This window comes from Nicotiana tabacum, chromosome 8, assembly GCF_000715075.1.
Source record: "Nicotiana tabacum cultivar K326 chromosome 8, ASM71507v2, whole genome shotgun sequence".
In the NCBI taxonomy this organism is placed as follows: domain Eukaryota; kingdom Viridiplantae; phylum Streptophyta; class Magnoliopsida; order Solanales; family Solanaceae; genus Nicotiana; species Nicotiana tabacum.
In genome coordinates this window covers 198,462,109-198,533,688 of record NC_134087.1, presented here as the reverse complement: position 1 = coordinate 198,533,688, position 71,580 = coordinate 198,462,109, and the positions used below count along the sequence as shown (strand labels likewise).

General features: G+C 36.6%; 5 protein-coding genes across 6 annotated transcripts; 3 read left to right on the top strand and 2 right to left on the bottom strand.

The window, feature by feature from the left end:
* The first annotated feature begins 128 nt into the window (after window positions 1-128).
* On the top strand, window positions 129-3,431 carry LOC107759119 (20 kDa chaperonin, chloroplastic-like). Of its 2 annotated transcripts, none has more exons than XM_016576994.2 (6): window positions 129-268; window positions 468-649; window positions 1,657-1,836; window positions 1,909-2,064; window positions 2,330-2,407; window positions 3,086-3,431. In XM_016576994.2, exons 2-6 carry the CDS (start codon window positions 479-481, stop codon window positions 3,257-3,259), a joined length of 759 nt encoding a protein of 252 aa, XP_016432480.1. In that variant the 5' UTR covers window positions 129-268; window positions 468-478; the 3' UTR covers window positions 3,260-3,431. The 2 variants fall into 2 exon arrangements, with proteins under 2 accessions (XP_016432480.1, XP_016432481.1); XM_016576995.2 differs by having other exon boundaries at window positions 130-268; window positions 473-649.
* A 9,313-nt stretch (window positions 3,432-12,744) lies between these two features.
* On the top strand, window positions 12,745-14,056 carry LOC107785229 (17.6 kDa class I heat shock protein 3). Its single transcript, XM_016606479.2, has 2 exons — window positions 12,745-13,063; window positions 13,533-14,056. Exons 1-2 carry the CDS (start codon window positions 12,853-12,855, stop codon window positions 13,799-13,801), a joined length of 480 nt encoding a protein of 159 aa, XP_016461965.1. The 5' UTR covers window positions 12,745-12,852; the 3' UTR covers window positions 13,802-14,056.
* Window positions 14,057-19,635: 5,579 nt separating this feature from the next.
* Window positions 19,636-26,382, top strand: LOC107785228 (3-oxoacyl-[acyl-carrier-protein] synthase II, chloroplastic). Its single transcript, XM_016606478.2, has 14 exons — window positions 19,636-20,072; window positions 21,291-21,496; window positions 21,570-21,773; window positions 21,870-21,980; window positions 22,072-22,167; window positions 22,328-22,373; window positions 22,452-22,531; window positions 22,691-22,759; window positions 22,902-22,986; window positions 23,479-23,633; window positions 23,726-23,806; window positions 24,502-24,561; window positions 24,945-25,091; window positions 26,059-26,382. The coding sequence occupies exons 1-13, from the start codon at window positions 19,874-19,876 to the stop codon at window positions 25,059-25,061; spliced, it is 1,509 nt and encodes a 502-aa protein (XP_016461964.1). The 5' UTR covers window positions 19,636-19,873; the 3' UTR covers window positions 25,062-25,091; window positions 26,059-26,382.
* Window positions 26,383-27,794: 1,412 nt separating this feature from the next.
* LOC142162912 (pectinesterase inhibitor 3-like) lies at window positions 27,795-28,581 on the bottom strand. Its single transcript, XM_075220030.1, has one exon. The coding sequence runs from the start codon at window positions 28,516-28,518 to the stop codon at window positions 27,934-27,936; it is 585 nt and encodes a 194-aa protein (XP_075076131.1). The 5' UTR covers window positions 28,519-28,581; the 3' UTR covers window positions 27,795-27,933.
* Window positions 28,582-38,916: 10,335 nt separating this feature from the next.
* Window positions 38,917-51,195, bottom strand: LOC107785227 (respiratory burst oxidase homolog protein E-like). The gene is made up of 14 exons (XM_016606477.2): window positions 50,420-51,195; window positions 49,830-49,989; window positions 49,413-49,461; window positions 49,082-49,195; window positions 42,366-42,788; window positions 41,893-42,276; window positions 41,700-41,795; window positions 41,483-41,598; window positions 41,233-41,403; window positions 40,995-41,151; window positions 40,719-40,907; window positions 40,455-40,583; window positions 40,196-40,274; window positions 38,917-39,249 (listed from the first exon to the last, which is right to left on the bottom strand). Exons 1-14 carry the CDS (start codon window positions 51,075-51,077, stop codon window positions 39,140-39,142), a joined length of 2,835 nt encoding a protein of 944 aa, XP_016461963.1. The 5' UTR covers window positions 51,078-51,195; the 3' UTR covers window positions 38,917-39,139.
* Between the last annotated feature and the right edge of the window lie 20,385 nt (window positions 51,196-71,580).

Genomic DNA, 71,580 nt, shown 5'->3' with positions numbered 1-71,580 from the left:
TACATAGACAATATTAAGAATTTTTAAGCTATCAAATTACTAAAAAGATACTTAAATGTATAATCTTTATAAAAAGTGAAATCTGCAATTTAAAAAAAAAAAAGAAATCACCCCCACCCCCCAAAATATCTGGCAAAAAATCCCTCTTTTAGAACCTTCTAGGGTTTTGTTATCCTCAAAAGGCTCTACGAATTCTATCTTCAACAGTCTAAAAACACACACCTCAGTCACTCAGTCTGTAGTAGATAATACTTCTTTCCCAGTAAAGGTACTTCCTTTTTTACGATTAACTGAAATTCTTGAGCTTATTTTTTGATTTACTCTCTGTTTGCTTCTGGGATTTATTCTATTAAGGGGTTCTTGATTTAGTTATGAATTCTTGAGTTTTTATCTATACTTGTACTTTTTTTTTCTTCTGGGTGCTGAGGATATTGACTATTTTTTTATTGTGGGGTTTCTTGATTTAGCTCAGAAAGCAATGGCGACAACTCAGTTGACTGCATCATCCATTTCTGCTACAGGTTTTGCTTCCTTTGAAGGGCTTAGGTCAACTAGTAATGTAAAGGTTGCATCTTTTGCTCCTTTAAAGCAGAATATCAGGTTGTCTCGTGGTCTTGTTGTTAAGGCTGCAACTACTGTAGCCCCTAAGGTATATAATTTTGCTTTCTTTTCTCAGATGCTGTTGTTTTATTCCTTTATTTTTCGTTGCGTAACTGGTAAAGTTGCTGCCATGTGACCTCGTTCGAGCCGTGTAAACAACCTCTTGCAGAAATAGACCCTTGTGGTCAGTCCCTTCCTCGGATCCCACGCATAGCGGGAGCTTAGTGGACCGGGCTGCCCTTTATTTTTCGTCGAACTATGTTGCTATAATAGCTGAATAGTTAGGAAGAATTGCTTTGATGTGTTCTTTTTCCTGCTCCGAATTGGTTGACATGCTACATTGTCAAACAATGGAGGAGCCAAATTTTTTTCTAAGGGGTGTCAAAATATAAAGAAGCAAAGATATGGACAATCCAAGGGGATCCAATATGTAGTCTATATATACAATAAAATAAATTTTTGACACAGTAATTTTCCGGCGAAGGAGTGTTATTGACACTTCTTAGCCTTAGGTTGTTCTGGCACTGGTGTCAAACTTTAGTGAGTCGATGATGTTAATTCACGTTATTGCTCTCAACATGAATGTTTGGCTATCTTCTTCATTCTTTTAGTTGGCGCAACTTTAAAGTCAGTTAAAACTTATGGGGAGAGCTTGCTGACCTATTGATTTTCAGCCAAAATCGGATTGGGCAATGTAAACTACGAACTGATTTTAAGCTAGCTATTCCAATTTTGTGATTAAGTAGCTCTCTCTTGTGCTTGGTTAAACTGTGCAACGAGTTTGTAATTGGGCTTTGTTGCGTTGGGTGTTTTTGTTTTTGTCATCAAAGATATGTGATTATGATATTTCATTGCCCGAATAAAAAAGCTTGCGATTTATATCAAATAAGTATTTGAAACAAAAGATGAATTAATTAAGCATTAGGTTTCTGGTGTTTAGTGGATTTTTAAAGCCAAGCTTTGTCATTACAATGCATTTAAGGGTTGCCGTGCTGTTCTAGCAGGAAAATTTTCTTAGTTGTCTGCTTCTTTATTCTCTTGTTGTTGTTCGTGCAGTACACTTCAGTTAAACCTCTCGGTGATAGAGTTCTAGTGAAGATAAAGACTGCAGAGGAGAAGAGTGTAGGTGGTATCTTGCTTCCGACATCAGCACAATCAAAGCCACAAGGAGGTGAGATTGTCGCTGTTGGGGAGGGTCGTTCAATTGGGAAGACTAAAGTGGAAATTAGTGTGAAGGTAATTGATATACTCAACTTGGATTTTTAGCGTGGTTAATTATTTCTCTAAAAGGATCTTATATACGTGTAGAATGGTACCCAAGTGCTGTACTCAAAATATGCGGGAACTGAAGTTCTGTTTGATGGATCAACGCACCTGATCCTGAAAGAGGATGACATTGTTGGTATTCTTGAGACCGATGATATCAAGGATCTGCAGCCCTTGAATGACAGAATTTTAATCAAGGTTTGTCATTGTTGCCTTTATTTCCTTGTTTGTGTAGCATCTGGAATTTGATTAATATTTTGTAGATGATGACCTTTTTTCCTATTTCAAATTTTATAAATTTTTTTCGGAAGTAGTTTATGCTAAATGAGAGTTGCATTTTTGGAAGTTTGGCGTCGGTTCCCTGTCTCTTACTCTTCTTGATATTGCACTTGCTTCAAGATTTTCATATTCTGAAGTGTCTTTTGATGAGTAGTGCTAATGTGTTCATCACTTATTTTATCAGGTGGCTGAGGTTGAGGAAAAAACTGCCGGAGGATTGTTTTTGAGCGAGGCTGCAAAGGAGAAACCTTCAATTGGCTCGGTAAAAACATGCACCCTGCAGTTCAGCTAGTATTATTACTCATAATATTATTTCCACCGTTGATTTCTCTGGGTCTGATATTATATTTTCTTAAGGTCAATGCTCCAACATTTGTTGAAAGGATATTACTTTTATACACTGAGAAGTCGTTTGGTTGATGGATTGGAATAATTTATTCCAACACAAAGTCTTGCATAAGATAATATTGTATTTGGTTGGCTGCATAAGGAAAAATAGCCGCATAACTACTGCAGTATTTGGTTGGCGGTATCAAGTTTACTTATGCAGGGATCTATTAATTATTTTATGTGGGATAGAATGTGGAATAAGAAGACATATATAATCAATGCGGGATTAAACTGCTTAAAGACAAAAATGCCATTTTAAAGTTAGTAATACAAGTATAATTATCTACTCGCTATTTATCACTGCATAACAATCCCTTCATTATCAATTCCCGTATAAATAACCCCTGCATTATCTCCTCTGTATAACTATGACGTGAGTCCAACAAAACTCTTAACGTTGTAAAGAATTTACACTATTTTAACATGTTGTAGTTGTTTACTAATCTTACTTCTTGTTGAAGGTTACACATAGTTATTATTTTAGGTAAACGTCAGTGTAAAGAAGTTAAACTCTTGTTAAGATCTGTTACCTTTTCCGTGGTTGAAACAGGTAATCGCTGCTGGACCAGGTCTTCTCGACGAGGAAGGGAACAGGAAATCACTTTCAGTATCTCCGGGAAATACAGTTCTGTATTCCAAATATGCAGGCAATGACTTCAAAGGTGCAGATGGTGCCGACTACGTAACACTAAGGGCATCTGATGTAATTGCTGTGCTTTCATAGATGAATTATATCACAAGCCATTCATTCATACCTATTTTCGCGCGGTGTAGTCTAGAGAAGAGAATGATGCAACACTTTTGAATAAACCTTTTGCAAATTAATGATTAATATCAAAGTGTAGAATGCAATATTAGATACTGTTATTTTATTATATATCTTAAGTTTGCAGAAATCTCAGTTTTTGATGTTATGTTAAAAGTGAAGGAAAGATGAATATGTGAAAATATGTAAGACTTGAGAAGAATGTGGCTATAGTTTTAATAATGGGATAGTTATAGGCAGGAAAAGAGATGAAAATTGAAATAATATTAAAGAGTACTTATACAAAACAAATAGAAGTTCATGACCTGGTATTTTCCTTTTTGAATTAGCTTTTTTTCTTCATATTTTCTTAGTTGGCATGAGTGAGAATAATAATTTATCTTAGTTGGGTTAAGGACTATAATACAAATATAGAAAAATAAAACATTTTAAAAGAAAAAATTCACCCAAACAAAATGCCTCCCAGACTAATATCATGTCCTTCATTTTTCTTCTTCACTCATCAGGAGTATTCTGCAATTGATTTGCTCAGTCTTTTGGGTAAGATCTGCATATCTTTTCAATAAGAGATCACGTATGCGATCATAAATAATATAAGAGCAATTTGTAGATAACATATAGGTGATCTATGATTTCACGAGGAGTTCTCATTCTATAAAAATGATCTTCATAATAACTAATAAGCGATTAATGGGATATCAATTAGATGATCATAATTAAATACATGGGCGGTTTCTAGATAACACATAAGCGATCTATGATTTCATCAGGATCTTCCACTTTATAAAAAAATAATCTTGGTAATAATTAATAGTCGATTAACCTAAGATCACTTAGACGATCAAAAATAATACATAAGCGATTTTTAGATAACACATAGGCGATCTATAATTTTTATAAAAAACTATTCTGTTAATAACAAATAAGCGATCAACCGGAGATCACGTACGCAATCATAGATAATACATGGGTGATTTTTAGATAACACATAGGCGATATATGATTTCACCAGTATCTCCCATTTTATAGAAAAACAATCATGGTACTAACTAATAAGCGATTAATCGGAGATCACTTAGGCGATCAAAAATAATACATGGACAATTTTGAGATGAAACATAAGCGATCTATGATTTCACCAAGATACCCAACTTTATTAAAAATGATCCTAATTATAATTAATAAATAAGCAACTAGAGATAACTTAGGCGATCATTAATGATCCTAGTAATAATTATAAAGCCATCAACCAGAGATTACTTAGGTCTCATTTGTTTTTATTAAGATTAAGACGTCTGAATCTGAATACGCATATGAATATTAATATGTGTATTAAGATTAAAATGTTTGGATCTGAATTCACATCTGAATATTAAGATATTATATTAAGATCTGAATACTAAATAATTAAGACTGCTTGTTTTCTTTACATCTGAATGTATATATTTTTTCTTTATTTAAATATTAATAAATATAAATTCAATCAAATAAAAATAAGTAATCTAATAGTATATTAGTAAAATATTTTTAAAAATTATATTGTTGTTGTTGTTGGTGGTGGTGATGGCTAAAAGTGGTGATTGTGAGTGCTGACTAGGTAGTAGCTGGTGGCAGTGTTGGTTGATGGTAGTAATTATGGAGAGTAAATGTGTGACGACCCGGCCAGTCGTCTCATGAGTTACCGCTCTGTTTCCCTCATTTCTGCTTCTTATTGCTTTGTAGAATGGTTCTATATGTGATCGGGTTGATTGGTTAGGGTTCGGAAAGGAATTGGTAAGGTTTGAGACACTTCGTCTCTTTCGAGGAAGGTTAAGTTGGAAAAGTCAATCGGATGTTGACTTATGTGTTAGAGGCTCGGATGTGAGTTCCGATGGTTCGGTTAGCTTCGGGAGGTGATTTGGGACTTAGGAGCGTGATCGGAATGAGTTTTGGAGGTCCGGAGTAGATTTAGGTTTGAACTGACGGAAGTGGATTTTTGGGATTTTCGGTTGGTAGGTGAGATTTTGATATAGGAGTCGGAATGGAATTCTGAGAGTTGCAGTAGTTCCGTTGTGTCATTTGGGATGTGTGTGCAAAATTTCAGGTCAATCGAACGTGGTTTGGTTGTTGTTTTTATCAAAAGCGGAATTCGGAAGATTTTGGAAACTTAGGCTTGAATCTGATGTGTTTTGGTTGATTTGATGTTGTTTGAGGTGTTTTGAAGATTGATACAAGTTTGAATAAAGTTTTGGGATATGTTAGTGCCTTTGGTTGAGGTCCCGGGGGCCTCGGGTGAGTTTCGGGTGGTCAATCGGGCCATTCCATGAAGTTTGGACCTGCAGAAAATTGCAGATCAGTGTTGCAGAAAAATGACCTTCGCGTTCGAGAGAGGATCATAGCATTCGCGAAGGGTCAGTTGAGAAGCTAGAAATTTAGCCTTCGCGTTCGCGAGGAAGGCTCCACGTTCGCGAAGGGCTGGGCATCTGTGCATCGTGTTCACAGGGGTGTTGTCGCGTTCGCGTAGAAGGAATGTGCAGCTGAGCTTCAGGGGAATTTAATTCATCGCGTTCGCGATAGGGGGAACGCGATCGCGAAGGTCTGTCTGAGTAAAACATTGCGTTCGCGATGGGGAGGTCGCGATCGCGAAAGAGGAATTTTGGTCAAGGTATTTTTCTGGTTCGCGAATGCGACACTTTGACCGCGTTCGCGAAGAAGAATTTCAGGCCTGGGTAGAAGGTTTAAATAGTCGTCTTGTCCGCAAATTTGGGGTTTATTTCTTCCATTGTTGGTCGTTTTTGGAGGATTTTGAAGGGGATTGAAGAGGGATTCAAGGGGAATCACTTGGAGGTAAGAATTTTGGACTTAAAACTCAATTATATTGTGAAATCTACCTAATAAATTATGGAATCTAAGCCAAAAATTAGGGAATTAGGGTTTGAGATTAAGAGACTTTAAAATGAGAATTTAAGAGGTTATTTGGACTCTGATTTCAGTGTTCTTGGTATGTATGGACTCGTGGGGAGATAAGAAATCTATTGATATAAAAATTATCGAATTCCGAGACGTGGGACCGAGGGTCAGGTTTTGGTAATTTCGGAATTTATGTTGTAAATTGATTATTTTTGTTTGGGCTTCGTTCTTTTAACATATTTTGACATTCTCGTTCTGATTTTGGATAGATTCGACGCGAGTGGATGCCTATTCGAGGGACAAAGGCGTTGCGAGCTAGAGATTTGACCGAATTGAGGTGAGTAATGATTGTAAATGATGTTCTGAGGGTATGAAACCCCGGATTGCACATCGTTGTGCTATATTGAAGTGACGCACACGCTAGATGACGAGTGTGGGGTCGTGCACTGTTGGGGATTGTGATTTAGTCCGTCCCGAATGACTATTTTACCGCGTATTTGACTGAAATCTACTTGCTATCATCATTATTTGGGTTGAATGCCATATTTGGGCTTCATGCCAACTATTTGAACCCTTATGGGACTTTTATTGATATTTCCTCACTTTTTTGACTTTATACTTGAATTCAGTCATGTTATATTTCACTATTTTCGTACTCAGTCATGTTTACTCTGTTTTAACACTTAAATGATCTTTTAAATGATATTTTGGGCTTAGAATCATGTTTTACTATTGCCCGAGTGGCTTGTGAGGATTTTGACTGAGTAAGACCGAGGGTCTATGTTGTGAGGAAATATTTGACATTGATTATGAAGCCGAGGGCCTGAGGTATCTACGCCACGAGATGACTTGATTGATATGAGGCCGAGAGCCTAGTGATGATGCCACGAGATGGCTTGATATTATGCTTGGGCCGTAAGGGGCCCCTCCAGGAGTCTGCACACCCCCAATGAGTGAGGGTACCCATTGTGATGTGAGATATAGCCCGAGGAGCTGGTATTGTTTTAAGATATTGCCCGAGGGACGGATTTGTTGATACTGTGCCCGAGGGGCGAACCTTTGTGTTTATTTTCTTAATTGTTTGTCCTTTACCTATTTAAATGTTCAAAAAGGTTTTCATGAAGTTTAATTGCGCTAAATGACTTCCACATATCTTTTACTGTTTCATTATAGTCTGCAAATGTGTTTCACGTGATTTCCTGCTTCCAGTCTTTATTTATGGTTATTACTTACTGAGTTGGAGTACTCACTTTACTCCCTGCACCCCGTGTACAGATTCAGGCGCATCTAGTCCCACTCCCGAGTGCTGATCTTCCCAGCTCAGGCGGATCCGAGGAGTCTCTAGGTAGCTGTCGGCGTTTGCAGCCCGGAGCTTCTCACTATCTTATTTCTCCATATTTTTAGTTACTGTATTAAACTCTGTAGTTTTCTCTGAGTATCCCGGATTGTTTAGATGCTCATGACTAGTGACACTCCGGTATCGGGCTGTCTTGGGTTGTTCTTCCGCATATTTGTACTGTTGACTGCTTAAACCTTGGGTTATTTTATCATGCTTTAGACTTGAATCTTATTATTTAACTGCTTAAAATTGAAATGGGAAGTATCGACTGGCCTTGTCTTCACGAGAGGCTCCATTACGACCGGGTCCGGGTTTAGGGTCGTGACAAAATGGTGGATGATAATAGTAGTTAATGGTGATGATTGATGGTGGTAGTGATTGATAACTGCGATGGGTAACATATAGTGGTGGCTGATAGTGGTTATCAATGGTTGTTATGGTAATAGTGATTGGTGATGATGGTTGTAAATGACGGCTAATGGTGGTGACAACTGACATTCGTGCTTGACAGTAATAGTAGTTGTTGTTGAGGATTGGTAATAATGGGTGGTAGCTTGTGGTGGAGGAATCTATAATGGTGGAGAACTGCGATAACAATGGTGGTGGTTAGTGGTGAAAGTGTAAGAGTTATGGTGAAATGTCATTTTTTACATAAATTTTTCAATGTATAACATCTTAATAATACTATGTTATAGATCTTGATCATCAAGATCTATTCAGACTAGGGGTGTGCATTCGAATCAGTTTATCGACAAATCGAATCGATTATTTGTTATCGGTTTATCGATATCGGTTTATCGGTTTATCGATTTTGATTTCGAAAATTTTCTTATCGAGTTATCGATTTCGATTTTGATTTTGTCCACTTCGGTTATCGGTTTATCGATAAACTGATAAGATAAACTAAAAAGACAACTATACCCTTATTCTATATAAATAAGTAATAACCCTTCCTTTACCCTAACTTATGTTTCCATTTTCATGTGCCGCTTCTGCCTTCTTAATCTGAAGTTCCTCAAGATTTTCTCCTACCCTATTATTTCCTCTTCACGAGTCACGACTTCATCGGTTCATCCGTTTAGTTCAGGCGTCGGCGAGCCACTTCTGCTTCAGTTCAGAATATGAAGTTCCTCAAGAGTCAAGCTCTGCTCAAGAACTGTTCTGCTTATGCCCCTTTAGAGCCGAAGCCTCAAATTTTCTTCAATCAAAATTCCTCCTTTCTCGGTTTCTCCTACAGATCTGGTAATTCTCTATCTCCAAATGGGTTTCTCGCAGTAATATTTTTTCTGTTTTTACTAAATTACTAAATTTTATAGAAGCTATGAACGTGATGCTTGAACAAATGCTTAATTTTATATAAGTGTACGCACTAACAGTGATTCTCAACAGAATTGCTTTTAAGGATTTCCGAAAAGGATTTTCATTTTTAAACAGCAGGTAATTGGAAAAGAAAAAAAACATTTTACTTTTTTGAAACCAAGATGAAGTCACGAGAAGTTGAAATCTTGAAGCTGCTTTGATATAAAACAGGTTGATGATGGAAAAGTTCTTGATGATGGAAAATGGAAAAACATTTTCCATTGCTTTAAAATGGAAAAGTTCGTGATCCAATTAACACATAAAGCACTACATGAATCAAACTAAATAATTAACAAAGTGACAAAATAAATGGATATGAGTTTTAACACTTTCTGGACCTTACACTTTACGCCATATTTCTCTTTTGAGCAACTCTTTTTTATTGGTATCATTTTCCACCTTATTAGTGTGATGATGTACAGCTAAGTTTCAATTGCTTCTTGTATGCAAATGGTGAAAACCTACTTGTGGCAACCATGTAAAACAAGGTTTGTATTTTATTTTGATATGTAGATTCAAGAGCGAGGACTGCTGACTTCGTCTTGCTTTGGTTCATTCAACTCGTTTAAGACTGTAAGTTACATTCTTCATTCACTTCACATGGCTGAAAATGGTAATACTGATAAAGTGGGTGATGAAAGTAGAGGTTCCGAGTCTACGACTGCAACTACTCACTCGACAGTTACAAAACAAAGGAAAAAACGATCTCGGGCATGGGATGTTTTTGAAGAAAAGATTGATGCTACAGGAAATAATAAATATGCATGTAGATTTTGTGGACAAGAATATTTTGAGACAAAAGGTAAAAGTACGACACAAATGAATAATCATATCGATAAATGTCCAAAGAATCCTTATAAAGTTGAAAAAGGTCAAAAACTATTACAATTTCAAACATTATCGGGGGGTAATAAAGGTGGTCTTATTCCATAGAAATTTGATCAAGAAGAGTGTAGGATGGCTTTGTGTCGTATGGTGATTGTTGATGAACTTCCATTTAGTTTTGTTGAGAAGGAAGGCTTTAGAAACTTTATGAAAATGGCACAACCTTGTTTTCATATTCCTTCCCGTACTACTATTACACGGGATTGTTTTGCTCTTTTTAATGTGGAAAACAATAAATTACTGAAGTTTCTTAAAGGAACAAGTCAAAGAGTAAGTCTTACCACTGATACATGGGCTTCTATTCAAAAAATTAACAATATGTGCATCACAACCCATTGGATTGATAGTGAATGGATTATGCATAAAAGAATTATTAACTTTTCTCCAATTACTAGTCATAAAGGTGAAGATATGTCAAGGTGTATTATTGATTATTTGCGTGAATGGCGTTTGCAAAAGATTTTCACTGTCACAGTTGACAATGCTAGTTCAAATGATGTGACCGTGGAGAAGCTGTCTGACAAATTAGATGATTGGGGAACCAATTCCATGAATGGTCATCACCTTCACATGCGATGCATGACACATATTGTAAATCTTATTGTGAAAGATGGTTTAAAAGAGTCAAGTATTTCTATTGCTCGTGTTAGATGTGTAGTCAGATACATTAGACAGTCTCCTGCTAGGTTGAGGAAGTTTCAGGAATGTTGTGAAAGTGAAAATATTGTCAAGAAGTCTTTATGCTTAGATGTTCCTACAAGGTGGAATTCCACCTACTTGATGTTGAGCAGGGCTCTTGAATATGAGCGTGCAATTAAAGAATATTCTGATCGTGATACCAGCTTGTCATGTTATCTTATGTTTGATGCCATTTCAGATGGAAAGCCTGTAGGTATTCTTACAAGAACTGATTGGGATGAGGTAAAGAGAATTGCACAATTTCTTGAAATATTTTATAATCTCACTTTGAAGGTGTCCGGGTCACTTTATGTAACATCGAATGCCCATTTTATTGAAATTGGTCAAGTTGCTGTTTACTTAAATCGATTAATAACAACTGAAGATAAATTGTTGAGTGAGATGGCATTAAGTATGTGGAAAAAATTTGAGAAGTATTGGGGTGAACCAAAAAAAATGAACAAAATGATTTTCATTGCTTGTGTTTTGGATCCTCGCTACAAGTTTACTACTGTTAGTTTTGTACTTAAGAAGATGTTTGGAGATGATGAAGGAACAATTATTGAAAAAGAGGTTCATACTTATATGAGTTCATTGTTTAATGAGTATGTCTCTAAGTCGGTTTCAAAAGATATTGGTGGTAAAGTTTCTACCTCTTTGCCAAGCTCTTCATTCAGCACAATGGAAACTTCAACTGGTTTAGGTGCACTCTTAGATGAAATAAGGAAACATAAAGCTGCAAGTGGAGGTGTAGATTCTAAAACAGAATTGAAAAAGTATCTTGGAGAAGATCCTGAAAATGAAAGACCGGAGTTTGATATCTTGGCTTGGTGGAAGGTGAACTCACCTAGATTTCCTATTCTTGGTATGATGACTCGAGATGTGCTTGCTATTCCAATTTCAAGTGTGGCATCTGAAAGTGCATTTAGTACCGGAGGGCGTATTCTTGATCAATTTAGGAGTTCATTAACTCCTAAATTGGTTGAAACTCTAGTGTGCCTTCAAGATTGGCTTCGAAGTGAATCGCTTCCTGTAAATGTTGAGGAAGATTTAGATTTTCTCGAGACACTCGAGGAAGGCATGTATATTTTAATTAATTTTATTGTATTGCCTAAGATAGTTAAATAATATATTAATTGCTTGACTTGTTAATGTATATTCTTATTAGATTTTACTAATTTTGACAAAGAAGCTTCCACCGACGATGTTTGCTAAAGTTTGTTAGCTACTATGTAAGTTCTCCATTTTAAATAATATACTTGTAAAAGAATGTGATGTATTACAAAGTTATTAATATTTTTTTTAATTTCTTTCAGGTTTAAAGCTTGGTGTCTTAAAATTGCTCTGTGCAAGAAGAAGAGCTGCAGGTCCAATTGCACGCTCTAATCTCTATTGTGTTCAATGTTCATCCAACATAATTTCATAAGAACAGTTCCGCGCTTAACATTCTGATTTCAGGTGTATTAAAATTATTTGAGATTGTTTGATTCTGTGGCTTTAGCCTGTCCATAAAGGGTTTGACAGCATGCCCATTTTATTTGAGATTGTTTGTTATCAGTTGGTAGCATGTTGGTGACTTCTGATTGTTGTAAAAGCATTTGTAACTTGTTCAGTTTTTTTTAGTGTGCTGACACTTTTCTGGTCAAATGAACAGTCAAACAAAGGAAAAAAACGTAAAAGAGAGCAAAAAAGTCTATGTTACTGTATGTAGAACAGTAGAAGGAACAATTGTTATTACTTACTATGATTATCTTAAGTTATTCTATACTTAAAGGGACATCAAATTTTCTTATTGGTGTAATCGATAACCGAATCGATAAGCCCCAAATATCGATAAATCGAAATCGAAAAAATCGAAACCTTATTGAAACGATAACGATAAGCATATGTATAAATCGGTAATCGATAAGTAATTATCGATAAAGGTCAAAATCGAATGCACACCCCTAATTCAGACCCATTAAGTGGTTATAAAATTTAAAAAAACAAACATACTTAATGGTTAATTTATGGGGATTTCTGAATAACATATAGACTATCTATAATTTCACCCGGATCTCCACATTATAAAAAATTATAAATTATATTTTGGAAAATAAAAACATGCACTTTATATTACGTGGATATTTCTGCGTGTCCGAAATAAACCACGAGAAGCCTGTCGAATGTTGTAGAAACCTCAACCGTTCCTATCAAAAATTAACTGTATGAACATCCTAGATTACTCTCGAACTGGATTAGTTTCTTGATTCCACCTTTTTTTTCTCGGCCCCCTTACTATAAATAGCAGACCCCTTCTATCGTGCACTATCAGAAAATCATCTAAGCAAATCAAACACTATAATCAAAACTCACAATTTCAAGTTACGTAATTTTCCAAAATCCCATTTAGAGAAAAGAGATGGCTTTGATTCCAAGTTTATTTGGTGGTAGAAGGAGCAATATTTTCGACCCGTTTTCACTTGATATATTTGATCCATTTGAGGGCTTTCCATTTTCAGGCACTGTTGCTAATGTTCCATCCTCTGCTCGTGAAACCTCAGCTTTTGCAAATGCAAGAATTGATTGGAAAGAAACCCCAGATTCCCATATCTTCAAAATGGATGTTCCAGGTATGTAAATCGGGTTGTTTATATCGGGTCGGTTTTAACCTGTTTTGATGGTAGAAACGATACCAGGAGAGCTGTTATTTAGAAATTAGCCAATATATTCTATTTTTGGTTTTTCGGTATAATTTGAAGGTAAGAATTTTAGTTTAAATTTTCAAGACCGGCTAAATTCTAAATAGCATCCTAAAAATAGCTATTTACGACCAGGGGCAAATTCAATGTTCTAGCAATGTTTTAATCGAACGTATAACTTTCGATGCGAAGTAAAAATTATATTTAAAAATTTATTAAAATTATAAAATAGTAGATATGCATCTATAACTTAAAAAATATAATAAGTTTAATACTAAAAATTTTAAAAGTTAGAACCTATAAGTTTTAAATTTTGGATCCGCCTCCGCGACTACTTTCCCCGTTTTGATCAAATAGAACCGTTGGTCATTTCGAGTCTATAAATTTTGCAACGTTGCAGGGATTAAGAAAGAGGAAGTGAAAGTTGAAGTAGAAGAAGGAAGAGTGTTACAGATCAGTGGGGAGAGAAGCAGAGAGCAAGAGGAGAAGAATGACACGTGGCATCGTATGGAAAGGAGCAGTGGCAAGTTTATGAGAAGGTTTAGGCTGCCAGAAAATGCAAAAATGGAGGAAATTAAGGCTGCTATGGAAAATGGAGTGCTTACTGTAACTGTACCAAAAGAAGAAGAGAAGAAACCTGAAGTGAAAGCTATTGACATCTCTGGTTAAAAATAATTAGAGTTTAAGGTTGTTGTACTTGTGTGTAATTATGTGTGTTTAGTGAATAATCTTAAAATGTCTGTTGAAAGTTATTTTGGGTATTTTTAGTGTTAAGTTTGTAATGCGAATTAAGGTCTATATAATTTTATCTTCAAAAGGGTTGTGGATTTCTAATTTTGAGTTGTACTAGTACTAGTAATCAAGAGGATCATGTTAAGAGTGTTGATTTTGTATAAATAAATATTTGATAATCTTGTGTTTTTACTGTTTGTTTTCCCTCTATATTTATCCTGTACATCGTTACGGATTACATGTATTTTATGTTGGTGGGATGTAGAATTTTTTTTGGTTAGATGGAGTCTTACATTGCGCAAATTTAAATATAGTTGGATTCATATTGATTTTAATGTGAGTATCAGATATTGGGTGGAAATTAAAAAAATAATAATTTCAGAATTATAATTTCGGTGTTGTTGGGGTCTTTTTGCAACCAAACGACTCTTACGGGTCATAATTGGTGAAATGAATTTACAAATAATAATTAAGTTAGTGTTTGGATATAAATTTAATTGAAATTTAAATTTTTTGTTTTAAAAGTTATTAAAATATAATTTTTGGAAGTTTGAAGTAGTGTTTGAACGTGTTTTTTGTTTAAAAAAATTAAAATTTGTTGAGCGTTTGAAAAAATTTCTTAAAAGTCAATCTTTTGGAATTTGAATTTTTTTTTCCAAAAATGGATCAAATTTTATGAGAATGATTTTTTCCAATTTTTTTTTGAAGAGAAGTAGCTAAAATTTGTGTCCGAATGGGGTCTTATGAGTGTGGGTTGTAAATCGAGAAATTTTCCGAAATCACTATTCTCTCCGTCTCAATTTATGTGAACCTATTTGATTGGGCATAGAGTTAAAGAAAAAAATGAGATTTTTGGAATTTGTGGTTCTAAACTAGTCAAAAAGAGGCTCAGCGTATTTGTGTGGTTATAAAAACTTCTCATTAAGGGTAGAATTGTAAATTTAAGCTAAATTATTACCAAATTTAGAAAGGGGTCATTATTTTTGGAACGGACCAAAAAAGAAATAAGTTCACATAAACTAGAACAGAGGAAGTATTGTTTAGTGGCTAACATATACTTTCTATAGCTACTATTCAGTTGTTACTGTAGTGTATTCGCGCTATTGTATTCATGAATATAGTAACAAAAGTAGCCTAAAAACAGGGGTTACAATTGTACGCGACTGTATTCACATGTACTCATGTCATGTATTCATGAATACAGTAACGACAGTCACCTTAAAAATAGGTCTGTCCAGTTGTCTAATAACGAAAATATGATCAATTAGTATGATACACTCCTAATATAACTTAACAAAATCAATTCTAACACGCCTCATTATCAATCCAATTAATTAGAATAATTTTTTAGTTGTATATAATTGTTGTATTTAGTGTGTTTCAATATTTTTTTAACTGTTGCATTCATTAGATTCAATGTTTGTATTTACTGTTTTCACTATTTTATATTCAATATATTCAAATGTATTTGTATTAACAGTATTTTTGTTATTCCTAATACATGTTATTATTGCTTTATTCAGTATATTTCATTGGTTGTATTCATTGTATTTCTATTTTTATTAGTGTATTTTAAATTCATGTATTCACTGTTTATATTCTGTTTTATTTCAAGGTTTGTATTTTGTATATTTCAATGTTTATATCATGTATTCATGCATACTTTATGTACAATATGCATGAATACAGGTGTATTCATCTGTATTAAAAAAATACAGACCTTTGAAACACATAAATACATGCAAAAAAATATATTTATATAAAATACAATGTGATTGAGTGAATTTGTACAAAATATAATGTATTTGTATCATTGTATGTGACTAAATAGCAAAGAAGAGAAGAAAGTTCGTCGGAGATAGTGTTTTCCGATCAAGCAAAATACTGTATACATTATATTAAAACTAAAAATAGAGACGAACAAACCCCTCAAATATTCTTCAGAGTAGAAAATATTGCAATTATTTGTCGTTCATGTTACAGTACCCCACTCGGATTATTCCGACATCGCTTTTGCTCCTCGCGCAGTGGCCCTAGCCTCAGAGCGACGAGCCCCTCCTTCCTATGGAGGAATATGATTTTGAAGAAAAGGTCCGTCTCTCTCCTCTTTCTCCCAACAGTTTAGAAGTATTTTCAATTGCGGTAACCCTAGAGCCAAAAAATTCACTATTAGAAGCATGCATTTTGCTCGGAGAGAGAGAGAGAAAGAAATTTTTTTTGAGAAAGAATAGTGTGTTAATTGAAAGAAAGAGAGATGAAAAACATAAATAGCGTATTTCACGCCTCAATGGTAGTTTAAACCATAAATACCTATTTTGCTATAAAATATAAAAGGTAGCCATAGAAAAAAATATTTTAAAATAATTTTGGTTTATAATAAATAGGGTGTATACCTTTGTAATAGGAAGTAAAATTTCCTTGTAAATTTTGGTAACATCTAAAATATTTCAACTTGGGTCATGGTAGTAGCCCAAACCAGCCCACATAAGAATTTTGTTAAAAATAGAAAAGAAGAAAGTCATGTTACATATGATTTTGCTTTATTATGCAATAAATAATTTTTAGTGACTTAATCGTATACCTAGAATTTCATTATTAAAGTTCACTCCTCTCAATTCTTTGGTTATAACCCTCCTTTTTTAATAGCTAAATATATTGAATTTGTTCCTAGGAGGTTAGACAGTTGAGAAAATGTAAACAATGAGAGCAAGCTTGGGGGCTGATTTATTGGCAGGAATCAATAGTGTGATGAGGTTGAATATAATAGAGTTGGTCTTAGTCTTACCAACTTTAATTTGAATAATTTAGCAACTTGTTCATGTACTTGTAATTCACAAAGAAAGACTATGCAGATTTTATATATGGTTATGTCTTTAATTTCAAAAAATAAATAAATTGTCCTTTGTTGTTCTTTCAAAATGTGACGAATCTAAAATTTATTTATGGTTAATGATTCAGAATATGTGTAATTTTATTATAAACTATGTGGAACTCTAGACGATCAAAAGGGTTGAAATTGAACGTATGCGTATATATATGAAGTTCGAGCTAAGAGCAATGAGTCTGGTAGAATGAGATTTGAAAATTAAGAGACATTTGTATTACTCACAAAATGTCCAAAATCACTATGTTGGAAATCTTGGCTAACGTAGAAAGTAGAGGAAGGAATATAAATGCATATTCATATTGCATGTAAACAAACGAATAAGTGTATGTCTTTAACATAAGGTTTATAATTTTATTATGAGTTCTTAAGCTTTGTTCTTTGACGATAAATAAGTTTTTTGCACCATTAGGTTGCTATTGGCTTATAATTAGACCTATCAAATGGGTCGGGTCGACTCACAAATCGGTCCATAAAATCCATTAAAATTGACCCTTTAACCGGTCCATAACTCACGAAATCGTAAACGGACCAACCCATTAATTTAAAGAGCTTGGGCCGAGGTATAATATTTTGACCCGCTGAACCGGGCCGGACCGAACCTGGACCAGTAGCTGACTCACGGGTCAATCGGCCCGGGCCAACTCTCACACACATACATTAAACTTTTTTAATTGAATTGGATTCGGCCCATTATGGCCCAGGTTAAGGGGTTACGGGTTACGAGTCGGGTCAAACATATTTTGATTAATGGGTCAAATTCGGACCGGCGCTTATAAGAAAGTGAACTGGACCGGTCCATTTAGGACTCACGGGCCAAGAGCCAACAAGTTCGGGTCCGGATCGGGTCGACCCATTTAACAGGTCTACTTATAATAGCAAATACTAACTTTTCCTAGCAAGTTGATATAGTAACACGAAAATAGAGTATTAATCACCTACAATCGGTTAAGCAACACATGTATTGTATAAATTCTTTACACTATATATATATAAAAGTGAAATCCTTTAACTATTTTTTCCGGTCCACTTTAATTAATTTTTTGGTTGTTTTCACATATATTAAGAAATTCATCTTTTAACATTAATTAGCAATGAAATTGACCGTATTAAACTTAATTTGTTCATTGAAAATACAATAAATATTCCTAAGCACTTTACTCCAGGAGTAACTTTGGAAAAAGAAAGTTAATTCTTTCTTGATATCTGAAAAAATTAAATATTGTGGACCATAAACAAAGATAAAAAATCAATTAAAGTAGGCCAAAAGGAGTGTAGTTAATTTATGGAGTGTTGAATAATGTTTTTGCTAGTAAGGGATTATATTTTTTGACAAATAAATGGGCAAGTAACTTTTGAGTTTTTCCTTCTTCTTTTTTATTTTTCCAACTTGAAAACTGGTTAGTTGAAGGCTAAGCTTTTAAGAGGAATAGATAATAGGGTAGTTGCAGAAACAAGTCATGTTTCATTATATTGCGGCAATTGCAGGCAGCTTTCATTCAATGCACAAATTCATGCATTTCCCGGGGCCAAAGTAAAACTAGTGTTGCCCATATAGCTCTTTAGGGCTCGTTTGGTACGAGGGATAAAGAATAATTAATTTTGAAATTAAATTTAAGAAAAGTAAATCTCATGTTTGGTTAGTAAAAAAGTATGGTATAATTAATTCCGAGATTATTTATTCCGGGATTATACTGTTTTTTTTATCCCCATGGAAATGTGGGATAACTAATCTCGAAATAACTAATCCCGGGATAATTAATCCTATGATAACTTCTTTCCAACCAAACGAACCTTTAGAGTGTTAAAAAAAGCCAACATAATCTAGACAAGAATCTAATGTATTTATGGATTGTTTCGTAGGATGTATTAGAGAAAATAATTATATATTAATTTTAGTATTATTAATCGCTTAAATGTAAATACATGTATTAATTATACACCTTATTTAGTACTATTCTTATACATAACAAACTATGACATTAGCAATACCATAGTTTTTAATACATGAATAAGCATGTATAAAAGCAAAATTATCCTTTCAAAATCTTTAATACACCAAACCAAAATCCCAGCATAACTAATCTCAGCACTACTAATTCCAACATTACTAATATACCCTATTTAGGGGTGAAGTGCACCAATAGCCACTTTTAAGCTGCTATTTAAAATACGTCCAGAATTTACAAATATATTTAAAGATTAACCAATTTACCCAAACTTCAAGATTAAGTATCTTGAATTTTTGGGCCGCTAATTTGAAATTCAGGACTTGGTGTCCTAATTTTGAGCTGCTAATTTGAAATTCAGGATTAATTGTCTTGAATTTTTGAACTGGTCATCTAAATTTCAGGACATAAGATTCGAACTTTTGGACACAATTTTCGAACTTTAGGACACGATATCCTGAAGTTTGATCTTTGACTATTCTTTAAATACATTACAAACTGTGAATATATTTTAAACAATAGTGTCATTTTCACCCTATTCATTACTATTCTTATATATCCTACCAAACGACCCTTAATACCTCTATCAATAACTAGTGCTAGATTTTTAGCACCTGCCCAAATTACTAGGTTAGAGTAAATATTAGTTACTACTGACAATCCAAAAGTCAGTCAGCAATTTTTTTTTAAAGATTCTATATTTCACCTTTTTCACATTGTTCACCACCATCCTAAACTTTTTCTAGGCTAGTATACTTTTGCTATTAGTAAAAAATTCTTGTTTTACAATTTATGACAGGGCATTAGCCTAGTGTCCATTAATCAAACAATTTTTTATTTTTGTTAAATTATTTAGCTTTTATGAGTCTCCCTCTTTTGTCTTTTTATGTGGGAGAAAAAAATTAAAATAAAAAAACAATAAATAAAAATTGAAACTTGGCGTCTGTTGAGTTTTGATGTGGCACAGAGATCCAAGAAAACAACACACTTTGTTTTCTTTTAAAGTTTCTCTCAGATTTAAGCAAACCCCACAAATAAAATGCCACTTATTTCTTTAATCTCACTCTCTGCACCACTTTTTACTTCATTCTAGAGATACCCATTTGAAAAAGATTTGATTCTTTGATGGTATTATAAGAAAAAGATTTGATTTTTGATTGGAAATTGGACCCAAGAATGTCTGCATCGACTGTATCGTCATGGTCAATAGCTGCATGCATGTCAGCTGCTTGTGAAAATGAGCAAGAGAAGAATTTTTTTAATAGGAATAAGACTTGCAATGGCTTTTCATTTTCCAATTCTTGTTTAGTGAAAAATGAGTATTCTTCACTCTTTGGATGTTGGAGGAGTAAACACAGGCGCAATCCCACTTCAGGTAATCCTGGTTTGTAGTCTTTAATTTTTTTTGTTTAAGGTTCATGGATGTATATTTTGTCAGATTCCTGATTCATTTTTCATTCAGTTTGATTGAATTGGGTTTTAACAAAATTGGAGCTCATATACATGTTTGAGTATCTATTCTAGTGGTGCATGGCATATTCTTATACTGAAGATTCTGTGTAGAGTTAATGAATTCATAGGTTATACAGGTGCTACTGCTGTCTCTGTGTATTTTCTCTCTTTTTCTTTTTAAATGACGGTGGTGTCTGAGCCAGCTTGCCTGCACCTCCACTATTTCACCGGGAATTGCTATCTCCCCTAGCATACCTTCCAATCCCGTGAGCACAGTTATTGAGTACCTGCCACCAAAGCTTAGGCAGATGGGAAGAATTAACCTAAGTTTTTTTTTCCTCCGTGCGATTTGAAACTGAGACCTCATGATGTTTACTTGTTCCCCTTTTTGCAACTTGAAAAAGCAAATCTTATTTTCCTCTTTTGCCACTTGAAAAAGCAAATTTTTGCAGTGGCTTATGGCATTTAGTTCCAATTTGGTGAGGTTGGGTATGAGAAATTTTTACCTCGCCCTTGTCAGTTGTCATCTACTAATTTTGTCTCATTTGATATGGCGATATTTGATTGGATACGAAGTTTAGGAAGTTGATTTGATTTACATATTATATTACTGATATTAAAAGAAAAATGTTGATGTGTAATGGTTTGAAAGTTAGTTTGATAGAGAGAAAATCACATCAAAGTTCAAAATTTGAATAGTTTAATGAACTTGAATCTTGATATTGGCAATTTCTTTTTACAGAAATGAGATGTTGTTTAATATTTTGGAGTGTCCCGATATGGAGAGATTGGTATTTATAAATTGGAATGGAGGGAGTACTTTGTTATTTTGTGGACACAATTGCAAGTTATTGTGCAATTTGATTGTAGTTTAGTCTGTGCGAACTTCTCTTTTTTTCTCAGTAAGTGAACATCTCTCTGTTTTGTTGGCTGTTTCTTCAGCCTACTACTAGTGTGTATTCTCATACCTAAGAAGGAATCAACCTTTGCATGTTTGATTTTTTTTTTCTTTTGAAATACATAGCTGTTTATAATCTAGTCTCAAGATGTAATTTCAATGTCATATTTCTAATGAAAATTCCGTTAGATTTATCTACTACCCTACATAAATTTTGATGTTTTGTGCCCATTCTTGTACTAGGTGGCATAAGGGCTGTTGCTGTACAACCAGTTATGGAAGTCACATCAAAGAAGAAATCGCCAACCAAGGAAAGGCGAGTGGTTGTGACCGGGATGGGGGTGGTCACGCCGATTGGTCATGACCCCGATTTGTTCTATGAAAACCTGCTCCAAGGTGTCAGTGGCATAAGCGAGATAGAAGCTTTTGATTGTTCGCCTTTTCCAACAGTATGTCTTCTTCTTGGGTTGTTTTTTCTCTGACTCTAGTATTTTGGATGTTAATAAAAAGGTGCAATTGCAGAGAATTGCTGGAGAAATCAAGTCTTTCTCGACTGCTGGCTGGGTTGCGCCTAAACTTTCGAAAAGAATGGACAAGTTCATGCTTTACATGTTAACAGCTGGTAAGAAGGCGTTATCAGATGGCGGAATTACTGAAGACGTAATGGAAGAATTGGATAAAACAAAATGTGGAGTTTTGATTGGCTCTGCTATGGGTGGGATGAAGGTGATCCTCTTCATTTTCTTAAATAATAATGATTCTGATTGGTTGACTAAGTTAATTTTTTTAAGTCTATTTTCTTGACTGTTGCTTGAATTGCAGGTCTTCAATGATGCAATAGAATCCTTAAGGATTTCTTATAAGAAGATGAATCCTTTTTGTGTACCATTTGCCACTACAAACATGGGCTCTGCGATGCTTGCCATGGACTTGGTTAGCCAATATATTATAATTTTTCGCGCTACATATGTTTTATTGTCAAAAGAAGTCCTTATTATGTGTTTATTTGTAAATTAAACTGCAGGGATGGATGGGTCCAAATTATTCAATTTCAACAGCATGTGCGACGAGCAACTTCTGCATATTGAATGCTGCTAACCATATCATTAGAGGTGAAGCTGTAAGTTTCTTTCCTTAAGTCATCGAAGAGTTCTCAACAGCATAGCTGTCATTATCATCTTGTGTTGTTTAGAAAGCTTTCTTATGTATAAGGGAGGACCACCAACCAATAACATGCTGTAATAGCTTATGTTCAACTTTTGCGTACTGAAAACTTGCAGGATGTGATGCTCTGTGGTGGATCAGATGCAGTAATTATACCGATTGGTGTGTATCCTGTGTCTTTTCTGTATTAGTTTAGCAAGTTGAGTTATTAGTTTCCAAGTGATTTTAACTTTTTTGCAGGATTGGGAGGATTTGTTGCATGCAGAGCGCTTTCCCAGAGAAATAGTGACCCTACTCGAGCTTCTCGGCCTTGGGATAGTGTAATGTCCTGTAATTCTTTTCGTCTTGTTCTCGTGCTACTGTCTAGTTGGAAATGCGCAATTTTGTCTGGAATAGAAATGCTAATTCTGGAGTACTTGATTTAGTCCAATTGTGGGTTAAATAAAATGACTGCATATTTTCATTTTGATCTTGGGCAGAATCGTGATGGATTTGTCATGGGTGAAGGAGCTGGAGTCCTGCTTTTGGAAGAACTTGAGCATGCCAAGGTGATTAATTAAGTATATTAGATCACTTTTCTTCCTCACCCTCCTCACGATTCTTAAATAAAAGAGAAAAATAAGAAAGAAGATCCCTAGCCAGATAATTATGTAAGATATGCCCTTTTAATTTCATTGTCTGAATGAGCAGAGAAGAGGTGCAACTATCTATGCTGAATTTCTTGGTGGAAGCTTTACTTGTGATGCTTATCACATGACAGAGCCTCATCCTGAAGGTAATTTTCTCTCTTAAAATCTCAAATTCCCCTATCCAGATAATTATGTAAGCGTTACTTTCGCATTTATAAGATTTGCCTTTCAACATCACGGGGTGCATCAATGGCATAAAGTCCCGAAACCCTTCTCTGTTTAGCCATTCTTGTTTATCATGCTTGAATTGCTTTTCTCACAACTTATAATTAATAATGGATACGCTAGAACAGTAAATTGCTATCCCTGATTCTTCTTGAGCTTAATATCGTTTCCAAATTTCTGTTTCTCTTATCTCTTTTTGGTTCGAGTTGCACTAAAAGTAGTGCTATTCCCAGTCGTGTTTCTCCAAGGTCTAAGAGTTATGCCAATCTCAATTTCAAAAAATTGTTGCTCAGTTTGAAGCAAAGAGAGGTTAACTTGATAAGAAATGCATGCTCTCTTATGTTGTGTAATGTAGATTGAACTATAATAGGAAATAAATTAACTCAAACTCTTCATTTTCCACAAACAAGCAGGAACCGGCGTTATCTTATGCATAGAGAAGGCCTTAGCTCAGTCTGGTGTATCCAAGGAAGATGTGAACTATATTAATGCACATGCCACTTCTACACCGGCAGGGGATCTCAGAGAGTACCAAGCTCTTGTACATTGTTTTGGTCAGAACCCAGAGGTCAGATTTTTTCCTCAGCTACTGTCGTTTATGCCTGTTTCTTCAGTTTTTTCTTTCAGCTTTTTAATCAGTTGCTTTACTATGTTTTGCAGTTACGAGTGAACTCTACGAAGTCTATGATCGGTCACCTGCTAGGCGCTGCTGGTGCTGTCGAGGCAGTAGCAACTGTTCAGGTAATTTTATTTCACATTCCTTGAAGTAGCGCTGCTTCTTGATTGCAGTTGCTTCTAGTTTCTTGTTTAATACATCATCTAAATAACTTACATGTTGTCAAAAATATGGATTGAATAGCCATTTTTGAGATAACTCAACGATTATTTCTCTGCAACTTTCATAATTCTTTGCAGTTTACAGGTGCTGAGGAGTGTTATTGAATTAAAGAATTAACCTAAGTAGCCGTCCATTCAACTGTTTAAACTAAAAATAGACAGCGGATGAATAATATATGTATAATCCATGTATAATATGTGTATAAACATGTATAATCAGTGGATAATCTGTGTATACCAGCTAGAGAAGTTAAAACAGTGACCCGTTTTTTTGTGTAACGATCCCTATTGAAGTTGACACTCTTGATTGCTTGATCCAACTTTCGTGGTGGGATCTCATTAGTCTGTTCTGTGGAAATTTACTGCAACTATACGTGAATTTATGTTTTTATTAGCAGTTGCCTGTGATAAATGTTATCAGATTGACTTTTGAAGAAAACGATAATGTTGTCAGATTGAACCTAGATGTTGGACAGCTTATCCATATGATTGTTGGTCACTGTGTCTTTCTCAACACCTCTTTAAACATGTCTCTCCGGTGCTGACCTCTTTAAAATTTCATCGCTTGACTCTGACCGAGAGTTAAAATGATTTTGTAGGCAATACGAAGTGGATGGGTTCATCCAAATATAAATCTTGAAAACCCAGAAGAGGGTGTGGTATGGCTCTTTTTTCATTGCACTGTCAATTGTTTTTGTTCATTTGAGCTTGATTTATCATCTTAGTTCTATACTTTATCAGTTAGGTGGTTACCGTAATCTCAGTTGCTAGATTAAGGCAGATTTGGAGCTATCCTAATTCTATTTCTTGAAAACAAAATTTGGCTAAACATGGAGTCTTTTATGAAATATTCAATCAAACTACTAAGTTCACATCACTTGCATTAATCTTTTATCTCAAATTTTCTGTCATATTACAAAAACATTTTTTATTAAACATGAATGGAAGCATCTCATATGTCATCTCTCTTGGTTCAATTCTTTCAATAATTAGTTTTAGATCGACAATTTGGCCTTTAATGATATCTATATGCCTGAAACAGGATACAAATTTACTCGTGGGTGCCAAAAAAGAAAGATTGGATATTAAGGTGGCACTATCTAATTCATTTGGATTTGGCGGCCATAATTCGTCGATCTTATTTGCCCCTTACAAGTAGATATCAGTGACAACATTGGTACACCCAAAGGTATGCAGGCGTGTATGCTTGTTGATATTGACCTGATTTTATAAACAAGGACAGTTAGTAGTTCTTAGTGGAGCATAATTATAAGCTATGTTATTCGGACTCTCGGGAAATGTCGCCAGGTGCGTGTCGGATCCTCCAAATGTAGTGCATTTTTGGAGGATCCGACACGGGTGCGGCAATATTAGAGAGTCCGCGCAACATAGATTATAAGTGTTGTGTATTGAGGAAGATGGGAAAAATAAAGAAGAAAGAGGGCATTTGAAGGTTGAACTCACCCTAAAGATGTAGCTAAAGAATCAAAAAGAGACTAGTTTAATAAAAAAACAGCTCAGTTTTGTTTCCTCTGAAAACAAAAATGGAATTTTACTCCCTTCAGATTCAATTTTGTTGCTGAAGAAATTAAGAATCTACCGAGGGATTAAAAGAACTGTTGATTCCCTAGCAACGTAGCAAAGGCTCATGTTCAGTGAGAAACTAAGAACAGTATCTTCAGGAAGTATCTGATCCATAACTTCTTATTTGGCAAACAAGAATTAACCATTAAAAAGCAGGCCATTTCTTGTATTGTTTGATTACACGGTTTCCTTTTCTTGAAAGTGTAAGAATAAGGATTTAGTCTAGGAATAGTTGAGATGATTTTTATTTTGGTGAATCCTTAGATTTTAAAACCTACGGCAAGGAGATTGTTACTCTTAGAGAATGAACCATATCACAGATGATTTTGAAATCTGGTATAGGGTTATAGCAGCCAAGTTAAAAACTTGTTTCTTGCTTATGGAAAAAAGTTAAAAATTTACTTCTTCACGATTTTAACTTCCAAGGGAAAAATATCCCTCCAACACCCCCTTTTTTCTTTTCTTTTTCCTTCCAAATATCTTTCCTTTGTTTTCTTTCTTTTCTATGTGAAAACAGATATCTTGATGTCTATATTGTCAATAACGATATCCTTTTTTTTTTTTTTTGTCAGGAAAATCAATTAGTCCTTAATTCCCAGTGACAATGGTGCTGAAATTCCAAGAAGGCCTCATTTTACTGGAAATATTGTTTCTTGTAGATAAGCATTGGAGCAAGCACATGAAGGGGAAATCGCAAAGTATTTCCTTTTACTTTTACCATGGCTACTGTGACATTCTTGTTTTCGATCATTAAACTGATCTCATATTTTCTTAGATATCAGAAAATGGTTGTATGTAAAAGGCATTACAATAGGACCTTTGAATAATTGCATATTGGTTACTTGGTTATCTTGAAATTGTTGGGGGAATACAATATTATTCTCTTAAACTTTAAACTTTGGCTTGTTTAGTGTTTTCCTGCACTTCTTAGTCCTTTTCTCCATTTGTCAAGGGGTAAATGTAGAACCTTAAATTACACTAGTTGGTTTCACTAGGCTCTCTTACAACCAAAACTTTCTGTATCATCATATATGTGTAGCTCAATATGGATGCATAAACTAGCAGTAGAAAATTGAACTAATTGTTCTTGGAAAAGGGCATTCCGGTGCACAAAGCATCTCGCTTTCACGCATGGTCAGGGAAGGGCCGCACCTCAAGGGTTGTGATGTGGACACCTTATCCTAATGCACACTAATGACTGCTTTCACGGTTCGAACTTATGACCTATATGTCATGCGGAGACAACTTTTCCGTTGCTTCAAGGCTCAACTAATTGCTCCTGGATTATATTAAATACTCTTGTCTTAGACGTTCCACTCAAGAATGTGGGTGGGGTGAATGATATTTCTTCACATTTTGATCATAAGTTTCGGTTCAATTGAGAAACTCCTGGTGTGAAGTGCACTTCTATTTAATGGATCCTACATCGCGCAAATTTGTCACTGATTACTCTAGCTAAGAGATTTCAATACTGAATGCATTAAGGGAAAAAAAAACCAAAAAGGGTAATCTTAGTGTAAAAAGGCAGAGCCCTCAAGCTGCCTTGAGCCCTAGATTTTGACTGCGGACTTAAAAAGCCACCTACAGACGTACGCCCCGTAACTCCTCTGTTAGCATTACTTTGTGTTTGGTATGGCTACTGAGGATTTGGTTCAATACAACAAATGTGGCAAATCCAGAAAGAAAGTAGGGAAGACAGAAGGTGGGTAGCGAGGAAGAAATCCAATAGCCTGCTCACGATTCAACTTCCTATTCAAGTGAATCCGAATTCCAGAACCTAAACAACTCAGTCGAGAGTTCTGTTACTGAATGGGAAAGTCAACCAATGATTAATAGGCTATTCCCTCCCTATTCGTGACTACACCTAAAATTTCTCTACAAATTTTAACAAGCTCATACGTAGCCTTACACTTACAGTATGGACGTGAGAAATCACTAAAATTTTGAGAAAAAAATTAAAATTTAATAGTAACATAGCCTTACAGTATTATTACTTTTTCTTTAAAAAACAAAAAAAAACATATTTATTTACACCGACAAATGCAGTCTTTTCCTTTTTCTTTATCCCACGGGAAATTTAAGGACCAGTAATGACAATGGGTAAAACATAATTTTAGATCAAACATTAAGCTAGAAATTTGTCGAATAAAGCAACACAGTCAGAGTTAGAAACAACGTATGACGTAGCAGTAACAGAAATCTAGCAATCAACATGCAAAAATAGGGTATAATTTGCAGCAGCTTATAAATGTGTATCATAAGAATATAAAAATAATAATTAAGTAATACAAGCAAGATTCATTTGATGGATCAAAGATTCGGCAGGTCTAACCGAAACTAATATTTTCCACTCTATACATAAAAATATACATATGTGAAAATTATTAAAATTTTAACAAAATTAAAACAGATTCAACGCAAAAACCTTAAAATTGAGTCTCTCAATTTTAAATTTTAGATCCGCGTCCGCCATCAAGTTGATTGATGAGATAGAGAGCATTACTAGTAACCTTAGCAACATTAGTAATTTTTCTCTTCACATCATACCTAATTTTTCCATTAATTTCTTTGAAACCATCTAAACAAGTATGTTCATTTGTCAAAGCAGCACTAACCCAAGTCTCCAAATTACTCATTTGTAACTTAAAACCATTCCCTTTATGCAAATGTTTGAGCTCAGAAATAGCCTTTCTTAGCTCATACATTGAGTCACCTATTTGTTCTATACAATCAATAAGTGCCCCTTTTTCTCTCTTGCTTTGTACTTTCAATTTGATGAGGAAATTGGAAGCTTTTTTGGCTCTTGAAAGAGTGACATTAACAGCTGCTTTTGCTAAATCTTTGGGGGTGTTAATGATATAGTTATAAGATGAGAGGGTTCTAACGCAAATATTAGGGTAACTTGCATGGACACAAGATGTACTTACAAGATTTGTGGAGGATGAAGATGATGAAGTGAATGGTTGTCTCCCTTTGGTAAAGTGAGAGAAATGGAGAATGAAGAGAAGAATAAGGAGAAGAAAGCGAAGCATTTTCGTTTGTTAGTTTTGATCAGAGACAGAGACGAATCTAGAATTTATAATATGATGAGTTCAGAATGTATCTAATTTATATATGTATATAGAGTGAGACTAGCCAGTTAGGAGTTAGACTAAGAATGTCATTGCTCGTCTATTGATGCAGGGCTTTACCTGCTAGTTTTTACTATACCAGCCATCTATTTCGTATTTCGTATTCTGTATTTCATATCTCCTATATTGCTGTTATTTTATTATGCATTTTTATGGTACTAATATATCGTCTCCTGTTGCTTTTTTGAGCCGAGGGTCTCCTGGAAATAGCCTCTCTACCCTTCGGGGTAGGGGTAAGGTTTGCATACATATTACCCTCCCCAGACCCCACTTGTGGGATTATACTGGGTCGTTGTTGTTGTTGTTGTTGTTGTTGTTATAATATATGTATATATATATATATATATACAAACGAATCGTACCAAACTCAAGGATGGAGCTACTTTTAGTAAATGGGGTTCAATCGAATCTCCTATGTCTATATATTGTACTGTTCAAAATAATAAAAACAATTTTTTTTTTTACATATGTATACATTATTGAATCTTCTTGACATAAAAAAATAGCTAGTGTACGCGGTGGCGAAACCAAAAATTATCCCAAGGGTGTTTTGACTTGAAAGAAGTGAAAATAAAAGGTTACGATAAAGGGTGTTCAATACATGTTATATACATTTAAAATCGAATATTTTACTTATATACACAGTGTAATTTTTCGTAATATTTCGACGAAGGAACCACCCTTAGCAAAAGGTGGCTTCGCCCCTAAGTGTAGTAGCAAAGGTGAGCCAATATTATTTTGTTAATTCTTCTTTTTCTCTTTATATATACATAGATTATACACTGATTATATATTTATATACTATATATATTTGCTGACGATTTTTAATTTAAGCGATTGAATGTGTCGCTGTTTTGGTTAGTTCTTTTTCTTTTCTCTTCTTAAATGTGAAGTAACTGTGGACTATAAAGTGTACTGTAAGCTGGGGTTAGCTGCTGAATTCTTTAAGTGAGTTTGATAAGTAAGCATTAATTGAAAGCATTCATAAATTGTACAAAAATCTCACAAGTTTCATTTGGCAGTTTCAATGCTAAACTATAAGGGTAGTTTTCTTTAGAAGTTGGAAATAACTCACCTCTGGAAATAGGAATTGAATTTGAGGGGTGGGGTAAAAAATTTACCCGCACCGGGTATTTACACCAAACCAATAGATATATAACAAATATGTGTCTTGCATATGGATTTCAATCATTTAACCATGGTAAATTACATGCATTCTCATCTAATTAAATTAATTAACCATAGTAAATTAATATGGTTTGGTGTAAACACCCGATGTGAGTAAGTATTTACCGGGTGGAGGTGGGGACAGAAATTGGAAGATGGTAAATGTTAAAAGGAAATTAAATGAACCGTGAAGAGTAAGACTAAGAAACAGTACTCCTTACTCTGGCCTATAGCAGAGGCGAATTCAAGATTTAAACTTTATGAGTTCAATATTTAAGAATCTTACTATTGGGCTCATTATATCCTTAAAATTATGAGTTCATATCTATAATTTATTGATATTTTAGTGATTTTTTGCATATAAATTTATACTCCGTATCGAAAGTTCTTAGTCAATTGAATCTGCTGTTATAGGGCTACATACGCCCCTGACCTATATATAGGTCATAAATTCAACTCGTGAAATTAGTTACCGATGCTTGCGTCAGGATAAATTACTTACAATACATCCCTTATAGGATACGCTCCTTTCCTAAATCTTGAGATACTTTGTGCATTAGACTATTCTTTATTGTGGAGAACAATCACAATCTTACTCTTGAATTATTTGCAAAAATATCATCGTTCATGTCAATTCTTTCTACAATATTTATTCCAAAACTAACATGCACAAAATCGCTATAATAACCCCAAACAACGGATATTATGTCTTTTTGCAAATTCATGTGAAGAATTTCTAATTCTGCCCTGACTTTTGAGTCATGGATTCTATGAATGTCACCGACTAAAGTTGCGGTGAAGTGGTAAGTACTCCTTCATCCTTAGCTAGAAATCTTATGTTCGAGTTAGGAGAATAAAATTGCTTTTGTTAGGATACGCTTTACCCGTAATATGTAATTTTCCGACGCGAATCCAGATTTGGTCGGATGCAATGTCGGTACCGGACGAAAACCAAGAAAAGGAATTCTACATACGTCTCATTCAGAAAGTGAGAGAACTATAAGTCCTTATTGTTCAAAATATTTATTAATTTTTTAAAGGGGTCCATTTTGTGAATTATAAGTTCTTTTTATTGGAGAAAAACAAAAATTATTTCAGTGATGAAGGTCATTTCCCTGTAGTAGTTGAAAGTGCAATCGTGGTTAGAATGGTCCCTCTTTCTATAAATATTTTTTGTTTGCACATAACCTGTCACAAAGTTCATTTATATGGAAATTCTATTTTTCAGAAAACTCCGAAATGATGAATAAGGATCAAAGAGATTTTTCATAAATAGGAAATCGGAATATTGGGCTCGGTTATTGATAGAGTGAATCGATTTGTTATTTCTTAAAATTTCTCTTCTGATTTAGAATCGTAATGTGACGTGTATCTTTCTCTGTTTCGGTTATGGAATAGATGAAATGAATTAATTTTTTTTTATTCTTATTGGAAATCATTGTGCTGATCAATCACAATAATTGTGAAGTACTGTTCAGTATCTTATTTTTCTTTGTCTTCTTTGAAATTAAATTCAAATAAAAGTATGTCCTTTTCGATCACAACTAGACAAGACAAAAGGAATAAATGAGAATGACCTACCAAATGATATTTTTTTTTTGGTTCAGCCGATCAATAGGTTAAAGGGTCAAATGTAGCTGTCTATATTATCTATATTTAACCTCCATTATATTATTCAGTCTAATTTATCTGTACCGTTATACTATCCATTTAAATTTACCCTTATCATTAGCGAACTTTAAAAATTACCCCTTGATCTGTTAAGTAATCCAAAATCTCTCAATTTCTTTTATATAAATCACTTGTTGTCTTCTTGCTCCATTATTTTTACGAATTAGTATTGAATATGAATGCTAAAGTTATTAGGCTAAACAAATTATTCATGAATATTTTTAATTATCATTACACCCACTAATCTTCTTGTGAATTGTGATAATGAGTTTGGAATTGGTTTAAAATTTTATTTATTTCAACCATATACATACCATAAAATTTAATGGGTCTATATATTGTGTATAATATGTAGCTGCTCATCATGTATATTCAAATATATTTTATTATTGTCTGGTTAGTATAGAGTAAGATCAACTAACTTAAGAGTGCACAATGTGTAGGCATTTGATTAAAGCAAAGTTGAATTCAACAATATAAAGTCTCCAAGGGAACTTCAACTTCTATCACTAATACTTGTAAAGTCTTCATACCTTTGGTGCTGCGAATTCATTAAAGTTGAGGTGCTGTAAATACTTTTGAAATTTTTGTGGGGTCCATCCCATAAATCAAGGAAGATAATTTTCTTCCTTTGATGGACAACCACCATCTTTTCTTTTTCACTGTCAAATATGATAGGCTGCAGAAGAAAAAATATCAAGATTGGTAGGCATAACAAATCTGCATGAGAGAAAAATGTAAAATGTAGTAGGCGTGAGGGAGTGAGGTTCTGCCTATAAAAGAAGAGCTTCGGCTCTCATTTCTGACACACCAAAAATCTCAGACAACACATCTGAGTAAAAGATAGAGAGCAAGATATTTCATAGACTATAAGAAAATAGCATGTGAAGAAAAATAGAGTATGAGAGATATTGTAGTGAGGTGGAAAAAGCAAAAGAGTATTTTTTTTCTTGAGGGTGTAGTGGTCTTAGGAGTATTTGTACTCGTTACTATACAATGTAAAATTCTTCGCTATAGTGATATCAATTGTTCTTCTTGACCGTAGTTTTTTCCCTTATTCAGAAGGGTTTCCACGTAAAATCTTGGTGTCATTTTTGCTGCATTTTTATTCTTGCTGATTTAACCATAACTTAGTGGTCCGCATTTATCACTAATACCGTGAATATTATTTTTACGTGGTTTATTTCCAACAAGTGGTACCAGAGCCAAAGTTCTGTCTGAGTATGCTTTGTGGTTGCAACACAGTCTGAACTTCCACATCAGAAAAGAATTACTTTGGTCTCTTAATAAATAGTATTTGTATTTGTGATAAATGATGGAAGCCAACACTAGTAGAATGGTTACTTTGAGTTGCACAAATTATGCCATTTGGAAGGGCAAAATGGAAGATTTGCTCTATGTCAAGAATTTTCATCAACCTATCTTCGCTACTAGAAAGCCTGATAATAAATCAGATGAAAAGTGAAATTTGTTACACAGGCAGGTTTGCGGCTTTATTAGACAGTGGGTTGACGATAATGCTTTGAACCATATTTCTGGGGAGACACATGCCCAGACCCTATGGGAGCACCTTGAAAGTATGTATGCTCGGAAAACTGGAAACAACAAGATGTTTCTAATAAAGCAGATGTTGGATTTAAAATACCATAATGGTTCCGCAATGACAGATCATCTGAGTAATTTTCAGGAGATCATGAACCAGTTATCTGCTATGGGCATTAAATTTGATGAAGAAATTCAAGGACTGTTTCTACTTGGTTCCCTACCAGATTCTTGGAAAATTCTTAGAACTTCATTATTAAATTCTGCTACGGATGGTGTGATCTCTATGGATCTTGCCAAGAGCGGCCTTTTAAATTAAGTGATGAGAAGAAAATCTCAAAGTTCCTCCTCATCAGATGTCTTGGTGACTGACTCTAGCGGGAGAAGCAAGAATCAGGGTTCTCAAAATAGAGAACAAAATAGAAGCAAATCCAGAAGCAGACTTAAAGATATTGAGTGCTATCATTACGGGAAGAAAGGGCACACAAAGAATTTCTGCCAGATTTTGAAAAAGGAGAATAGAGATAAGGAAGAACAGAAAGAAGATGGCAATCGTGTGGCCACCGTCACTACAGAAGATCTTGTTATTGTCCTTGATGCGGATCTGATAAATATTGCTTGTGATGAGTCAAGTTGGGTTGTGGACAGTGGTGCCGCATCTCATGTGACATCAAGGAAGAAATTTTTCTCATCCTATACTAGGGTGACTTTGGAACTTTAAGTATGGGTAATGAGACTGTATCTAGGGTGACTGGTGTTGGAACGATTTGTTTGGAAACTAGTATTAGAACTAAACTAGTTTTAAACAATGTAAAGCACGCACCTGATGTTTGTTTGCACTTGATCTCTGTTGGTGTTTTGGATGATGAGGGATATGTCAGTACCAATGGCCATAATTGTGGCTCGTGGGGAAAAGTCGTGGTCTATACTGGACTACGACCTCCACCTGTGTTGATATGGTGAATGTCGTTGAGAGCAATAACTCTTCAACGTTATGGCATAAGAGATTTAACCAAATTAGCGAGAAATGACTAAATGTTCTGGCCAAGAAGAAATTGTTGTCAAATTTTGAAAGTGCAAAATTAGAAAAATGTGAGCACTACTTGGCTAGAAAACAAAAAAGAGTTTCTTTCCAGTCTCATCCTCCTTCAATAAAGACAGAGTTGCTTGAGTTGGTGCATTCAGATCTATGTGGTCTAATGAAGACAAGGACTTTGGGTGGTGCACTTTATTTTGCTACCTTTATTGATGATTGCTCAAGGAAACTTTGGGTCTCCATCTTGAAGACTAAAGACCAAGTGTTGAGTGTCTTTAAGAAGTTTCAGGCTTCAGTTGAAAGAGAAACTGGAAAGAAGCTGAAGTGTATTCGTACTGATAACGGTGGTGAATATTGTGGACTGTTTGACGAATACTGCAAGTAATAGGGTATCAGACACCAGAAGACTCCTCCTAAGACTCTTCAGCTGAATGGTTTAGCAGAAAGGATGAATAGGACCGTGATGGAAAGAGTCAGATGTTTGCTTTCTGAAGCAAAGTTGCCGAATTCCTTTTGGGGTGAGGCTTTGTTGACCGCCGCACATGTTATTAATCTATATCCTACGGTTGCTTTGCAAAGTGATGTTCCAAACAGAGCTTGGTATGGCAAGGATATTTCCTATGACCACTTGAAAGTATTTGGTTGCAAAGCTTTTGTACATGTACCTAAAGATGAGAGGTCAAAATTAACTGCCAAGACAAGGCAGTGCATCTTCATTGGTTATGGCCTTGATGAGTTTGGTTACAGGCAATATGATCCAATTGAGAAGAAGGCCGTGAGAAGCCGTGATGTTATCTTCGTGGAGGATCAAACCATTGAAGATATTAACAAAGCGGAGAAGCTAAAATCTCCAAGTTCTGAAGGTTTAGTTAATCTTGATCAAATTCCTCATACAAATACGGATAACATTGGTGAGCTCAATGATGATGGTGATGCCCAAAACCATATTCCATATCAGCATATTGATGGTGATGGTGATAACAATATTAATGCTGATGAGGTAAATGCTCCTACTCATGAAGCTGTGGACGAGTTAGATATTCCACTCGGGAGGTCCTCTAGAACTCGTACTCCTTCCTACCATTATTCGCCCAATGAGTATGTATTACTCACTGATGGGGGAGAACCTAAATGTTATGCAGAGTCCATAGAAGATGAGCACAAGGATCAATGGATTGAAGCCATGCAAGATAAGATGAGATCTCTGCTTGAGAACCATACATATGAGTTGGTGAAATTGCCCAAGGGCATGAGAGCTTTGAAGAATAAGTGGGTGTTCAAAGTTAAAGCTGAAGAACATAGTTTGAAGCACAGATACAAAGCTAGATTGGTTGTCAAGGGATTTGGTCAAAGGAAAAGTATTGACTTTGACGAAATATTTTCTCTTGTCGTAAAAATGTCCTCAATTCGGACAGTTCTTGGTTTGACCTCAGTCTTGATTTGGAGATTGAACAGATGGATGTGAAGACTGCTTTTCTTCACGATGACTTAAAAGACGAGATTTATATGGAACAACCTGAGTTCTTCAAGGCAAAAGGTAAAGAAAATCTTGTATGCAAACTTAAGAAGAGTCTATATGGATTGAAACAAGCTCCCAGACAGTAGTATAGGAAGTTTGAGTCTGTTATGGGGGAGCAAGGCTACAAGAAGACTTCTTCAGATCACTGTGTATTTGTACAAAGATTTTCTGATGATGACTTTATCATCCTCTTGCTATATGTGGATGATATGTTGATTGTGGGCAGGAATGCTTCCAAGATTGTCGAGTTGAAGAAATAGTTGAATAAGTCTTTTGCAATGAAAGACTTGGGTCATGCTAAGCAGATTTTGGGCATGAGAATTACTCGTTCGAGAAACGAAAGAAAGCTTTACTTGTCATATGAGAAGTACATAGAACGTGTACTGGAGCGCTTCAATATGAAAAGTGCTTAGTTGGTTCGCACACCCCTTCCTGGTCATCTGAAGTTGAGCAAAAAGATGTGTCCTACAACAACGGAGGAAAAAGAGAGAATGGCCAAGATTCCTTATTCCTCTACTATCGGAAGTTTGATGTATGCAATGGTATGTACTCGACCAGATATTGCTCATGCAGTCGGTGTTGTTAGCAGATTTCTCGAAAATCCAGGAAAAGAGCATTGGGAAGCTATAAAGTGGATATTCAGGTATCTAAGAGGAAGCTCACATGAATACTTATGTTTTGGAGGATCAAATCCAATTCTGAAGGGCTATACAGATTTTGATATGGCAAGTGACCTTGATAACAGAAAATCCACTACTGGATTTTTGTTTACTTTTTCAGGGGGAGCTATATCATGGTAGTCGAAGTTGCAGAAGTGTGTCGCACTATCTACAACTGAAGCGGAGTATATTGCGGCTAATGAAGCTGGTAAGGAGATGATATGGCTCAAGAGATTTCTTCAAGAACATGGATTGCGACAGATGGAGTATGTTGTATATTGCGACAATTAGAGTGCAATAGACCTGAACAAATACTCCATGTACCATGCGAGAACAAAACATATCGACGCCAGATATCATTGGATTCGTGAGCAAGTGGAAAACGAATCACTTCAAGTCAAAAAGATTCACACGACTGAAAATCCTGCAGATATGTTGACCAAGGTAGTACCAAGAGACAAGTTTGAGCTTTGCAAAGAACTTGTTGGCATGCGCTCAAACTAGAATCTCCGGTGTTACCTCCTTCAGGTGAATGTGACTGGAGAGGGAGATTTGTAGGGTCTATCCCATAAATCAAGAAAGATAATTTTCTTCCTTTGATTGGCAACCACCATCTTTTCTTTTGCACTGTCAAATATGGTAGGCTGCAGAAGAAAAAATGTCAAGATTGGTAGGCATAACAAATCTGCATGAGAGAAAAATGTAAAATGTAGTAGGCGTGAGAGAGTGAGGTTCTGCCTATAAAAGGAGAGCTTCGGCTCTCATTTCTGACGCACGAAAAATCTCAGACAACACATCTGAGTGAAAGATAGAGAGCAAGGTATTCCATAGATTTTAAGAAAATAGCCTGTGAAGAAAAATAGAGTGTGAGAGATATTGTAGTGAGGTGGAAAAAGCAAAGAGTATTTTTTCTTTTGAGGGTGTAGTGGTCTTAGGAGTATTTGTACTCGTTACTACACATTGTAAAATTCCTCGCTATAGTGATATCAGTTGCTCTTCTTGGCCGTGTTTTTTTCCCTTATTCAAAAGGGTTTCCACGTAAAATCTTGGTGTCATTTTTGCTGCATTTTTATTCTTGCTGATTTAACCATAATTTAATGGTCCGAATTTATCACTAATACCGTAAATATTATTTTTACGGGGTTTATTCCCAACAATTTTAACAAGCTACCTAATTTACTTTTGGAACCAAAATTATTAATTCTACCGAACCAGCAAGTAAAACTATAGCTCCGCCCGGACCGGTTTTATGAATGTACTAAGTAGTACCCTGTTCTAAAATAGTCATTACTGTGTGTGCTTTGAGTGTCAAATGAATTGATATTTTATTACTAGTTGGTAACAGGTACCTAACTAATTTTTTAAATTTAAATTTTAAGGTAACAGTCACAGGATTATCTATTTGATAAACGGGTAAGACATGAGAATAAATGATATACTGCTTTATGCACCATACAAACTCATTAGATTCTTTTAATGTGCAATGCTATTTGCAAGAGAGAAAATTTAGAACCGGAAGAAGTCGATTACTTAACTGTCTGAAATTATTTATTAAAATCATGTTTATTTTATCTGTAACATAAAAATCACTTAAGTATTTTTATATCACTCAAAAGGTTAGTCAACTGTATTTCTCAAATTTTCGATAACCAAATACCTATTTTATCCTCTATATTATCAACTTTTATCTTTTTCTAATACTTTTCAAATATTATTAATTTTTTATTCTATATTATGGACTTACCAATAAAATAAATAAGTAAATATTAATTATAAAGTAAAAATAATAATTTTCAGGCATGTATAATATTAGAACAAAATAATTGAACAAAATTTTCAGTCATATATAATGTATATTATAAATATACCTCTATTTTAATTAATTACTCTTTGTATCACATGCATGAAATATATCCTTTAAAAAAATTTATTCTCTTTCTTTCATTCGCAATTGTGAAAATAAAATTTTAAGCTTTTGTTGTTATTATTAAAATTATTCATACAAACAAATTATTCTAATTAAATTTTTTACTATTTTCAACTTTTTCTTCAATTTCAGATGCTCAAACTCTTATTCTATAACTCAAACACAAATTTTAATATAGTATTTATGTGATTAAAAGTATTACTTATCTAGATAAGGTACACGCGCAAAATACGTACGTTAAGATTAGTTAGAAGTATTAGTTTAAATAGAGGGATGGAGGGATTGAATTAGTAATACTAGCATCTGATAGATTAGGCCAAATTCGACATAAAATTAACGGTCGATGATAATTTACCCAGTCTAAAGTTCAAACGACATCGAATTAATCCCAAAAATATTTTCCTACAGTTTGCAATCCAAGACTGCAAGCTACATTTATGTTCTTTTTAAATTGTTGAGTAGTCGCAACTGAAAAATATTTTAAAAAAATATCAATATAGTTACAGTCTTAAACTACAAACTGTAGGAGAATATCTTTTGGGATTAATGCAGCGTCATTGTGAATGCTATATAATAATGTAAATAGTTAAGTGACTTTTCTATTACAAACAAAAGAAATGTGAATTTACTAAATAATTTTAAATAATTGAATGACCATTTAAATAATCGACTCGAACTAGAAATCACTAGGAACATATATTCTTCTCCTGTATGTTTTTCCTGAGCATACCTTATCATAACAATTTACATTCTTTTTAAAAAGTTATACACTATTAAATATAGATATCTTCCTCACTATAATCCTATATTGAAATTACTTTAATCACATATAGATATCTTTCTCACTATAATCATTTGTATGCTGTATGTATGCATTTACATTTTGCTAAATCAATATGTATACTCACATGTATTCCTTTTTTCTACAAATAACTACAGAAATGAAAACAAAGGAAAAAGAAAAGAGAAAATGTTTTGCTTGTTACCCAAATTATCTAGCTTCAAAAGTGCTCCTTGTGAAAAACAAATCTTGTGGATGTTTTATAAGTCAATACTTTTGATAGCTTCTTCAACTCCTTTGCTAAAACAGGCGTCCCACAGTAGAAGACTCCTGCATCATTTATCTTGTTAGGAAGATCTAACTTGATATCTTTTTAATATCTAATTTTCCCTTGTTTTTTTTTTCTTAAACTATGTTGTTTGGACTCTCCGAAAATGTCGCCGGATGCGTGTCGGATCATTCAAAAGTAGTGTATTTTTGGAGGAACCGACATGGGTGCAGCAATATTTTGGAGAGTCTGCACAACATAATTCTTTAAGTACTGCTTGTTCGTTTTCCTTTCCTTTTCCTTTTTGAGTTTAAGTTCTATGCAGTATGCATTCACGGTATAATAAAAATTTATACAGTCACTTCACTATAAAATAACTGAAGGTAAATTACTTTGATATGCATTAAGTGATAACTTGATAAAAATAGTAAATAACAGGCTATAATAAGTTAAAGAAAGCTAATATTATAGAACATCTTTAATAGTGTCAGTAGATATTGCTTACATCATAAGATTTTGCTACGTACGAGCTTGCGATGCCTTTGATTATTTATCTTCATAGTTTCTTTATTAGCCTCTATTTTTGGTCATATTTTGTCAGAAGTTTGGATTATATTGCTGAAATGTCGATCCAAAGCTCTAAAGCGACAAGCAGAATCAGATATGAAACATCACTTTGAAATAAAAAAACTTGAGGGGTCGTTCGCTTTGATGACAAGTTATGCTGAGATTAGTTATCCTGATATTATTTTTTAAGTACTGTTTTGATTAATCCTAGGATTGTCAATTCTACTGCTTTATTATGGGATAACTTATCTTGAGATTACTATTCTACCCTCTCACAGGTATAAGTTATCCTGATACTATTCTTAATCCTATGATATAACTTATCTCAGGATTAGTAACCAAACAAGGGATAAGGCAGTACTAAATATTTATCTCAAGATTATTTTTGCTTATCCATCATACCAAACGACCCCTTAGTTTGAGGTTGTAACAATTTCTTACCTACTGTTGAAAAAGGATGCTTGGAAGCTATTCTGTTGAATACTTCTTTCCACTTGGGCCTAGCAAAATGTGTCTTCACCTGCATAGTCTAAAGTCAGTACTTGGTGGAAAATGTACCAGTCCAATTGCACTCTACGCTTTGCTGTTGTATGATTGAACTAAATTCCTATAAAAAAATTCCAGCCTCGCCGAATAGTTCTTTACATTTCCCTTTAAGAAACTTCGAATGAGGGTAGTAGTGATGGAATATGGATCATACCCGAGTGCCAGAAAGGATATCAACACCATGTTTGGCATGGTTAAGTGCCTGGAGCATAGTGATTAGAGTGGACCTCGCGTCATCCTTATCGTAAACGCTTGTCAAATAATTGTGCATCTCTATCTGACCCTGTTTCATTGCAGCCAATTGGTAATAAGATTGTCAAACTACAATACTAATAGACCATAGTAGAATTATTAATCAAATGCGAAAAATTGGTGTAGCTACTATTCAGGACATTCATTGATGATTATTATATACTACCTTGTGATCTATCTCTGCAACTTCATTCATGACTCCTTTAAACCACTCGAACGATCCAGGTTCTCTAGTAACCCAATAAAAATATGCATTTTTTGTCCTCTGTAATTTCTTTCTTCCACTCGACGCCACACTTGAAGTTGCAACACTTCTCCAGCTATCATATGATGAAGTGATCTCAGTACTAGAATCCTGAAGTTAATGTATTAACTAAGATTAATACCACATGTTTACTTATTTAACCAAGAATACACAATAAACGAGAAAAAGGATGAGTACCACATTGTCTTCTGTTCTTGAAGTGTTTAACAGATCCTTCAAGATACTTATAAAAGGTGTAGCTCCAATTCCAAGTCCTACAAGAAGTAAGACGTCGTAATTTTGATAGTCTTGTGCTGGCGCACCATACGGTCCATCAACAAGCAATCGAGGTAAACTGCACCATAGATAAGTCCTTTAGACATGTTGACAGGAATCGCGATTAAACTTTACATGTCAAATAACATTAATGAAGTACCTTCTTTGATCAACATCTTCAAATTCTTTGAACTTAGCTCGACCAATTACACACGCTGAACTGTTATCCTCAGTGAATACATTCTTAAGTTCTGATGTCCAGTCACCTATAGTGCGTATGTGAACGCTGAGGTAGTCATCTCCTGGTGCTGATGTTATCGAAAATGGATGCCTGGAAAAATATTAAGATTGATACTTAATTACTGCTTGTGTATATATAATCAGCTTAAATGAGGAACGAACTCACACACCATTCAAATGAGGAGATTGTTGGGCATTGCAAGAATATGTACTGCCCACTCTTGTATTTGAAACCATTTGGTTTTGACATAATCAAGCTGAGAACATCTCCTGGAAGTACAGAAACCTGTATAGGTAGAAAAATCAATTCATTTGTTTCCTTCTATCATTTTTATAGTATAAATTCTCTACTAGATGGAAAGATAATGGGCTGATATTTCAAGTTACCTTAAAAATCTTAACTCCATAGTATTCTGATCTGCATTTTCTGAAACTCCTCTCTGCAGCATATAGGAGCAATGGAATGGAGATGTACATCCATGTCTGCAACAATCATGTGCGGCAAATATTGAGCATTTAATCATAGTTAATTGATAAGTAATTTGGTGCTTCATATATATATATTCATAATTGTCCTTACAGTTTTGTGATACCATTGGTGGTCCAAGAACAGGAATATTCCATGTATTAGTAGCAATACATAAACCATTGCGAGAAGGTGATGAGAATACCAAAATGCGTTAAAGCCTGTTAATCGGTTGAGAGGAGGTGGCAGTCTCACCAAATTTCTCCTGAATCGTCGTGATGCTAATGTGAAAGCAATTGTCATCAAAATTACCATACCAATACCTGTGATGCCTTCAACACCAGTCAAAAGGCTTTTATAACTAGGCTTCACATTGTCAAAATGAGACGATACAAGTGCAAATTTTTCTGTAGATGAGTTAACCAGACGGGGAAAATCACACACTAAATGGTTCCCCGCATGAAGTACTACTCCAACTGCTATGGCAAATGCAATGATCTGCCAATTGAAATGACATAGTTCAGAAGAAAATTATGTTCATTATAAACTTCAAGAGTACTAATATTGGTGAATTTTGTTCTGCTCACCTGGTGAAAATTGATGTTATCGTCGAAAGGGATAAGTAACCTGGCTCTTGTAGTCCTTAGCTTAGTTAATGTGTTACGACAAACTGGTAAAAGGATGAGTGCCATATTTAACTTGAGAGTCTCTGCAGCACCTTTAGCTATTGGCAAGCAATATCCCATTACATGGAATGCTGCCCTTTGCCTATACTGTAAGAATTTCCATGTGAAAAGTCCAGCCATTGTTATCATCCACAGCAATAGAATCCAACCTCTTTGCCAGTTCTTTAGTACAAGACATTCGAGGGTGCAGCGGGCTCTCTTTATTATGTCTTTCGGCTTAAGGGATCCTGAGTTTTGACTACATCCAACGCTTGGTGTGCTTAAAGATCTGCTGTAGTTCATGTAATTGTCCCTTTGCAGAAGAAGTGCTTCCAATTGCCATAACTGAAAGAAAAAGACTATGAGGTGCTTTTATCCCAAATTCGTCAAAGTAGAATAATGTTACTGTGTTACTGAATAATCTAAAACGACTCAAATGATACCATCCCTCAAATCTCCCCAGAATGAAAGTGATGATCTTGTAATTTTTGGTACGTGAAGATGCGTTTTAGATGCTCTAGCGCTTCTGTTATGCTTAATTTCATTTTTTATGCCTATGATTAATCTCTTTTAGTTTGATGGAGACATCTATGATTTGACTAATAATTCATGTTTCTATTAATTCATTGTGTTATGATATTTTATTAAGCTTAGCAGAACCAGAGAACCAGCTGGTTTTTACTTCCATTAATCTTTTTTCAAGTCTTCTTCAAATCTCAGTTTAAGCAAAGTGCTACCATATTAAGAAATTAATATCGGGTCTAACTTAATCCCAAAAACTAGTTTAAGAGATGAAGATTGCCCAAGACTGTATAAGGTGATGATGTCCATCTCGTTGAAGAAGTATTAGACATGTGCCTAATAAAAATTTCTTTGGTTTGATAGCCAACCTTGTTGACTTGGTTTGGTTAGGTAGAACCTTGTTGAATTAGTTTGGTTAGGTAGCCAACCTTGTTGAATTAGTTTGGTTTGGTAGCCAACCTTGTTGAATTGTGAAAAGTGTGTGTAAATTGTCAAATATTGTAGGCCTTAGAGAGTGAAGCTTTGGCTATAAAAGGAGAACTTCAACTCTCATTTCTAGACACCAACAAAGAGAAAAAGAAAGAGTGAGGTTTCACAGACAGGGTATAAGAAAATAGTATGTGAGGAAAATAGAGAGTGAGCGATATTGTAGTGAGGTGAGAATATCAAAAGAGGGTTATTTCTTTTGAGTGTTGTAGTGGTCTTTGGAGTATTTTACTCGGACCTACAAAGTATAAAATTCCTTACTATAGTGATATCAGTTGCTCCTCTCGGGCCGTGGTTTTTCCCTTATTAAAAGGGTTTCCACGTAAAAATCTTGGTGTCGCTGTTACTCTTTTATTCTTGTTAATTACCGTATCTTGGTGCTACATTATTATTCCGCTTTTATTACCGTGAATATTATTTCTGTGGGGGTTTATTTCCAACAACTGGTATCAGAGCACAGGTTCTGCTCGTTCACTGAAATACTATTCACTATCGGTAGTACTATACTCGGTGAAAAATAAAAATGTTCGGAGTAAAGTACGAGGTATCAAAATTCAACGGAGATAACGGTTTCTCAACATGGCAAAGAAGGATGAGAGATTTGTTCATCCAACAAGGATTACACAAGGTACTAGATGCTGATGCCAAAAAACCTGATACCAAGAAAGCTGAGGATTGGGCTGACATGGATGAAAGAGCTGCTAGTGCAATCAGGTTGCACTTATCAGATGATGTGGTAAATAACATCATTGATGAAGACACTGCACGTGGAATTTGGACAAGGTTGGAAAGCCTATACATGTCCAAAACGCTGACAAATAAATTGTACCTGAAGAAGCAGTTATACGCCCTACACATGAGTGAAGGTACGAATTTTTTGTCACATTTAAATGTGTTTAACGGACTAATCACACAGCTTGCCAACCTCAGAGTGAAAATCGAGGAAGAAGATAAAGCCATCTTGCTATTGAACTCGTTGCCATCTTCGTACGATAATTTGGCAACAACCATCCTGTACGGTAAGACTACTATTGAGTTGAAAGATGTCACATCGGCTCTTTTACTCAATGAGAAGATGAGAAAGAAGCCTGAAAATCAAGGACATGCTCTTATCACAGAAGGTAGAGGCATGAGTTATCAAAGGAGTTCGAACAACTATGGTAGATCCGGAGCTCGTGGGAAGCCAAAGAACCGATCCAAATCAAGAGCCAGAAATTGCTACAACTGTGATCAACCAGGTCACTTCAAAAGAGATTGCCCAAATCCAAGGAAGGGCAAAGGTGAAACCAGTGGCCAGAAGAATGACGACAACACAACCGCCATGGTGCAAAACAATGATAATGTTGTCCTCTTTATAAATGAGGAAGAAGAATGCATGCACCTGTCAGGTCGAGAGTCGGAATGGGTGGTTGACACAACAACATCTTACCATGCCACACTGGTAAGAGATCTTTTTTGCAGATATGTAGCAGGTGATTTCGGCATAGTGAGAATGGGTAACACAAGTTACTCAAAGATTGCGGGTATTGATGACATTTGTATCAAGACAAATGTCGGATGCACATTGGTCCTAAATGATGTGCGGCATGTACCTGATTTGTGGATGAACTTGATCTCGGAAATTACTTTATACCGAGATGGATACGAGAGCTATTTTGCAAATCAAAAGTGGAGACTCACTAAGGGATCATTGCTGATTGCAAAGGGAGTTGCTCGTGGCACGTTGTACAGGACAAATGTAGAAATATGCCAAGGTGAATTGAACGCGGCACAAGATGAGATTTCTGCAGATTTGTGGCACAAAAGAATGGGTCATATGAGCGAGAAGGGATTGCAGATTCTTGCCAAGAAATCACTTATTTCTTATGCCAAAGGTACAACGGTAAAACCTTGTGACTACTGTTTATTTGGTAAGCAACATTGAGTCTCATTTCAGACATTATCTAAAAGAAAATTGAATATACTTGATTTAGTATATTCTGATGTTTGTGGCCCAATGGAAATTGAATCAATGGGCGGTAACAAATATTTTGTTACTTTTATTGATGATGCTTCACGAAAATTATGGGTTTATATTTTGAAAACCAAAGATTAGGTGTTGCAAGTTTTCCAGAAGTTTCATGCTCTAGTAGAAAGGGAGGCGGGTCGAAAGCTAAAGTGTCTCTGAAGTGACAATGCAAGTGAGTACACTTCAAGGGAATTTGAAGAGTATTGTTCAAGTCATGGGATCAGACATGAAAAGACAGTTCCTGGAACCCCGCAGCACAATGGCATAGCCGAGAGGATGAACCGCACCATTATGGAGAAGGTGGGAAACATGCTTAGAATGGCTAAACTGCCTAAGTCATTCTGGGGTGAAGCAGTTCAGACAGCCTGTTACCTGATCAATAGGCGTCCATCAGTTCCGTTGGCGTTTGGCATCCTAGAGAGAGTTTGGACCAACAAAGAGGTGTCCTACTCGCATCTGAAGGTGTTAGTTGCAAAGCTTTTGCACATGTACCAAAAGAACAGAGAACAAAGCTGGATGATAAATCTGTTCCCTGCATATTTATCGGATATGGAGATGAAGAGTTCAGGTACAAATTGTGGGATCCTGTAAAGAAGAAGGTCATCAGAAGCAGAGATGTAGTCTTCCGAGAAAGTAAAGTTGGAACTGCTGCCGATATGTTAGAAAAGGCGAAGAATGGTATAATTCCTAACCTTTTTACTATTCCTTCTACTTCTAACAATCCCACAAGTGCAGAAAGTATGACCGATGAGGTTTCCGAGCAGGAGGAGCAACTTGGTGAGGTTATTGAGCAGGGGGAGCAACTTGATGAAGGTGTCGAGGAAGTGGATCACCCCACTCAGGGAGAAGAACAACCTCAACCTCTGAGGAGATCAGAGAGGCCAAGGGTAGAGTTATGCAGGTACCCTTCCACAGAGTATGTCCTCATCAGTGATGAGGGGGAGCCAGAAAGTCTTAAGGAGGCGCTGTCCTATCCAGAAAAGAACTAGTGGATGAAAGCTATGCAAAAAGAGATGGAATCTCTACAGAAAAATGACACTTACAAGCTGGTTGAACTTCCAAAGGGTAAAAGACCACTCAAATTCAAATGGGTCTTTAAACTCAAGAAATATGAAAATGACAAGCTCGTCAGATACAAAACTCGATTGGTGGTTAAAGGCTTCGAACAAAAGAAAGGTATTGATTTTGATGAAATTTTTTCACCTGTTGTCAAAATGACTTCTATTCGAACAATTTTGAGCTTAGCAGTTAGCCTAGATCTTGAAGTGGAGTAGTTAGATGTGAAAACTGCATTTCTTCATGGAGATTTGGAAGAGGAGATTTATATGGAGCAGCCAGAAGGATTTGAAGTAGCTGTAAAGAAACACATGGTATGCAAATTGAATAAGAGTCTTTATGAATTGAAGTAGACACCAAGGCAGTGGTACATGAAGTTTGACTCATTCATGAAAAGTCAAACATACCTAAAGATCTATTCTGATCCATGTGTATACTTGAAAAGATTTTCTGAGAATAACTTTATTATATTGTTGTTGTATGTGGATGACATGTTAATTGTAGGAAAAGACAAGGGGCTGATAGCAAAGTTGAAGGGAGATCTGTCCAAGTCATTTGATATGAAGGACTTGGGCCCAACACAACAAATTCTAGGGATGAAGATAGTTCGAGAGAGAACAAGTAGAAAGTTGTGGATATCTCAGGAGAAGTACATTGAACATGTACTAGAATGCTTCAACATGAAAAATGCTAAGCCAGTCAACACACCTCTTGCTAATCATCTAAAGTTGAGCAAAAAGATGTGTCCTACAACAGTGGAAATAGCCATGGAAGATTGGATCTGTATGGCTTCCTGGGGTCGAAAGATCTTCCTTCAGCCTTGAAAGTATGCTGCTGCTTTAGCGCGAATGAAACCATTTCTCAAAATAAAAAGAGAAAGGGAACATGGCTAGAGTTCCTTATTTTTCAGCAGTCGGAAGCTTGATGTATGCAATGGTATGTACTAGACCTGATATTGCTCACGTAGTTGGTGTTGTCAGCAGGTTTCTTGAAAATCCTGGAAAGGAACATTGGGAAGCAGTCAAGTGGATACTCAGGTACCTGAGAGGTACCACGGGAGATTGTTTGTGCTTTGGAGGATCGGATCCAATCTTGAAGGGCTATACAAATGCTGATATGACAGGTGACATTGACAACAGAAAATTCACTACTGGATATTTGTTTACATTTTCAGGGGGAGCTATATCATGGCAGTCTAAGTTGCAGAAGTGTGTTGCACTTTCAACAACTGAAACAGAGTACATTGCCGCTACAGAAACTGGTAAGGAGATGGTATGGCTCAAACGGTTCCTTCAAGAGCTTGGATTGCATCAAAAGGAGTATGTCGTCTATTGTGACAGTCAAAGTGTAATAGACCTTAGCAAGAACTCTATGTACCATGCAAGGACCAAACACATTGATGTGAGATATCAGTGGATTCGAGAAATGGTAAATGATGAATCTCTAAAAGTTTTGAAGACTTCTACAAGTGAGAATCCCGCAGATATGCTGACCAAGGTGGTACCAAGGAACAAGTTCGAGATATGCAAAGAAATTGTCGGCATGCACTCAAACTAGAAGACAATGCTACCTCTTCTAGATGAATGAAACTAGAGGGGGAGATTGATGATGTCCATCTCATTGAAGAAGTATTAGGCATGTGCCTAATAAAAGTTTTTTTGGTTTGATAGCCAACATTGTTGACTTGGTTTGGTTAGGTAGCCAACCTTGTTAAATTAGTTTGGTTAGGTAGTCAACCTTGTTGAATTAGTTTTGTTTAGTAGCCAACCTTGTTGAATTGGGAAAAGTGTGTGTAAATTGTCAAATATTGTAGGCTTTAGAGAGTGAAGCTTTGGCTATAAAAGGAGAGCTTCAACTCTCATTTCTAGACACCAACAAAGAGAAAAAGAAAGAGTGAGGTTTCACAGACAGGGTATAAGAAAATAGTCTGTGACGAAAATAGAGAGTGAACGATATTATAGTGAGGTGGGAATATCAAAAGAGGGTTATTTCTTTTGAGTGTTGTAGTGGTCTTTGGAGTATTTTACTCAGATCTACAAAGTATAAAATTCCTTACTATAGTGATATCAGTTGCTCCTCTCGGGGCCGTGGTTTTTTCCCTTATTAAAAGGGTTTTCCACGTAAAAATCTTGGTGTCGTTGTTACTCTTTTATTCTTGTTAATTACCGTATCTTGGTGCTACATTATTATTCCGTTTTTATTACCGTGAATATTATTTCTGTGGGGTTTATTCCCCAAATAAGGAGCATAATATATTTAATCCCACCCGATGGGGGAAACACGACAGAAGTGGAAAAAGGTCCTTTCCCAAAACATACAAAGACTTCTCAAATAGTTCCAATCAATGAACTAAATTCCAAAATCAGAATACTTTTTGTGTTCTGACTGATATAATGTTGTTGGTCTTCCAACAGTGTGGGTCTACGGTCCGAATAATTTGGACATAAGTTTTTGTTGGGGCAGCAAATATAGACCGGTCAACAAATTCGTTGACTCCTTTTGAAAAATGTTAAGGTGAGGAAGTAAGAAGAGATTATAATTGATAAGAAGATCAAGAATTTGGTACCTCAATGTAACCAAGATTTTCAGGGTCTAATTCCTCCATTATCAAAGAAGCATAATCTTCTGCACGTTCCTTCAATCTGGATAGCTTATTTGCCGAAGCACTCAGCATTATTAGCTGTTGGAAGAACCAAACAGAAAAAGATACTATTAGAAATTTCTAACTATATCATTTGCAGTATTAAATAAAGATTTTGATTCAGTGAGTAAAACTCGTGGTTCTCCAGTACCCTGTTCTTCTGCTATTTGACAAATACTACGAATAGTATAAAGTATATTATGAACTTTAACCTCTTTCAGTTTTTTATTTAGAAGTTACCGTTTAATAACCTTACCTCTTGAACTTCATCTCTGGTAATCCTTCCGTCTCCATTGCTATCCGCCCTATAATGAGTATTACATGTAACATGTGAGCACTTGAAAAATAATAATTGGACAACAATCAATAATTGAAAATTATATCGCGGCTAGGATTTTAATTTCCGTAAAATAGCGGATAAATTCATTTCATAAAAACTTGTTCAATTGCGTTTTAGAAAAGGGAAATGCATGTTTTCAACAAGGTGTAAATTCTTATAATAAGCATTAATAAGTAGCTAAAGTGTGTTAATAGATAAAACTATAATAGTCGTATGAATTATGAAAAAAAATTTCACTACCGGTGTGTATAACTTAAATTCGAAAAAAAGACACTCGAAAAGAAAAACAAAGTAGATACTAGTAAAAGAGAAAGCATCAACGAGTGCACGCACATGTCAAAGAAAATCTGAAGGCGAGCGTCGAAACTTTGATCAGAAATCTGCAACCAAAAATCATGAAGCTCAGCTTTTGTTATCTTTGCCGTCTTTTGACGCCGCCGTCGCGCCAGTGCATCAAAAACTCCCACCGCAAACTCTTTCGAATCCTCCATTCCTGCATCAAAAACTCCCACCGTAATGAATTTTTACACGATAGTGTAATTAATTTAACATATTAGAGCAAATTAATAAAAAATATTTATTGCGAAAACAATAATCAGTTTTATCGTGTTATCAGTTAGGAGTAATTACTATCATAAAAATTTACCAGTAATAATTTTATGAAATGCTATCATAGAACTTATACTTACCCGTATATATCATCAGATATATTCGTGAAAACTCATACCATTGAGCAAGGCATATGCATGTATCATACCGAAGATTTTAAAAAATTTTGCAAAACAAAAAAATAAGGCTAAAAAGAAAATATAGTAGTTATTTTGATTATGTAATCAGAGTTGGAACCAAAATTTGAAATTTATGGGTTCTAAAGTTGCTACTTAACCTATTGCTCATTTTAGTTATTGAAATTTCAAACGTACCAATGCATTCACCAAAATCTTCTCTAGCAAGCCATCCCTCCTTAGCCAAAGCATTGAACCGAGCCTCAACTTTTTCCCATAGCACATTATCTTCAAATTCTCCACTACTTTTCTTGCTTATAAATCTCAATCCTCCAAGCGCGTGCTGAGCACTCGATTTATTCCTCACTAGCTTCAATTGCGATTTCATCTCTTCGCGTATTGATAAAATCGTCTGCTCGCTATTATCATTAATCCGAGTACAAAAAACGTGATCATCATCCACGTCGGATCTCGACGTCAGCGATCCCGTTGAAAATCTCCGGCTAATTTTGGTACCGGCGCCGGATGTTCTAGAAAATTCTTCACCACCACCAGCAGCTTTGGTATTATTGTGCGATGAATTAGCCGGCGTTAAATTACACAGAACGATCGAATTATCATCCAGCTCTACCGTGATTTCTACTAATTCCTCGTCATCGTCGTCGTCGTTGTTGTAATTGTTGTTTCTCTGCAAATCGTTGAGGAAAATCGGCAACATTGCGGCGCGGTTGAAATTGCGAGAGTTTGACGTCGTCGGCGTTGAGTCCTCCGGCAAGTCAAAGTTCCGGCTGTAACTGGATCGCTTTGAGCTGCTTCCGAAAGAGGAAGAACTCAAAATTGACTTGAGCTGCTGCATTTTAGGAAACTACAGGTAACCTAACTGTAATTTGTAGTGAAGACTGTAAGTGCTAATTATATATATATGCCCGTTTCCTTAAACTGTAAATTTGTGCTTATCGGCCTCTCAACTCTGTGGAGAGAACTCTTAATTTGAAGGAATGTCTCCAACCTTTTTAATTGTAGAAGAAACCCTTAGTATGGTTGAGGTTGAGGTATGCATGGTGTATTTATAATAATGTGAGACATGAATATAGTAATATAAAATACTTTATTTATTTCAATTTATATGATATAGAATATAAGAAAGAAATTATTTTAAAACTTGTGATTTTAAAATGTGCCAGGGTATAATACTTTTGAACTTTATAGTAATAAACATGGATGGCATAAGATTTGAATCATAACATATTATCATTAAGAATAAATGAGAAGTTCAAATTTAATTATTTTAAATTTTGAAAGGGATCATTCTTCTTAAAACAGACTAATAAAAAATAAAATCCCATAAATCAAAATGAATGAAGTAAATAACTTGTTGTAATTGATTAAATACATTAGTGGTGTAAAATTCTCAGACACAATAAATATATATATGTGGATATAGACGTTGTACTTCTTCATAATTCCCAGCTTATAATTTGGCCATATTAGTCAATTTTCAAGTTAAAGTGAACTAGGTTTACACGTTTAAAATGAAAATTAAATTTTAAAAAAGATTTACAAATATTAAACAGAGTTCACTTCATTTGATCATAAGAAACCAAAAGTGATGATAAGTTGAGACAAAATAAATAAATAAATAGGTAATTCGAAGTAATATAAAAATTGAAGAGGGTCATCTATTGATTTTGTTGGGAATATATAGACGGGCTTTTTTTTGCCCTTATCCTCTTTGATTTCCAATCATATGGAGATATGGACAGAGATATACAACATAAAATAGACTACACATTCTTTTGGTTCCTAAAGGCTTAATATATTACGCCTCGACTGGCATATAGTTGTATGTGGATAATTTCATATTGAAATTTAAAACCAAGATATCGAATACTAATCAATGTTCGTATCCGTGTCTATCACTTTGGCTTTCCCAATTAGATATTGCTACCTCCATTTGTTGAAGATTTGTATCTTACCATATTGGCATTCAGATTTATTCACTTTAATAGTTTAATGTATCTCACATGATATCTCGAACATGCTATATATGTTGCTTTTTCTAGTTTTTTTTCTCCGAATAATTGTGATATTTGAATAATTTGCATGTATCTTGATTAATTCATACAACATAGATATATGGTAATTCTGCTCGATAAATAGTACTTTTACTTGTAAGAAGATTTAAATCCTAAACTCTCATAACCTTTTTAACTTCATTGACCAAGAAAGAATCAGTCGCGCATGCGTAGTTACCGTTAGATGTTCAACTCCGAATAGTAACGGAGAAGCGGAATGAGCGGATGACCCAGTAAAGCGGTGGGGTCGCTCAATTGCTCCTAGTGTTCGAACTAGTCATTCAGAGTCTGCTCATTGGTATCCTTTCTTATTTTCTGATATTGTCGCTTCCAGTGGCGAAGCTAGAAATTAATTTCCTCAAGGGTGTTCAAATTTAAAAGAAGTAAAAAAAATTTCCGACAAAGGGTATTCAATATGTGTTATATACCTCTAAAACGTAATATTTTACTTATGTACACAGTATAATTTCTCGACGAAGGATGGTTAGTTGACCACCCTTATCACTATGTGGCTTCGCCACTGACCGCTTCGCCCATAACCTGCGGAAGCCAGATCCTATGTTAGACTGCTTTGGATGCCACAAGAAATTAGCAGGATTTGAACCTATGACCGGCTTAAACCCTTGACCTGCTGGGTTGGGTGGCCGGGTTAGCACCCCTCGCCACCTCTTTACCTTAAACAGATGCGCTGCGCTACCTAGCGCCTAACCTGCACCCAAACAGCTCTTCAATCACTTGCGTCAGAATTTCTAAATCTATTTAGTATGAAGATGTTGGCACAAGAAGGCGAACTTGTCTCCCCTACTAAGTTATATACTCAAATGCTTCTTCGAGGATTAACAGTTATTCCCCACGTATATCCATCAACTCGAACTTCCAATTTATTGGTTGAAAGTAAAGCGTCTCAAAATAATTAACAACGCCTAGCTCGTCTTCTATATTCTTTCGTTGACTGCTTTAGTTTTAAATAGGCAGAATGACCTAAATGACACCTATACTTGTGTCACATTGTCATGCCGATCCTCCTACTTTACTTTTTTTCATCAGACACTTTAACTTATTCAAAATCCATATTTTAAACACCTCTAACCATTGACCAAGCACATGTGGCAAAATAATGGTTGAGCTGGACGAAATGGGTGTAATTCACGCGGATAATAAGCGTGAATATTAACATTTTGAACCAGAAATAATTAAAATAAAAAGAAACTTCTTCTTCTTCTCCACTCCCCCCAACCCCACAACAACATCCCCCTCCCTTTTTGTTCCCCCCTCGTACGCTTCATCATCTTCTTCTTCTCCACTGCCCCCTCCCCCCAACAACACTCCCTCCCTTTTTTGTTCCCCTCCCCGTACGCTTCTTCTTTCTCTACTGCCCCGATTCCCCCCACCCCCCCAGATCTATTTGTTGCTTTGTTGAGCTATAATTATATCCTTTTCTCAGTTTACAATAACAATTCAGGAAATAAACAACTACACTAATTCATAATTAAAAGCTTTGTCTCCTTTGTTTCATTTATAACCAAATATTACTAGTTATTCGTTTCCAACATTTCTCTGTTTCCTTTGCTCACTTTTTGAGATGCTGACACTTTCCCTTCCACTTTCTTGAACTGTTTGTCTTCCTAAATTAATGTTCTATGTTAAATTCAGCTCGTGCACTGCTTAATTATTGAGATATCATTGAGTGCAAGTGATAACTATGAGATGGAGACCCCCCTGCTAGGAAAAAGAAATCTGTGAATTTTAGGGAAGAGAGATGAGATGGAGACATTGATTATTTTTTGAAGGAAATAGTATATAATAAGTTGTTTTACATAGATAAAATATAAAAAATGACGTGGAATATGATGTGTCATCCACGTCAAGCAAGTGAGATACACACACGGTCAGAGGGGTTTAAAATATAGATTTTTAACAAATTAATGTGTTTGGATGAAAAAAAGTGAAATAGGAGGACCGGCATGACAAAGTGACACAAGTATAGGTATCGTTTAGGCCATTCCCCCTTTTAAATAATGTCTTTTTTCTTTCTATTTAACACTTTTTCTGACCAAAAGCTCATTCTTAAAGATACGGATTAAGATTTTTCAAAGTTATACCGTTCCTTATGGAGGATCATTGACTTTTTTCAAGAATCATTTGGAAGGACTTATCACTCAACCACGTTATAGGGTCTTAATTTTTTTTCCATGTAAGATGATAGGCCATATTTTAAAAAATATATATTTTCTGTTCAGCTATAAGACACGTAAAATGGTTCGGATTAATTTATATATATATTGTGCGCAAGGATAGTGAATTACTAATTCATTCCCCAACTCTCAAATCTCAAACATGAGCTGGGAGATTGATCACAGAGTATAGTATAATATGGCTGTCATTGAGGAGGAACAGGTCAATAGTTTCCTTATACTAATCATACTCACATTATTTTTTCTCTTATATAAAAAGGAAGAAGCAATACTTGAAATATAGTCTACCGAAGCAATAAACATGTAATAACAACAAATTTCCCATGCCCAACTTAAACTAAAGATTATGTTGTGTCCCCGAAGAATATCAAGAAGTAAGAAAACTTATTTTTTTTCTTGCTGAGGATACATCCATTACTCCCGCCATTCCATTTTATATGGCAATATTTTCTTTATTGAATTCGTTAATATGTACGGGTAAAATCTGGAGCAAAGTCTTCCTTCATTCTTCGATGAGAGAATGAAGGGGAAGCACGAATCGACATAATTATCCAACATCGAACATGGTAAAGCGACGTACCCCAGACCGAATATAATTTCTTGACCTCGGAAAATCCTCATGTTGAGACTCAGGAAGAACGAACGATGTATTTGGGATCGGACACGGCAAAGAAATGTTCCCCAGATCAAGCACGACTCCTGGACCTTGGGAGACGGGGTAGACGGTTATGCATGACGGATAAGGGGTCGTAATATTCGCCCTCAATCGGATTTTACAGCGTGAATCCCATCGGTAACAATCATGGATCAACAATTAATGGGAAAACTAGATTTTTTTCTTTTTAAACTTGTATTAGGATTGAAATTATCCTACTATATAAATAATTTTTTTTCTTTAGTCTAATACATTGTAATACGCAATTCAAGGCAATAAAAAGATTTCTTTTGTCCTCTAGCTATTGTTCAAGCCATTGCTTGTTTATTCTATTCTTTACTCACGATCGAGCTTGTACTGAGGGTCCGATCGAGGATGAATTCTACTGTCTAATCTAGGAATAGGCGTAGTCATCATATTGCAATTGGTTTGATCATTTATTTTATATTTAATTCATCTGTTTGTTGTTCTTAATAATTCGTATTGGATTAAACCACGTATCCTTTAAATCGCGTACAAATTTAATTGTTACCCGTTTTGGGGGTAAACAACTTGGGTGTCCACCATGGGGATAAGGATAATAGTGGTGATTTGGTACGAATCTCCATAATACATCTTACTTTACGCTTGTTCTTTGAAATATTAATTCCAGGTCAACCTAAAAATGTCAAACTCTCAGTTTTCTCTCTTGAACGTTAACGTTGAGTCAGGCCATCACGGCGAAAACAATAACGTCGTGCCCAGTAATGATGTGCTTCATGTCGATCCCAACGGTGTCCTAGCCGCCGACCCAATCGATGCTAACTCACAGGCGGCCATTAATATCAATTTGCCAACTGATCTCGAAAATAATGTTCACGGGGGACCCCGACCACCAGCTCGAGAAGCGCCCGAAGGTGAAGGTGATGGGGTGAGCCTACGACTAATTTTTGAAATATTGCAGGCTCAACAAGTGGCAATAAAACAGTTGTAGAATCAAAGCCACGCCCCCAACAGGGTCGAGCCTGAACAATCCTAGGAAAGCACTTGAAGAGACGAACAAACTGCCGAGAGACCGGGTGAAGCCAAGCCCGAGGTAACTTCAGAGGTAATGAAGATGCTCGAAGCATTGACAAAACGGGTAGAGTCAGGTGAGAAAAAGATTCAGGCCAATGACAAGAAGATGGAAACATACAACTCCAGGTTCGATTAGATCCCGGGAGCATCCCCGATATTGAAGGGACTAGACTCCAAATTTTTTATCCAGAAGCCCTTCCCTCTGAGCGCGACACCGAAGCCGATCCCAAGGAGGTTTCATATGCGCTATATTCCCAAATATAATGGGACCACATATCCAAATGAGCATGTAACCTCCTATACATGCGTGATCAAAGGGAATGATTTGGAAAATGACGAAATCGAATCAATGTTGCTGAAAAAGTTTGGGGAAACTTTGTCCAAGGGAGCAATGATATGGTATTACAACTTTCCTCCAAATTCCATTGACTCGTTTGCCATACTTGCGGATGCTTTCGTAAAGGCCCATGCCGGAGCCATCAAGGTTGAGACCAGAAAGTCATATATTTTCAAAGTCGAACAAAGGAATAACGAGATACTTAGGGAGTTCGTGTCAAAATTCCAGATGGAGCGAATGGACCTATCACTAGTTGTAGATGATTGGGACATTTAGGCATTCATTCAGGGGCTCAGCCCCTGAATTTCCGTGGCCTCTCAACAGCTAAAACAAAATTTGGTGGAATTCCCAGCGGCAATATGGGCTGACATCCACAACAGATACCAGTCGATGATCAGGGTCAAGGACGACCAGCTTGGGCCCCCCTTTGGTTCTGTTTACCCTATCAGGACCGATGATAGGTCTATGAGAGCCGTTAATCGGAGCAAAGACCTGCCCAAGATCGATATTAACCATACAACTTAGATTGATGGGGAAACAGATCCGGGCGTCACTCAGTAAGGAACGAGAGGAGAAGCGATCGAGGGCCTAGTAACCGGGGCTTGAAGAGCAAGAACGATTTTAACAGGTCGGGAGTAGGGAGTCACCAAGATTATCAGAATATAACTTCAACGTAGACACTGCAAGTATCGTGTTATCCATAGGGCGTGATAACTAGGGAGTCTAGCCTAGTTTATGCTCCTTTTTGCTTGAGTTTTGGACTAAAATATGTACAAGTATTCCCCAAAAGCTAACTTGTTGTGCTAGTTTGCAGTGTTTGGTCAAAAAGGGACAAGGATATCATAACCAACTCAAAAAGGAATGAAACCTGCACAAGTTTAAAACCAAGTCAAAGCAGCGCTACATCGAAAAATCCACCGCGGACGCAGAAGACCTACTGCGACTGCGGTCCGCGGTGGTAAGGATTCAGAGAGTTGTCATTTTTGGAATTCAAGCTACTGCGGTCCGCGGTGATTTTATGCGACCGCGGTACCCCTACCGCAACAATAGTCCTTTTACCGCGGTCCGCAGAGAAGAGATTTAGAGAGCTTGGAGTCCGAGCTAAAGCTGAAGACTGCGGTCTGCGGTAGCCTCATCGCTACAGCAGTCCATTTTTCGATGTTAGCGGTACCTCCATCAGGGCATTTTTGTCCTAAAAATTTGGCTGTGTATAAATACTACTTTTTCAAATTTTAGGTCATCTTATGTTAGCTGAGCACGTGAAGCGCCGTTTTTGTCTATTTTGAGTAATCTTGTAGCTTACTTAGCAATTAATATTAGTCTCTTATCTTGCAATTACAATTTATGGATAATTCTTCATCTCAATCTATGATTTCTTCTTCAATTATGAGTAGCTAAACCCATTAGCTAGGGTTGTGGCTCAACCCTAGTGTGGGTATTTAATAGGTCTTTTATTTTAGAGATTAGATGTTTATGGGTGATTGTTATTTGGCCTGATTTATGCTTTCTATGTTGAATTAATGGTTGCAAACACTAATTTGTGCCTTTTTGACTTAGGCTCTTCTTGAGAAAGAGAGACTAAGTCTAGGAATTTCAGGACAACAAGAAATTGGAGTGTATTCAAGAGATTAATAGCCCAAATTAAAGGGTTAAACCTAGAGATAATAATACCCGACTTGAGCCAACATTGCTTGTACAAATTGAACACCCAATTAGGCTTGAGAAAGCCAATTAGGGCAAAGTCTCTCTTACTACCGATAGGTGTAGAGTGAGTAGGTTTGTGCATTGGCTATATCACGATCCCAAGTATAATATTATTGCCCTAAGTTCTAGATCTCGTTAGATACTCACCTAGGAGTAAGTCACTTCCCTAGTGCCTCTTTACTCATTTAGAAAACACTACAAACATATCTACTTAGCTTAATTTCGCGCATCATTAGTATAAAGTTAGAAGTAACAAACAAATAAGAATGATTGGAAGTCTAATCAAGAGAACTACACACTGCTAGATTAGATAAGAATCCAAATCCAAACATTGTATTAGCTCCTTGTGGATTCGATCCCGACCTTCTCGGGTAAAAGCTACATCGACCGCTTTTGCCACTCTGTGGTGGTGTAGGGTTAGACCCGATCAAGGCACATCAAAGAGACCAAGTGGTGCCGACCATTGCAGTCCGACCCACTGCAGAGAGGTCCTAACTTGATGTGTAAGTATCACGGCTCTCACGGTCATAGGACTGAAGATTAACTATAGCTAAGAGAAGAAGTTGTCTGACTGTTCAATAGTGGGCACCTCCGAGAATTCCTTAGTGAACGAGCCAAAACCCACTTCACAAATAGGGACGCCAACAAATAGGTCGAACAAGAGGAACCTCAGCATGTGATCAACATGATCATCGGGCGAGTCGAAGCTCCCCAAGGGCCAATGATAAAATGCACTAAAGTATCTATTAAGAGGGAAAAATGCACCTCGAACTACGTTCTAAAGGGAGCTATTTCATTCAACGCCGAAGATGCTGAGGGTGTTGTACATCCTCACAAAGATGCACTAGTAATATCTGTGCTTATTAATAAATTATGGGTTAAACATGTGCTGATTAGTCCAGGTAGCTCGGTCAACATCATCAGATCAAGGTTCATAAAGCAATTAGGGTTACAAGATCAAATTGTACCGGCAGTTGGGTGTTGAATGGATTCTACATGGCATGTGAGACCACTAAAGGAGAAATAACTTTGTCGGTAAACACTGTCGGGATGATCCAAGAAACGTAGTTCTATGTGATCGAAAAGGATATGAGGTATACCAGTCCACGAAAACAGCCGGCCGTGAAGGAAATGTTTACTATCGATGAAGTTATCCCGGTGCCCGCGGTTTCAACATCGAGGAGTGTGGAACCATCCAGAAAAAAGAGATTAAATAACAATCACTGATACCGACCTTAGCCGAAACGGAGAGGCCTGAAGAGCGAATGGTAGATGATGAGGACAACTATGGTATCCCTATATCATTCATACCTCCCAATGACATTGACGCCACCAAATCAACGGTCAGGGAGTTGAGCAAGTTATACTAATCGAGCACCTACCAGATTGAAAGGTATACCTGGGCACGGGGTTAACCCCCGAGCTCAGGAAAAACTTATTAATTTCCTTAAATCTAACATCGACTGTTTATCTTGGTCCCGTTTAGACATGACAGGTATCCCACCAGAGGTAACCACTCACAAGTTGAGTTTGGACCCGAAGTTCCATCCGGTTAAGCAGAAGAGAAGGCCATACTCCGAGATCAAACACGTGTTCATCAAGGATAAAGTATCCAAACTTCTAAAAATAGGATCCATCCGGGAGGTTAAATACCCGAATTGGTTAGCCAACATAATGGTAGTACCTAAAAAGGAAATAAACTAAGGATGTGTGTGTACTATAAAGATCTAAACAAGGCATGCTCGGCGGATTCTTTCCCTTTGCCTAAGATCGATTTAATGATCGACACGATGACAGGGCAAGAGATACTTAGTTTTCTCGATGCCTACTCCGGGTACAACCAAATTCAGATGGACCCCGATGATCGGCTCCAATCCTACACCACTATATAATGGAGAGGAATGATCGATGCAGCTTTTACTCGAAAGGTCGAGATCGATTTCCACAGGTAGTTAATATTGGTTGGGAGTTGGGTTTCTATCTAATCTAGCTACGCGTGTGCTTTAAATTACACTTCTAACCATGTTTGGATTTGTTTCTATACTACTTTTAATGCTAATGATTGCTGAAAATAAACTAAGTACAATGTTTTTGTAAAGTTTTCTCAAGTGATAAAAAGCACTAGGGAAGTGACTTAAGCCAAGCCGAGTATCTAATGGGATCTAAAATTTTGGACAAGCTTGTTATATTTGGGGTCGTGATATAACCTTTACACAAAACTACTCACTCTATACCTCTCGATAATTTGAGTGACTTTGCCCTAATTGGCTTTCTCAAGCCCAATTGGATGTTCAAACAATGCAAGTAAAATTGTCTCAAGTTGGGTATTACTATTTCTAGGTTTAACCTTTTAATTGGGGCTATCAATCTCTTGAGTGCACCTAAATTCCTTGTTAGCCTGATTTTCCTAGACTTAGTCCCTCTTTCTCAAGAAGAGCCTAAGTCATAAAGGCATGAATCAGTGTTTGCAATCATCAATTCTACAATTAAAGTAGGAATCAAGCTAAATATCACTAACCCATAAATAATTAAGCCCTAAAATAGAAGACCCATTAAATACCCACACTAGAGTTGGGTAACAACCCTAGCTAATGGATTTAGCTACTCATAATAAAGGTAGAAATCAAAGATAGAGATGAAATATAAGCCATAAAAGTTAATTACAAGAAGAAAATCTAAGATTAATAACTAATGTTGCTCTAAAATTAATCTAAGTAGTAAATACTGTTGTTCACGAGCTCTTCAAAACAAAAGATGCCCTAAAAATCTTAAAAAGATCTATTTATACACAGCTGAAATTACTGGAGAAAAATACCCCTATGGAGGTTACGTTGTTAGCGGAAAACTGGGCACCTGAGCGCTTAGACTTCCGCGGCCACGCAAAAGCAAGTGCGGACCGCATTTCTTCCATTTTGGACTGGGACTGGGCTAGGTTTCGCTGGGAGCGTAAAAATGACCAACTCAGCGTTGTCTTCAACCACGACTGCATAAAATTCGTGGACCGCGCTCTTTATTTAAGCTCAAATTTCCCGGACTCTGATTCTTTATTTCGCCCTCAGCAGAATTAGAACTACGACCGCGTAAAATATTTCGCTGCTGTGCTATTTCACAGTAGTCAGCAGTATCTGTTGTGCCCAAAATTTCCTTTTATGAATCTCAAATCCGTTGTCAGTGTAATTGTGGACGCCTCAGCGGTGAACCTTCCGCAGCCGCACTATTTCATCGCTATCAGCGCTTTTATCTCAGCTTTGAACTTGTGCAGGTTTAACTCCTTTATGAGTTGGTTATGACTTTCTTGCTTCATTTTGACCAAACCCTGCAAACAAGCACAATAAGCTAGTTTTCGGGAATACTTTTACACATTTTTTATCCAAAACACAAGCAAAAAAGAGCATAAGATAGGCTAGAATCCATAGTTATCACCCGACGATCAAGAAAAGACTTCTTTCATAACAAAATTCGGCACCTACTGCTATAACATAATGTCGTTCGGATTAAAGAACACCCATGCCACATACCAATGCCTAGTAAACCGGATTTTCGAGGAACAAATAGGGAAATCAAAGAAAGTTTATATTGACGATATGTTGGTCAAGTCCCTACGAGCAGAAGACCATTTGAAACATTTACAGGAAACCTTCGACATACTAAGGAAGTACGACATGATGCTAAACCCGGAGAAGTGTGCATTTGGGGCCGGTTTGGGCAAATTCCTCGGGTTCATTGTGTCTAATTGGGGGATACAGATCAACACCGACAAAATAAAGGCCGTAGAGGACATTGTCGTAGTCAAAAACATCAAGGTGGTACAAAGACTGACCGACCGTATAGTCGCATTAGGTTGGTTCATCTCGAGGTCATCGGATAAGAGCCATCAGTTCTTCTCTCTATTGAAAAAGACGAGTAATTTTTCTTGGATCCCGGAATGCCAGTAATCTTTGGAGGAACTGAAACGATACCTGTCGAAGCCCAATTTGCTGCACACCCTTAAGGTAGATGAACAATTATACCTCTACTTGGCGGTTTCCGAGGTGGAAATAAATGGAGTCTTAGAACGGAAAGAAAAAGGTACGCAGTTCCCTATTTATTATATTAGTAGAACCTTGGGCGATGCCGAAACGAGGTATCCTCACCTGGAAAAATTAGCACTCGGCTTACTAAGTGCTTCCAGAAAACTAAAACCGTACTTTCAACGCCACCCCATATGTGTCGTAACCTCTTACTCGCTGAGGAATATCATGCACAAGCCCGAGTTCTCAGGCCGGTTGGCCAAATGGGCCGTGGAGATTAGCGGGTACGATATCGAGTACCAACCCCGGACTGCCATAAAATCTCAGATTTTGGCAGACTTTGTGGTCGACTTTACGTTGGCCTTGATACTCGAGGTTGTAAGGGAATTGCTGCTCACCTCGAGGACAAACTCGGGGATCATGACCCTATTCACAGACGGTACATCCAATGCAAAAGGGTCCGATATATCGTACTAAAATCGCCTGCGGGTAGCATAATTAAATAGTCTATTAGAACCGTAAAATTGACTAACATAAAGCCGAGTATGAAGTCATGATTGCAGGTCTAGAACTGGCTAAGAGCCTCGCGGCCGAAGTGATCAAAGCCAAATGTGACTTCCTCCTCCTCGTAAACCAAGTATACAGAACGTTCGAAGTGAAAGAGGAACGGATGCGGAGGAACTTGGACAAATTGCAGGTAACCCTGCACCAAATCAAGGAATGGACTCTGCAGCACGTACCTTGAGATCTAAACAGTGAGGTTGATGCACTGGCCAACTTGGGGTCGTATGTCGACTCCGACAAATTCAACTGGGGGACAGTGGTGCAGGTGATGAACTCAGTGGTAGAAGAAGGCCATGCCGAAGTAAACTCGACAAGTTTGACTTGGGATTGGAGAAACAAATACATAGGCTACCCGACAGAGGAAAAATTACCATCGGATCCCAAGGAATCGAGAGCTCTGCGCACACAGCTACCAGATTTAGCTTAGTCAAAGGAGCATTGTTTAGAAGATCTTTCTTCGGCCCACTGGCCAGATACTTAGGTCCGGGAGAGACCGAATACGCCATGAGAGATGTTCACGGGGGCACTTGCAGGAACCATTTGGGGGCAGAATATTTGGTTCGAAAGCTAATCAGAGCCGGATACTCCTGGAACAACATGGAGAAGGATGCGAGTGCGGAAATGCGATGAGTGTCAAAGATGCGCCCTGATGATTTATCAATCGGGACAGATGCTCCACCCGGTCATGTCACTATGGCCGTTTATGAAGTGGGGAATGGATATTGTTGGTTCCCTACCATAGGCACCCAGTAAGGTCCAATACATACTATTCATAACCGACTACTTTTCTAAATGGGTCGAGGCTCAAGCGTTCGAGAAGGTCCGAGAGAAAGAAGTAATCAACTTCATCTGGGATACCATAATATGTCGATTTGGGATATCGACCGAGATTATTTGCAAGAAGGGGAAACAGTTCATCCGCAGCAATGTAAATAAGTTTTTCGAAGACAACAAAATCAAAAAGATATTATCAAAGCCCTACCACCCTAGTGGGAACGGGCAAGTGGAATCGACGAATAAGACTATAATCCAAAACCTGAAAAAGGGATTGACCAATTCGAAAGGAAAGTGGAAGAAAATCTTGCTCGAAGTCCTATTGGCGTACGTACGACTTCGAAGTTGAGTATCAGGGTGACCATGTTCTCTCTAGTCTACGGAGCAAAAGGCCTAATACCAGTCGAGGTAGGGGAACCAAGCCTCAGGTTCCAGTATGCTACCGAAGTGTCGAGCGATGAGGCTATTGTCACGAGCTTAGAATTATTGGATGAAAGGCGGGAAGTCTCCCTGGTCTGATTGGCTGCCCAAAAACAACGAGTAAGGAAGTATTACAATCGAAGAGCCAACCTACGACATTTTCAAGTCAGGGACTTAGTGGGCATTTAGATATAAGAATTGTAAAATTCCAAAATAGCGGAAATTTTTTTTAAAGTGAAAATGGTATTTGAAATTTAGAGTTGTGTTTGGACATGAATATAATTTTGGGTTGTTTTTGAAGTTTTGTGAGTGATTTGAGTGAAAATTTTGAAAAATATCTTTTTGGAGTTTTTCAAATATTCAAAAATTTCCAAAATGCATCTTTAAGTGAAAATTAGAAATTTTATGAACAAACGCTGATTTCGGAAAAAAGTAAAAAAAATTTGGCAAATAAAGGGAAAATTTCTTATCTCCAAACGGGCTCCTAGTATTGAGAAAGGTAACACCACACACCAGGAACCTAAACGAAGGAAAACTGGGCCCGAACTAGGAAGGACCATATAGTGTCATCGGAATAACCGGTAAAGGCTCGTATAAACTCGAATCGGGAAATAATGTACAACTTCCGAATAACTTGAATGTGGCACACTTAAAGCGATAATACTTCTAAAGTACAAACTTAATTCCTTTTTTTAATTTAGTTACATTACGGACTAACGTATGCAGGTACTCGACCAGGGGAGAATGTGGCTATTAGGTCTAAAAGCACGTGTTGTACTCTTTTTTTCTTGAACTGATTTTGTCCCGATTCGGGTTTTTCGGCAAGCTTTTTAACAAGGCAACAGTAAAACGTGCTACCTTAGTTTTGAAGACTGGCCTTAAGTCGTAATCGTTGATCGTTTTCACTGAGCCAACAGTATCCGAGCACTCACAAATTCGGCCTCAAATACTGGGGGCCATTACCCCTAGGTTAAGATCCTTAGAAAGGGAAATTTTGTATGTGTCAAAAGCCAAGGCTTGGTGATTAGGATTCGTTGTAAGGGTCAAACGGTCAAAAACATCATCATACATGAGTAAAACACTTAAGCATCTTAAAAGGCCTTCGACTTAATCGAAATCTCGAAGCCACGAGTAATCCAAAGTCGCCATCGAAATCGATCTCCATTCAGGCCTCCAAAGAATGGATACCCCATATTACATTTAATATTATGCTAAGACATTAGAATTATACACAAACAAAAGACTACAAATAGATGTAGAAAAGTAAAAACATGGTATTGCCAAAGGGAAATTATATACATTTCAAAAAATATTTACACAGGCACGATAAAACGGCCTCAAAATAAGCAAGAAATAAAATATACAAGGAAAAGACAAAAAAAACTAAGGCACCTATGCCTAATCTTCAATGGGGCTCGACTTAGCACCCGAACCTTCGAAACCGTTGGAGCCTTCGAGACCTTCGGGCTCATAGAGTTCCTTTGCCTCGACTTTGAGCCTCTTGGCTTCTTCGATCTCGGCCAACAAGTCAAAACCTTGGGCGTGAATCTCCTTGAGGGTCTCCCTCGGGGATAGCCACTTTACATACTCGGTCTTCGTCTTTAAGCGGGCCTCAACCACTTACACGTCGGATTTATACTGAGCCAACATTTCTTCGACCTCAGAAGAATCAACCGAGATCACCACTAATTTGGACTTCAGCACAAAATATTCCTGGCCAAGGGCATCTCGTTCCAAGGCGGCTGAAGCTAGTTGTGACCAGAGCTCGTCGTTTAGGCGAGACCACTTGTTGGATTTGCCTTTTGCTACCCAGAGTTGGTCCTTGACCAATGCTAGCTCATCTTTTGTGGCCTCCTTTTCCAAATCCAAAAGATCCATTCTGCCCTTCATTGCCTCGACCGTAGTCTTGACCTCATCCATCTTGGCCCGAAGCTGGTCAATCAAGTCTATCTTCACTTGGACATGCGAAGTTACATCGTTAGTCACCACAAGTAGCTTCTCGTTTTTAGCCTCAAAGATCTTTACCTTCTCGACCAGTTTGGCATGCTCTCATTTCATGGACGAGGCCTCCTTTTGTGCCTTTTTCTAGCTCGGCTCGGAGAATTGGGTGGTCCTTGAGAGCCTTATCTTATTGTTCACTTAGAGCTCTGTACATGTCCTTCTTCTGAACTTGCTCTTTGAGCTCGAACTTGAGTTGGTTGATTTCCAAGCGGGACCGAAGGAAGCTTTCATGATGAAGCACTGAAGCCTGAAAATAATGAGGTTGTTAGAACATGATAAAATTAAGCAAATTTCATAGGATACAAAGATTATACGTCCTACCCGGTTCACTGTCTGTTGCACCTCATTTAAGAGGCTCGATGTACCTACTTCGTTCATCTTTGCCTGGTCCTTCTCGATCACTAGGCAACGAAGGTAGCTAGCCATACCCACCGAAGCGGACAACACTTGGAAATCCATCGGAATAGAAAGAATGACCATTATCTTACGGTCAGGATCCATACTTGGGACGGGTAATTAACTCAGTAGCTTGAGGATCGAGTTTGGCTTGCCTGCTCCCGATGGCACGTCCTTTTTTGGGACCTCCAGGCGACCAAGCCCAGAGTAGTCCTCCAGCGTGCTCATGTCCATGTCGTAGAAGAACATGTTAAGGGCATCATCCTGGCCCTGTGCCATCTCTCTTGATTTCTCCTTATCGGCCTGAGCCTCTTCGAACATGGACTATGTGTGGGATGGCGTCTCCACGATGTCAATGACACCGGCTACCTCCTTCGGGGCCAAAGCGGCTTCTCCAGAGGCCATGGACTCTGATCCTCCTTCTAGCTCCCGAGATAGAGGGGGATTCAGACCTTGACCATCTTCCTTGGTTGTCGCTTGCACTCTCTCATCGATGGTTAAATCGTGAGCAATGAACTTAAGGTCGTCATCCTCAGGGAAATCCCTAAGTCGGAGAGGGAATCAGGGAGCTAGAAGATTTTCTCTTTCTCTTTTTCTCCTCCTTTGCGGCAGCTCTGGGCTATCCCGAAGTTGAGGGTTCCGCAAGCGAGGATCGGGCCTTGTCCCCATCCAAGGGCCGAAGCTCGGTGATCTTGGGCAAACATGTGAAAAGAAAAAAGACTTAGAAAATCTAAAAGTTAAGTATGTAAATGTAATTATTCGGGCAGAAGACTCACCGTGGGAATGGGCCTCCCACTTTCCCTCGAGAGCTTGGACCATTCGCGCTCAAAGTAAGACATTTGTTTGCAAATCCCCTCGATCCACTCCTTAAAGTGGAGGACTGCACAGGGGACTAGGGCGACCACTGCACGATGGTATACATATGAAATTAGAAAAGAATGAAAGGAAATAGCAATTTCTCGAGAAGGAGAAGACTTACGGGATGAGTTCCACTTTTCAGGGAACAGTAGAAATTCAGAGGGAATGAGATCTTCAATTTTCACCCGAACGAACCTCCCCTGCCAATCTCGATCTCGATCTTCACCGATACTCGAGAATGGAGCTTTAGTTGCTTGATGAACGACTTAATCAGCCCCCTCAAAAGATTCGAGAACTGTAGAGGCAAAAAAGGTGGTCGAGGGTGAAACGAGGTGCCTCAGTGTTGTTTACGAAGTGGTGGAGGAGGATTATGATCCTCTAAAAGAATGGATGAATCTGCCCAAGGCAGACTCCATACCTTTTGCATAAGCCGAAGATTATAGGGTCCATCGGGGTGTGTGTGAAGGGGTAAGTGTAAAAACTTAGATGCTGCTCCACGTAGGTAGTAATGTCCTCATTGGACACGGGAACAACCACCTCCTTTCCCTCCCAGTTGCAATCTACCCGGACTGTGGGGAGTATATTCTTGGTGATGGAGGATATATACCTCCACATCCCTCGCATTGGTCTTGCTCACTGTAGGCCTTCTCGACTTTGAAGTTGTTTTCGATAGAACAGCCCCCATGAATGAAACTCTTCAAAGGAGGCTCCGGGACTACCTCAAGAACGGATGCCTCGACATCTGCGGCCGTGTTGGAAGTCAAAGGGGCGGTTTGTTGAGGCAATGATTTGTAAGATTATGCCAATGAATTCTGGAAAATATGAATATTCAAAGAAAAATATGAAGTTTTGAAGTTGGGGATGAAGATATGATGATCTAATTTGAAGGTTTGAAGATTTGAAGATGAAGATGTGAAAGTCTAGAAAACAGCATATGGAGATTTGAAGAGTTTAGAGTTAAGTGGAGAGTTCGATCGTAAATCAAACAACTATGAGATCGAAAAGTGAAAAAATGAAAAAGGGTCGGAGTTTTTATAAAGGGAAAGGGTAATCAGTACGTGACGTTTCACATTCGAGGATAGTCAATTGGTGGCCGACACGTGTCCGAAGTCTGAATAATGCGACTGATAGGACGTTTCACTGACCCATCAACCCGGTTATAACATACAAAGGAAGAAACCGGGGTTAATTCATCGCTTCCCGTCGCTCTTATAAACCTACTCTCCAAAAAACGAGGAGACTATATATGTATGGGTAAAATTGGGGTCAAAGTCTTCCCCGATTCCTTGATGAGAGAATGAAGGGGATGTATGAATCGACATAATTATCCGACATCGAACATGATAAAGCAACGTACCCCGAACCGAGTATAACTTCTTAACCTCAGGAAATCCTAATGTAGAGACCCAAGAAGAACGAACAATGTATCTAGGATCGGACACAGCAAAGCAATATACCCCGGATCAAGTACGATTCCTGGACCTCGGGAGATGGGGTAGACGGTTATGCATGACAGATAGAGGGCCGTAATATTCACCCTCAACCGGATTTTACGGCATTGAATCCCGTCGGTATCAATCATGGATCAACAATTAACGGGAAAACTAGATTTTATCTTTTTTAGACTTGTATTAGGGTTGAAATTCTCCTACTATATAAAGGGAATGTTTTTCTTTAGTCTGCCACATTGTAATATGTAATTCAAGGCAATAAAAATCTTTCTTTTGTCCTGTATCTACTGTTCAAGGTATTTCTTGTTTGTTCTATTCTTTACTCACGATCGAGCTTGTATTGAGGGTCCGATCGAGGACAAATTTCACTGTCTAATCTAAGAACAGGCTTGGTCATCATATTGTAATTGGTTTGATCATTTATTTTGTATTTAATTCATCTATTTGTTGTTCTCAATAATTCGTATTGGATTAAACTATATATCTTTTAAACCGCATACAAATTTAATTGTTACCCATTTTTAGGTAAATATTTAACTTTCTAACTTTTAGAAACAATTAAACTTTCAATTAGTTCTACCATTTATGAGATAATTTAATTTATTGCCACATAATATGATCTATAACTTATTTTATGTCACAAATTTCAAAACTCTCTCTTAAACCCTGTTGACCTATATTCAATTTTTTTTTACATAAAGTGGAATAGAAGTAAGTATATACTAACTAACCATTACAAGATAAGACCTTTCTTCCCATCAACTTGATTTGAATGGTCATTAATATAATATTTGTTATTTGTTCTTGTATTTTTAGAAAACCCATAATCCCTATAGGTTTGAGAAAATTCATTGTCCTAAAAGATTTTGAAAAGAAAAACATATTGTCATTGTCAAATTGAGAAACATTTCTCTTATAGGTTTGAGACTATTTGGGATCTATATATAGGATTTGTAGTTGGGGATTCTACAGATTGTATTGTGCTTTTTTTCTCATTTATAGTGGAAAACTCTCTCCGCTTCTGCCCCGAGGATTAGGCTTAGCCGAACCTCGTTAAATCCTTGTGTTGATTTTTCTTCTCTATTTGCTTTGTATGTGATTATGTGCTAGTTAACCCACGATCTTCTGCAACAATTGGTATCAGAGCAAGGTTCGGTATTTTACATATAATCTAGGGTTAAGATGTCTTCATCATCTTCAATAAAGTACAAGTAGAGAAATTTGATGACGGTTCTAGTTTTAGTCTATGGAAGATTAGGATGAAATCATCCCTGGTGTTACAAGGGTTATGGAAGGCAATTAATGAGGATTTTTTTGAAGAGATGAAAAAGACAAAGAAGAAAGACATGAAGGAGAGGGCTTGGTGTTCGATCTTCATGAGTGTTACAAATAGCATTCTTCAGGAAATTGCTGAAGGAACTTCTGTAGCAATGGCATGGAAGAAGCTGAAAGATCTGTATTCTAAGAAATCGCTAACAAACCGCCTCTACATGAAAAAGAGATTATAAAATCTCCGTATGAAAAAAGGTACACCTGTTAAAACTCACCTTGATGAGTTTGATTTAATTATAATGGACCTGAAGAATCTGGATATCAAAATTAAGAGTGCGGATCAGGCCTTGATTGTGTTATGTTCTTTACCACCATCTTATGATACTTTTGCCGATATGCTCTAATACGGGAAATACATTATTTCACTGGAAGATGTTAGTAACGCACTAAAATCTAAAGAGTAGAAAAAGAGCTTTGCAGAAAGTAAAACTGAAGGTGAGGGTCTTGTGAGTAGAGGAAGAACACAACAAAATGACTTTAATAGGAAAAAGTCAACCGCCATGTCGTAGTCTAGACCAAGGAAGCAAAACTATTATGAGTGCGGGGAGAAAGGTCACTACAAGAGAGATTGTCCCAAGCTAAAAGAGAAAATAAGGAAGTAGAAAATAGATAATTCATCAAATATAGTTGACACTGAAAATAATTCTAATGATAGTGACTATGAAGGGGAAGTCTGTGCTGTGAGTTCTAGTCATAAGCAGACTTCTTGGGTTCTTGATTCTGATACTACTTTCCATATATGTCCGCACAAGAATTGGTTTGCAACTTACAAGAACATGAGTGGAACTGTATACATGAGAGATGATAATCCATTATCAATAGAGGGGATTGGTAACATCAAATTGAGAATTTTCGATGAAATTATCAGAAACATTGAGTATTGGCATGTTCATCGGATAAAGAAAAATTTGATTTCTCTTTCGACTTTGGATGATCAAGGGTATAAGTTTAGCTCCGAGAATTGAATACTTAAAGTGTGTAAAGACTCAATGATACTCATGAATGGTAAACTACATTTTAAATTGTATCATCTTCAGGCTAGTATAGTTGTAGGGGAAGTTGTTGTAGCTTCTGAAAAAGTGATCTGGATCAGTCTTAGTTGTGGCACTTGCGACTTGGTCATATGAGTGATAAGGAATTGTCTTTGTTGAGTAAGAAGAATTTGCTGAATGGGTACAAAAATCAAGTTTTAAATTTTTGTAAGTATTATGTGTTTAGTAAACAGACAAGGTCAAAATTCAGCAAAAAGGTCGAGCACAAGACCATAGACAAGTTAGATTATATACATTCAGACTTTTATGGTCCAAATAGAGTTCCTCCAAGAGTGGTGCCAGTTATTTTATGACTTTGATTGATGATTACTCAAGGATGGTGTGGGTGTATTTTCTGAAAATAAAAGATGAGGCATTTTCGACATTTGTTAAATGGAAGATGATGGTTGATAGGTAGACAGAAATAAAAGTTAAGCGTCTTTGAACTGAAAATGGGTTGGAATTTTGCAATTCTGCAGTAGAGAGGGCATAGTGAGACA

What these genes read in the sequence shown, in the direction of transcription:
- LOC107785229 (XM_016606479.2), top strand. Translation starts at nt 12,853, where the DNA reads ATGGCTTTGATTCCAAGTTTATTTGGTGGTAGAAGGAGCAATATTTTC. An exon ending in CTTCAAAATGGATGTTCCAG is followed by an intron (nt 13,064 to 13,532) that starts GTATGTAAATCG and finishes GCAACGTTGCAG; the next exon opens with GGATTAAGAAAGAGGAAGTG.
- LOC107785227 (XM_016606477.2), bottom strand. Translation starts at nt 51,077, where the DNA reads ATGCAGCAGCTCAAGTCAATTTTGAGTTCTTCCTCTTTCGGAAGCAGC. An exon ending in CTTCAGATTTTCTTTGACAT is followed by an intron (nt 49,462 to 49,829) that starts GTGCGTGCACTC and finishes TACTCATTATAG; the next exon opens with GGCGGATAGCAATGGAGACG. An exon ending in ACAATCTCCTCATTTGAATG is followed by an intron (nt 41,404 to 41,482) that starts GTGTGTGAGTTC and finishes ATATTTTTCCAG; the next exon opens with GCATCCATTTTCGATAACAT.
- LOC142162912 (XM_075220030.1), bottom strand. Translation starts at nt 28,518, where the DNA reads ATGCTTCGCTTTCTTCTCCTTATTCTTCTCTTCATTCTCCATTTCTCT.
- LOC107785228 (XM_016606478.2), top strand. Translation starts at nt 19,874, where the DNA reads ATGTCTGCATCGACTGTATCGTCATGGTCAATAGCTGCATGCATGTCA. An exon ending in CTGCTATGGGTGGGATGAAG is followed by an intron (nt 21,774 to 21,869) that starts GTGATCCTCTTC and finishes CTTGAATTGCAG; the next exon opens with GTCTTCAATGATGCAATAGA. An exon ending in CTTCTCGGCCTTGGGATAGT is followed by an intron (nt 22,532 to 22,690) that starts GTAATGTCCTGT and finishes GATCTTGGGCAG; the next exon opens with AATCGTGATGGATTTGTCAT.
- LOC107759119 (XM_016576994.2), top strand. Translation starts at nt 479, where the DNA reads ATGGCGACAACTCAGTTGACTGCATCATCCATTTCTGCTACAGGTTTT. An exon ending in AAGTGGAAATTAGTGTGAAG is followed by an intron (nt 1,837 to 1,908) that starts GTAATTGATATA and finishes ATATACGTGTAG; the next exon opens with AATGGTACCCAAGTGCTGTA. An exon ending in ATGACAGAATTTTAATCAAG is followed by an intron (nt 2,065 to 2,329) that starts GTTTGTCATTGT and finishes TTATTTTATCAG; the next exon opens with GTGGCTGAGGTTGAGGAAAA.